The 69,037-nt window shown below is 39.1% G+C and overlaps 3 protein-coding genes and 1 pseudogene across 9 annotated transcripts; 2 read left to right on the top strand and 2 right to left on the bottom strand.

The window, feature by feature from the left end:
- Nucleotides 1-27,737: 27,737 nt before the first annotated feature.
- On the bottom strand, nucleotides 27,738-38,971 carry LOC126789505 (phosphomethylpyrimidine synthase, chloroplastic). 7 transcript variants are annotated; one of them, XM_050515669.1, is made up of 13 exons: nucleotides 37,970-38,971; nucleotides 37,683-37,748; nucleotides 37,457-37,591; nucleotides 37,255-37,320; nucleotides 36,813-36,998; nucleotides 36,634-36,720; nucleotides 36,399-36,512; nucleotides 36,159-36,283; nucleotides 35,964-36,072; nucleotides 31,014-31,333; nucleotides 30,751-30,878; nucleotides 29,101-30,610; nucleotides 28,491-28,716 (listed from the first exon to the last, which is right to left on the bottom strand). In XM_050515669.1, exons 1-12 carry the CDS (start codon nucleotides 38,819-38,821, stop codon nucleotides 29,103-29,105), a joined length of 3,696 nt encoding a protein of 1,231 aa, XP_050371626.1. In that variant the 5' UTR covers nucleotides 38,822-38,971; the 3' UTR covers nucleotides 28,491-28,716; nucleotides 29,101-29,102. The 7 variants fall into 7 exon arrangements, 5 of the variants coding, with proteins under 5 accessions (XP_050371626.1, XP_050371623.1, XP_050371624.1 ...); XM_050515665.1 differs by lacking the exons at nucleotides 28,491-28,716; nucleotides 29,101-30,610; nucleotides 30,751-30,878; nucleotides 31,014-31,333 and adding exons at nucleotides 33,963-34,596; nucleotides 35,005-35,128; nucleotides 35,202-35,519; nucleotides 35,741-35,866; XR_007671533.1 differs by lacking the exons at nucleotides 35,964-36,072; nucleotides 36,159-36,283; nucleotides 36,399-36,512; ... (4 more) ...; nucleotides 37,683-37,748; nucleotides 37,970-38,971 and adding exons at nucleotides 27,738-28,443; nucleotides 31,435-31,485; nucleotides 31,567-31,877 and having other exon boundaries at nucleotides 28,628-28,716; nucleotides 31,014-31,335.
- A 2,816-nt stretch (nucleotides 38,972-41,787) lies between these two features.
- On the top strand, nucleotides 41,788-45,790 carry LOC126787460 (uncharacterized). Its single transcript, XM_050513343.1, is given in 3 exon segments — nucleotides 41,788-43,117; nucleotides 43,120-44,006; nucleotides 44,273-45,790. Coding segments are annotated over 3 exon segments (3,735 nt in total).
- A 763-nt stretch (nucleotides 45,791-46,553) lies between these two features.
- LOC126787459 (uncharacterized) lies at nucleotides 46,554-58,655 on the top strand (annotated as a pseudogene).
- A 2,827-nt stretch (nucleotides 58,656-61,482) lies between these two features.
- On the bottom strand, nucleotides 61,483-63,566 carry LOC126786513 (transcription factor DIVARICATA). The gene is made up of 2 exons (XM_050512358.1): nucleotides 62,391-63,566; nucleotides 61,483-62,153 (listed from the first exon to the last, which is right to left on the bottom strand). Exons 1-2 carry the CDS (start codon nucleotides 62,813-62,815, stop codon nucleotides 61,682-61,684), a joined length of 897 nt encoding a protein of 298 aa, XP_050368315.1. The 5' UTR covers nucleotides 62,816-63,566; the 3' UTR covers nucleotides 61,483-61,681.
- Between the last annotated feature and the right edge of the window lie 5,471 nt (nucleotides 63,567-69,037).

Below are 69,037 nucleotides of genomic sequence, written 5' to 3'. Positions count from 1 at the left end.
CATTTTCTTGGGCAAGAAGGGCCCCAAGTGATCTCTCTTGAGCCGCGATGTAAAGGATAAGAGGTTTCCCGGCGATAGGTGCACCCAACACCGGAGGATTCGCCAAGTATTTCTTTATGCTCTTAAAGGCATTGCGACAAGATTCATCCCATACAAATGGAACATCTTTCTTCATGAGTCGACTGAATGGTTGGCAGCGGCCCGCCAGGTTCGATATGAACCGTCTGATGAAGGCAAGTCGTCCTTGGAGGCTTTTTAACTCGTGCAAATTTCTTGGCTATGGCATTTCCTGGATGGCTTTAATTTTGGATTGGTCTACCTCGATGCCTCGGTGCTTCACGATGAATCCAAGAAATTTTCCGGAACTGACACCGAATGCACACTTCAAAGGATTCATTTTTAACTGGTATTTGCGCAACCTGTCGAATACTCTTCGTAGATCTTGCAGGTGATCAATTCTTTTCTTTGTTTTGACAACCAAATCATCAACATAGCATTCTACATACTTGTGCAGCATGTCACCGAAAAGTTTTTGCATAGCGCGTTGGTACGTTGCACCGGCATTTTTTAACCCGAATGGCATGACCTTATAGCAATAAATTCCTTTGGGAGTTCGAAATGCAGTGAGTTCCTCATCCTCTAAGGCCATCCTTATCTGGTTGTAACCTGATGATCCGTCCATGAATGACAAAACCTCATGCCCGGTTGTCGCATCCACCATGAGCTCTATGATTGGTAGAGGGAAATCATCTTTTGGACATGCCTCGTTTAAATCACGAAAATCTACACAAACGCGGATTTGTCCGTTCTTCTTCTTGACAGGAACAATGTTTGCGATCCACTTGGGATACTGAACCTCTCTAATGAAGCCTGCGGCAATCAACTTATCAACTTCTGCTTCAATTTGAGGAATAAGTTCTGTTCGAAAACGTCTTTGTGTTTGCTTGGTCGGCCGAGCCTCTGGTTTGACAGCAAGTCGATGAACTGCTACTTTTGGATCTAGGCCGGGCATTTCTTTGTACGTCCAAGCAAATACATCTTTGTACTCGAGCAACAGATCAAGATGTTCTTTTTCTTCTTCAGAACTTAAAGACGCACTCACAAAAATAGGTCTTGGGTCTTCCTCTGTTCCCAAATTAATCTCCTTAAGTTCATCCATAGTGGCTTGCCCCCCGTCTTCAAGTTCTGGAGGAGCTTCGTCTACTTCAATTTCAAAATCTTCATGATCGTCTTCCTCTACGGCATCTGCTTCTGCCACCGTGACATGATAAGAAGTTTGGACAATGTCATCATCACCGTCATTATCGAGGTTGCCATCTCCTTTTTGGCCAGTGAATATGATGGTATGTTGCTTCACTTTGAGTTGATCCGTGGAATCCACTTCCAACATACAATGCCTCTTCATGCGTGACGGGATAAGACTTCGGATTTCCTTGCTCTCCGCTTGACCACAAGTCATTTTCCTCTTGCATATCTGTCATTCCTCAGGTGCTTGGATCCTTTCCAACGCAGGTTTTCGCGGAATGAGGTTTGCATTTTGCATATCTTTGTCTGAACTTGACATCCTTTTGAATACGGAAGGCCGGGTGGTTTTAATACCGATGCGATTGAAGACTGAACCTCTACTTGATGTCATGTTCACACGGTTAAAAACCGACACCCTTGTGATTGATCCTTCATTGCGTTCAGATATTGCTCTTCGGGAACCTGGACGAATGCGATCGAACGACGAAATGCGAGGGGTTGACTGAACCTCTCGACTCTTCTCTTCGACTACCTCGACACTGATATGTTGCACATTGGCTCGCTCTGCCCTTCTTCTTCCTGAAATTCTAATAGGCTTGCTCGAAGTGAAACCGAGACCAGCTTTAGAAGAATCAATTGTTGCCCCTTGCTCTCTTAACTTCTTTTGTGACTCATCGAGCTCATGCGCCCTCCTTGCTGCAGCCTGGTCGTCCTTTTTACTTGATGAACCAAAGTCGTATCCGGCCTTTTCTAACAGCTTGTATGTGTTAGGATCGAACCCTTCACTTGTTCTTTTCTTGGGCAGCGATCCATGTTCCGTCTTACCTTGAATCGGTTTGACAAACCCCTCTAGTGGCTGCTTTGTGGGATTTCGATTGTTTATCTTTATTAATGGCAATGTTGACTCCTCCTTCAACAATTTCACATCATCCTCTTCTAATTTTCGTGGGCAATCTTGTGACTTTGTCCCCACAAATGGGGACTCCCCCTCCCTTCGTCTAGACTTCGGAACATAGCGAAGGACCGGAAATGCATGGCTGGCTTTTCTTTCTGCAGAGGATGTTGCCACTTTTTGTGACACTTCACCATAAAGCTCAATGTCTTTCGATTTGGCATCATTCTCCCTAACTTTAGCGGCTTTCCCCGTGGAGGGTATTCCGACCGGAATGACTTCTTTCATTGACTCCTCATCTGTGTAGAATTTAGAATCCGCAAAGTATGATTCGGCTTCTGTGAAAGGTTTGGTATCTCCAACCACGGTTTTCACACCTCCGCGATAGAACTTGAAGCATTGGTGCAAAGTGGATGGCACGATGCCATTTTCATGTACCCATGGTCGTCCCAGCAACAAGTTGTACGAGGTCTTGGCATCGATGACATGGAACAAAGTGTTTGATTTTAGCTCTCCAATGTCCATGTCTAGTCTGATCATCCCTATCGCTCTTTGTCCTCCTTGGTTGAAACCTTGGATCATGAGACGACTCCTTGACAACTCATCAACGTTGATGCCGAGTTGAGACATGGTTGACTTGGGCATGATATTCACTGCTGACCCTCCGTCTATGAGCATGCGATTCAACTTCCGCTCTCGCATGTACCCTGTCACAAAAAGAGGTCGATTATGTGGCTTAGAGCCCAATTGCAGGTCATCATCCGTGAAGTGAATGGTATCACAATATGCATCACACACGCCACATTCTTTCATGCTTGTGGAGTGTTTTCCTACGTCGATAAGCAACTCCACAAGTGCGCATCTCGTTGATTTTGGCAATTGCATCAAGTCAGAGAGGCTAAGTTGGGAATGCAGACTCTCCAATTGTTTCAACACCTCACTCTTCTTTAACACTTGACTTGCACTTGTTTCTGTTGCTTCAGGTTTCTCGTCTTCTTTGGAGCTAACTTCACAACTTGTGGCCATTGAAGTGACATTCGGTTGTTTTGTCGGCAAGTGTTCTTTTGACAAGTTCCGGCGAAGATGTTTATGCAAATGTGGAACGACTTTCGTTTCAAAATGTCCTCGTCCATTATCCTTCATGCGGGGATGTGATTTCTTATGACTTGGTCGGGCAACCGGTGAGTTTGGCATCATACCTTTGCGAGTTCTTCTTCGGGTGACCAATATCCATCCTTCATCATCGGCATTAGAGGCAACTTGGAGGGTAGGCGTGGAAGCAGGACATTCTTTAACTTCTTTGGTCTTCTTATGTTCGCGCGCCTCCTTTATGAAACAGAACGGTGCTTTCATCGGGTGAAAAGGGAGTGGAACTGGCTCGAACGAGCCGAATGTTACGGTAGTGCAATTGACTTCAGCAATGTCGTCAATGTCCAGCTCAATCTTCCCTTGCTTGGCGAGGTTCATTATCAAATCCTTGAGAACAAAGCACTTCTCTATAGGGTGACTAACGAGGCGATGATATTTGCAATACTTCGGATCGTTGACTCGATGCATTTCTTCTGGACGTTTGCACTCCGGAAGCTCTATTATCTTGTTTTCGAGCAGATCCTCTAACATGCCCGCCACATCAGAGTCTGGGAACGGGTACGTCTTTCGCTCCATCTCCTTTAACGTGCGTTTACTCCTATCGTAGGTTCGAGGAGGTTCCACCTTATTAAATTATTTCTTATCCCGCGTAGAGATCTTAACCGGTGCAGTATTGATGACCATTGATTCTTTGGAAGGCTTCTTCACAACCTTGTCAAATCTGCTTCCGAAGACTTTCTCTTTTCGTTGGTCGACCAGGGTTTCATTCTTCCCTTTATGACTTGCCAAGCTTAGCTCCATGTCGTGGGCTCGAGTAGCCAACTCCTCGAAAGAACGAGGCTTGATTCCTTGCAAGATGTATAACAAATCAAAGTGCATGCCTTGGATGCACATTTCAACGGCTGACACCTCTGACAGTCGATCCTTGCAATCAAGGCTAAGTGAGCGCCATCTATTGATGTAGCCAATCGCGGGTTCATCCTTCCGTTGCTTCGTGTTAGTTAGCTCCATCATGCTCACCGTCCGTCTTGTACTATAGAATCGATTAAGGAACTCGCGCTCCATTTGGTCCCAACTATCAACATACTCCGGCTCTAAATCTGTATACCACTCGAAGGCATTTCCCTTCAACGAGCGAACAAACTGCTTGACAAGGTGATCGCCTTCTGTCCCGGCGTTACTGCAAGTCTCCACGAAGTGAGCAACATGTTGCTTTGGGTTTCCTTTACCTTCAAATTGTTGGAAATTTGGTGGCTGATACCCCGGTGGCATCCTTAAGCTGTCGATCCTCTTCGTGTAAGGTTTGGAGTAAGTGATTGAGTCACGAGAAGGACCTCCATATTGAGCCCGAATTGAGTTGGTGATGATGTCTTGCAATTGCTGGAGTGATAAGGAACCAAGCGAGTCGCCATCGTTCTTGGGTGTTTCTCCCTTTTCATTTACTTTGCTCCTGCCAGGCGACCCCTTGGTGGAGTTCTCATCATTTTGATCTTCCAACTTGCTATAGAGCTCAGCGATTTGCACATCCTTTTCTTCAACCGTTCGGGTGAGCTTTTCAACCATCTCCAACAGATTGGAGAGTTGCTCCTCGACTGTGGATGGCCCCGTCACCAAGACCTGCGCATTGTCAGAAGAGGATTCATGTGTCATAGAATGAAAGTTATCGCCATCTTCTTTGGGACTTCCTTGGTATGATGCCGTGCTTGATTCGTCATCAGAGAAAACGTCTTCTAGGATAGGGCCATCACCATGAACGGGTAGAAGAGATTGCTCACTTGGCTCCTTCTCCTTTGACACTTGCTTCCTCCCGCTTTGAGAGACATGCTCTATTGCTCCCAAGCTCTCCAAGGTGATGACTGGTTGACGAGGCTTACTAGCAAGTGCCATGAACGCCGTGGGTTGAGCTCTAGCCACGCTCCGGGTGACAAGGGCAATCGGTTCACTTTTTGATTTGGAGGATGTTTGCTTGGACTTCTTGATCAGCCCGGCCTCTCCGTTTGACCTCGCGGTTGTGGACTTGGATTTCTTCGTTGGAACGGCTTGGTTGTTCTTGGAAGACATCGCACAAACGGATTTGAAGATTTCTTCGGAGAAGGAGATGAGAGGCCAAAAATGTCCCACTGGGCGTGCCAATTTGTAGAACGAGAATCTGAAAACAAACAAGAATGCAGACACGTGTACAAATAAATGTAATTTATTGAATATCAAGCGCGGGGTTACAATCTTTGGTGAACTCCTCTGATTCTATCTCCGTATGTGATTTGGCTCAAGGGTGATATGCACTTGATCTTGAGGATTTGAGTTTGATTTGGATTTGATTTGATGAAGAACGAGCGATTTGGCCGCTTGATGATTCTTCGTGGACTTGAGTTTGGATTTGATTTGGATTTGATGAAGAACGAGCGATTTGGCCGCTTGATGATTCTTCGTGGACTTGAGGTTGGATTTGGATTTGATGAAGAACGAGCGATTTGGCCGCTTGATGATTCTTCGTGGACTTGAGATTGGATTTGGATTTGAGGAAGAACGAGCGATTTGACCGCTTGATGATTCTTCGTGGACTTGAGGTTGGATTTGGATTTGATGAAGAACGAGCGATTTGGCCGCTTGATGATTCTTCGTGGATTTGATGATCTTCGTGGACTTGAGAGACTTCGGGATTTGTCGAGAGTGATTCTTGCTCGAGTGATTTCTCTCATTCTTCTCCAAGTCTAAAAATCCCCCTCTCTTCATGTTGAAGGGGTCTATTTATAGAGTCAAAATTTCTATTTTGTAGAATATTTTAATGACATTAAAATAATAAATTCTTTAATTGTATAATTAAATCAATATGTATTTTCCGATTAATTTAAAATTAGTTATTCTCATAACTAAATTAAACAGAAAATAATTGATTTAATTATGACTGTTAAGAAATTTATTAATTTAATCAAATGTCCGATTACCATTTCGAATCGTCAATGACATTCAATTTTCTGATGCAATTCGGAATCACGTAGCTTCGATTACGATAATCCGTTTATGTGCTGACACGAGTTTTATTCGGATCCGCACCAACTTTGTTGACTTTTGGCCACATGTGCAATTTTGTCGGGCTCTTTGTCGATTTAATTTATTTAACGAAGATAATTTACTTCATTAAATTTCACGTGTCTACAGCCACGTTTTTTGCTTATTCAGTCATCCGTGGCGTTCGAGCGTTTTGGCGGATATTTAGGTGGTCCATGGCGCTCCTTGGCAATCAGTAGCGGTCAAAATCAGTGGACTTTTAGAAATAAAAAAATTAAAACGCAATGGAAGTAAAAGAACTTCAACATGAAGATTTTATTTCGGATGATGACACAAAATATTAGGAAAGAACAATGAATATTGAGTTTGAGTCTGATATGAAAGAAGTTAGTGAATAATTTAGAGAGAAAAAATTTGAGATTTAATCTTGCATTTGTTTTACAATTTACCTTTTATTTTAATATTTTTGTATGGACTTTAAGCTTAAGTAATTTTGAGTTTAAACTATATTGAAAATAAATATTGAGCATTATTATATATTTTAAATATATAAATAGTTTAAATACATGTATAAAAATAAATAAATATTTAATAATTCAAATCCGCCTTTATTAGAGAAGTATCATCATATGACATTATATGAATTAACAACCTCGCTTAAGTAATAATTTTATTTATAAATAAATAAATAAAGTATTATCATATTATTAAACTATCGGCCATCAGCTCTATAATTTATATAACTAGTTTTTTTTATCTATCGTTTTTTCTCTCAACCCCAACCGCTAGGGTTTGGAAAATTTTCTTCATCTTTCGCCATGGCCGATCACATCTCCTCAATCAATGCTACTGCCCCTGTGGTCGTGGCTCTCTGGTGCAACTTGGTGGATCGGCGTGGGCGGTTCTCAACATCGCTGGTGGTGCTGTTGCGATGTCTCGACATTCATACCTGGTCGGACACTTGCTCGATGCTAAAGCAAGGTTTTCGGGCTTCAAGGGGGCCATTTCTGATATATGGAGGCTCTGGCAAGGCTTGAGTGTCTATGATGTCGGAGATCGTTACTTGTTTCAGTTCGATAAGGCGGCTGAACGTGATCGTATTTTGAAGGGAGGGTCGTGGCACTATCATAATACCATGCTACTTTTGAATTCTTATGGGGAGAAACTCCCCGCTGGAAGAGGTACCTCTGTTTGATCTGGTGACATGGGTTGCAATTCATGGATTGCCTGCAAATCTCCGCTACAAGGAGGCTCTGCTGTGTATCAGTGAGTCTTTAGGATGAATTGAGAATTGGGATAAAGCTGCATGTTTTCAAAAGGAGGAAGAAAATATGGTTTGATGTAACAGATCGTGTGAGATCATGGATGCTTTTTAAAGCTTATGATTCCTTCAAGCCGGAGTTATCTTTGATATTTCAAAAGATTAAAGGTTTTTGCAGGTCGTGTGGCCTTTTTCAACATGATGAGCTTGGTTGTGATGGTTTTTTGGTTCAGCAGAGAACATAGCTGATGCAGGGATTGCCTGACATGGCAGGGCTTTCTTTACGGTCTGACAGCCTTTCAGCAAGAAAGAATTCGACTCTTGAGCCAGTACTTGCTAGAGCTCCTCCGCCTGGCTTTTCGAAGGTCGATGATATATCAGTGACCTCGTTGCAGATACAACAATTAGAGGAGGATATGGTGCTTGAGGATGCGGGGCTGGTCAATGCTCATGATGTAGTTTCAGACTCTGCAGCCATACATTGGTCTCGATGGAGCCTGGAGTTCCTCTAAAGGATAAGCTGTTTGTTTCGAGACTTTTTGACAAATCCCAGATTACTTTGGAGGTTGTGTGTCCTACGACTTTCAAATCAGTAGCGTATGTGAGAAATCCTCTCAAGCGTCTTGACTCGGACACAATTCACGCAAGCTAACGTACCACTGGGATTAGTTAGGTAATAGACCTAATCTAAGTTATTGGGTCTAGGACAACTAAAAACACAGGAGAAAATAAAATTAAAATAAAATAAATAGAAAAAAACTAAAAACAAACAAAGCACCAAGCCTTGCCAATGCTCGGTATGGTTCACACTAAGTCTAAGCACATGCACTAACTTGTAACCTAAAATGGATATGCACAAATGAGATGTAGATATCTTTGTGAGATAAATGTTGAGAGTTTCACAATCCTAACTCCCTATTCACTACTCATTGATAAATACATAAGAAATTGAAAGAATGTTTAGAGGAGAGAGGGACAAAGATAGGCTCACAAATTGCTAAACGCAAACATGAACCCACTAGTAATTAAGTTCTTTACCAAATTAGAAATCCTTGTGTCGTGGTGAAATCTTGATAATTATAGGTGTGATTTAAAATCTTGCGAGGTGGTGAACATTTAACAAAGAGAGTGTGAAAAATGTAATGGAGGAATGGTGGAGTTAGAGAAATTGGGTTCGGGTGGGGAGCGGTTCGGTACGAGGGAAGACAGCAATGAGGGTTTTAATTAAGGGGAGAGTTTCTTGGGTGTGGACTGGTGTAGGGAAAGAGGGAGTACTTCCACGTGGCATCCTCCGATTAGGGGACAGGAGAGGAGAAGCCACGGCCAAAAAGTGATGCAATCTAAATGATGACATCATCATGTCGTCAGTGCGATGTCAGCATCAGAATTTTTTTTTCTAATTTCTTTCTTCATTTTCTCCATTTCCTGGGGGCTGTTCGGTAGGGGTGTTAATTTAAAACCGAAACCCGAAAAAAAACTGAAGAAAAAAAAACCGCACCAAACCGCAAAAAACCGCACCAAACCGAAAGATTTGGTGTAGTTTTGGTTTGAGATGTTTGAAAAACCGCACCAAACCGAACCGAAAAGCACCAAGCCTTGCCAATGCTCGGTATGGTTCACACTAAGTCTAAGCACATGCACTAACTTGTAACCTAAAATGGATATGCACAAATGAGATGTAGATATCTTTGTGAGATAAATGTTGAGAGTTTCACAATCCTAACTCCCTATTCACTACTCATTGATAAATACATAAGAAATTGAAAGAATGTTTAGAGGAGAGAGGGACAAAGATAGGCTCACAAATTGCTAAACGCAAACATGAACCCACTAGTAATTAAGTTCTTTACCAAATTAGAAATCCTTGTGTCGTGGTGAAATCTTGATAATTATAGGTGTGATTTAAAATCTTGCGAGGTGGTGAACATTTAACAAAGAGAGTGTGAAAAATGTAATGGAGGAATGGTGGAGTTAGAGAAATTGGGTTCGGGTGGGGAGCGGTTCGGTACGAGGGAAGACAGCAATGAGGGTTTTAATTAAGGGGAGAGTTTCTTGGGTGTGGACTGGTGTAGGGAAAGAGGGAGTACTTCCACGTGGCATCCTCCGATTAGGGGACAGGAGAGGAGAAGCCACGGCCAAAAAGTGATGCAATCTAAATGATGACATCATCATGTCGTCAGTGCGATGTCAGCATCAGAATTTTTTTTTCTAATTTCTTTCTTCATTTTCTCCATTTCCTGGGGGCTGTTCGGTAGGGGTGTTAATTTAAAACCGAAACCCGAAAAAAAACTGAAGAAAAAAAAACCGCACCAAACCGAAAGATTTGGTGTAGTTTTGGTTTGAGATGTTTGAAAACCGAAACCGAACCGAAAAACCGAATATATATATATATATATTATAAAGAAATTATATTATTTATAGATATATTTAATATACATAATTAAATATGTTATCAATCAAGACCCAAACTTTATCAAAATTCGGTGAATTTTTTACCATATCTGTATTTATATATGCTGATCACATCCGACGGTCGAAATTTAATAATTTGAATTTTAGATATTGGAACCACAACATGTCTACTAATGTGATATAACTTGTTTAGTGGTCTTTTTGCAAATGTATGCAGTTGTGAAGCAACTATATCTTATAAATAGAATTTTGCAAATCTGTCTGCATGATGCGTTACGTATAGTGAAATATGGTTATGGTAAAAAAATCACATATTTTCGATAACATTTGTGTCCCGATCGAGGCGGTCAACCCTTTTTACGCTTATTATCCCTTATGGGTAGCCTTATCCCTGGAACGTAAAATTTTTGAAAATTTTACACGAGCTGCTACATCACATATATGTAAGAGTGTGTGCATGAAAAAATCCACCAAAACTAGTCAAGAAGGACGGGGTAAGAACAAAATCACTTAATTAGATGAAATTAAGTTAATGTTGACCACATCGATCGAGACCCAAATATTATCAAAATTAGATGAATTTTTTGCATATCCTTATTTAAATATGCTAATCACATCTGACGGTCAAAATTTAATATTTTGAATTTTAAACATTGGAACCACAACATGCCTACTAATGTGGTATAACTTGTTTAATGGCTTTTTGCAAATGTATGCATTTGTGAAGCAACTATATATTATAAATAGAATTTTACAAATATGTCCGCATGATGCGTTACGTATTGTGAAAATATGGTTATGGTAAAAAATCCACATATTTTCGATAACGTTTGTGTTCCGATCGAGGCGGTCAACCCTTTTTACGCTTATTATCCCATATGGGCCTATGGGTAACCCTATCCCTGGAAGGTAAAATTTTTGAAAATTTTACACGAGCTGCTACATCACATATATATATATGAGAGTGTGTGCGTGAAAGAATCCATCAAAACTAGTCAAGAAGGATGGGGTAAGAACGAATTCACACTTAATTAGATGAAATTAAGTTAATGTTGACCACATCGATCGAGACCCAAATTTTATCAAAATTAGATGAATTTTTTACCATATCCGTATTTAAATATGCTGATCACATCTGACGGTCAAAATTTAATATTTTGAATTTTAGACATTGGAACCACAACATGCCTACTAATGTGGTATAACTTGTTTAGTGGTTTTTTACAAATGTATGCATTTGTGAAGCAACTATATATTATAAATAGAATTTTGCAAATCTGTTCGCATGATGCGTTACGTATAGTGAAATATTGTTGTGGTAAAAAATCACATATTTTCGATAACGTTTGTGTCCCGATCAAGGTGGTCAACCCTTTTTTTACGCTTATTATCCCATATGGGCCTATGGGTAGCCCTATCCCTGGAAGGTAAAATTTTTGAAAATTTTACACGAGCTGCTACATCACATATATGTGAGAGTGTGTGCGTGAAAGAATCCACCAAAACTAGTCAAGAAGGAGGGGGTAAGAACGAATTCACACTTAATTATATGAAATTAAGTTAATGTTGACCACATCGATCGAGACCCAAATTTTATCAAAATTAGATGAATTTTTTACCATATCCGTATTTAAATATGCTGATCACATCTGACGGTCAAAATTTAATATTTTGAATTTTAAACATTGGAACCACAACATGCCTACTAATGTGGTATAACTTGTTTAGTGGTTTTTTGCAATTGTATGCATTTGTGAAGCAACTATATCTTGTAAATAGAATTTTGCAAATATGTCCGCATGTTCTTTTTATTTCGTTAAGAATCAAGTAGATAGACAAGGAAAGAAACCGAATAAATAGAACGGTTTGGTGCTCGGTATCACCTATAAACCGTACCATTCACACCGATTAACACCCCTACTGTTCGGTACGAGAGAAGAGAGAGATGAGGGTTAATTAAGGGGAGAGGTTCTTGGTGTGGGCTGGTGTAGGCAAAGAGGGAGTACTTCCACGTGGCAGCCTCCAATTGGGGGAAAGGAGAGAAAGAGGAGAGGAGAAGCCACGGCCAAAAACTGATGCAATCAGAATGATGACGTCATCGTGTCGTCAGTGTGATATCATCATCTGATTTTTATTTATTATTTTTTTTCTAATTTCTTTCTTCATTTTCTCAATTTCCTCATTCTTCATTTTTCTTTCGGCATACAATTCCACTGGGATTCCACTCACTTGCCGGCATTGATTAAGATTGACTTCGCCCTCACTATTTCGTCATTTTTTTGGAAGCTCCATTTTGCTCAAATTTTGCTCGGTTTTCGTAATTTCCGCTTATTTCCTACAAACAGAAAAATAAGGATTAATTACATAATATTAATATGAGGATTAATATATTTTCAATGTTTAAGACATGATTACATGCATAAAAATGCTAGTAATCACGTCTTGCTTCAACCGAGCTACGTCACCCGTGGAAGAGGTATTTGTAGTCTAATGTTGTTTATGTGGAAGAAAATATGTCTCTGGTGATGCAACATAAAGATGGGAAGCAGTGGGTATCTACTAAAGCCAAGCGTAAGCCTGGTCGTCCTAATGGTAGTACCAACAAACCTAAGGCGACTAAGGAGTTGTCTATGGGTGATTCAGGGAAGGCTAAGAGTGTCCGGAAATTGGCGAATAAGAAGAAGAAGACTTTAGTTGATTCTTCTATCCCTGTTGCATTAGAGGCAGAGGCAAGTCTGGATTCAATGTATGTGGAGAAGATTGATCCTGTGATTGTTACTACTGATGGAAACCCAACGGAGATGGAGTGTGATCCCTCCGCTAGTTTTGCTTAGGTTTGAGTTGTGTCGCAGTGTTACAATGATGTGGTTGTTAACATTTATTGTGTCTTCTACATTATCTGTAACTTGTGTTCTTGTGCTTCATGACTATGAAAATGTGCGTGAATCTTGACTTTGTTGGCTAACTGTTTTTCTAAGAAATGCTAGTTGTTGCTAGCTTTTTTAGGGATGTCTTGATTAGTTGAGTTAGAAGAAATAACTCTTTTTGTCGGTCTTCAGATGTGTTATCTTAGTTATGTCTGCTAAAATACAAATGAGCTGACGTTTGATTAAAATAAGGTTATTAATTTATGAAATATTTATTTATTGAGGTTAGATTGTATACATTAAATATTACTTTATTAGTGAAGTATTATCATATGACATTATATGAATTATAGAGGGTCGACTATTTTCGATGACCGATAGTTTTTTTATATAGATATCTGTGTGAGAACTGCATATTTGTGTAAAATATAAGAACGTATATCTGTGTGTAAAAACCACTAATATATGGATTTCTGTGAGAGCTGATATATGAACAACACACAGACATCTGTGAGAGTTCTGAGTGTATCTAGATGATCATCTGCTCGAAAAGTAACTTAGCTTTATCCTCTCCCCTCAATAAGAAAAAACTTTGTCTTCTTCCATGAAAAATATTGCTGGTTTTTTCACTGATATTTTCTCTATGAATTCTCTTGATGATAATTGGTTCAGTATTGAGAACTTTTTTCTTGATCTTGAGCATGAGGATCAGAATAAACTTTCTAATCCTATTTCTCTATTGGCTATGAAAGACGTTATGTTCTCTATTGGTCCTCCTCTTAAAGTCACTGGCTATGATGGGTTTCCTGCAAGTTTTTACCAGCATCATTGGCAGTTGTATTTGGGTGATATTTACTCCATTGTTCGCAATGCTTTCATTTCTGGTTGCATCCCTTCTGGTCTTAATCATACCATTATCTCTCTAATTCCCAAAGTTGATGGCCCTCAACAGATGGTTAATTTCAGGCCAATTAGTATCTGTTCCACCATCTATAAGGTCATCTCTAAACTTATTGTGGAAAAGTTGAGACCTCTTATGATGAAGTTTATAAGTCCTAACCAGGTTAGTTATGTCTCTGGAAGACACATTTCAGATAATGTCATGATAGCTCAGGAGATGTTATTCAAGTTCAAGAAGTCTAAGGGAATTATGGGTTTCTTAGCTTGGAAGGTTGACTTATATAAAGCTTATGATAGACTTAGTTGGAGTTTTATTGAACAGGTGCTTTGTGAAATTAAAGCTTCCTTATGTGCTAATCAAATTGATCATGAGATGTGTTTCCTCTACTAGTTTTCAAATCTGCTTTAATGGTGAACTCACTAATTCTTTTAAGGCTTAAAGAGGAATTAGGCAGGGGGATCCTCTCTCTCCCTACCTTTTTGTGTAGTGCATGGAAAAATTATCTCACCTAATTAAGTATGTTGTTGGTTCTGGGAGTTGGAAAGTTATTAAAGCTTCTCAATCTGGGCCGAGAATTTCTCATCTCTTTTTTTTGCAGTTGATTTGATGTTGTTTACTGAGGCTTCCTCTAGACAAGCTTCTGTTTGAAAGGGCATTCTTGATACCTTCTGCTCTTTGTCTGGCCAGGCTGTTAGTTATGAGAAATCTCTTATATATTGCTCTCCCAACACTGATAGAAGACTTGTTAATGATATTAGTTGGACTTGTGCTCTCCCTTGACTGCTGATTTGGGAAAGTATCTTAGTATGCCTTTAGTTCATTTTCGAATCAACAAGCATACTTATGATGGTTTTTTTGATAAAGCTCAAGGTAGATTAGCTAGTTGCAAAAGTAACACTCTCATCCTTGGTGGTAGACTCACTTTGATCCAATTTATTACTTCTGCCATCCCAATTTATGCCATGCAGACTACTAGATTCCCATGAGTTTTTGTGAGAAGATGGATAAGTTAAATAGAGATTTCCTATGGGAGGACACTGAGGCTAAGAAGAAGGTTCACTTAGTCAATTGGGATAATGTTTGTAAACCTAAGTCCATTGGGAGTCTTGGTATTAAAAAAAACTTCTGAGATGAATGAAACCATGTTAGCTAAGGTATGTTGGAGATTTCTGCAAAAAGATGCTGGTATGTGGACTAATATGTTTTAGAATAAATATTTAAAGGATATGGACATCACTGATCATGATTTTTGTGCTCCATCTGATTGCTCTTCAGTTTGGAGAAGTATTTCTCATGGTGCTTATTTATTTAGGAAAAATCTAAAGTGGAGAGTGGGGAATGGTAAAAAGATTAATTTATGACATGATGTGTGGGTTGGTTCTTTACCTCTTATTAACTGTGCTCTTTCTTATACTCATATTGATCATAATGCTCTGGTTTGTGACTTCTGGTGTGATTTTGGGTGGAATATTCAACTTTTAAACTCTGTGTTGTCTTATTCTGTTGTTCTTCAAATTGTTAATGTTCCAACTGGTTTTTGTGATGATACTGCTGACCGATTTATTTGGGGGACTACTTCTAATGGCTGTTTCTCTGTCAAGTCTGCTTACAACTCTCTTTTTGAGATAAATGGCGCTCAAAACCCTATGTGGAAACTTGTTTGGAAGGTGGGTTGTCCTCTCAAGCTGAAAACTTTTCTTTTGTCTGTGATTCACAAGAAAATTCTAACTAATGTTCAAAGAACTAGAAGAAGGTTTACTATAAGTGCTACATGTCCTATTTGTAACTCTGCAGATGAAAGTCTCCTTCCACCGTTTTAGAGATTGTTGCAGATCTAAGGCTATTTGGAATGGTATGAGTCCTCATGTTTCAATTGCTAATTCATTTTCTCTTGATTGGAATGGTTGGTTGGCGGCTCAGCTTCACTATCATCTTAAAATCAAGAATAACATTCGGTGGTGCAATATTTTTATCTTTGTTTGCTGGTTTATATGGAAGTGGAGAAATAAATGTGTTTTTAATACCTCTTTTACCATGCATGTTTACACTGCTAAAATCATCTGGGATTATGCTGAAGAGTGGAGCCGCTCTCTCAGCAAGGCTAAAGTGAGTTCTTTTTATAGTTATACTATGCTTTCCTGATCTAGGCCTCCTGCTGGTTGGTATAAGTTGAATATTGATGGCACTAGAATTTCTAACTCTAAGAAAATTGGTGTTGGAGGGGTGATTAGAGATCAGCATGGGCATTGGATTCATGGTTTTCAAATGAACTTGGGGATTAGGGAGATTTTGGATGTTGAGGCTTGAGGCTTATTTTTTGGTCTGAAACTTATTGCCAAACATTATGATGGAAATGTTGAAATTGAGTCTGACTCTGCTATTCTTATCCAACTTATGTAAAAGGATAACACTTCTATGCATCTTCTTGGATCCCTACTTGCTAGTTGTGCTTCTATGATTTCCAAACATAATGTGAAGCTCTCTCATATTTTTAGATAATGTAATATAGTTGCTGATGCCTTGGCCAAACAGAGTATTTCTCATGAGTTGGGGCTGATTGAGTTTGTAGATCCTCATGCACATGTTGCGCAGGCTTTCTTGGACGATTTGGCCAGTGTTACTAGATGTAGGCGCACAAGAGCCTACTTTAATATTTAGTCTCTGTGTTTTTTATTTCGAGGACTTTTAAGTCCCCTTTGTAACTAAACAAAAAAAACTTTGTCTTCTTCTCTTAATGGTCATATGCTTTCTTCACTTTTATATCAGCCTTTGAATCCCTTTGATTATCACATTCCTTTGTCCGAACCTTAAGATCAGTAGGTTTGTTTTGTATTACGGTGCAACCATGATTCATTAATATATTATGTGCTTGAAAACGAAGATCAGGGTCACAAAAACCTTAACCTCAGCATCAAAACGAAGATCTTGTTGCAGAAGCTCAGACACTTCCTTCACTTTCATACATATATACAAAATTCTCTTTAAAGTCCATTCGTCCATATGGTTCTCCTGAGCTATCCCCTAAGCCAATTTTCACCCCAGATCTACTTGTATTTTCTTAACTATTCTGTTGAAGATCAAAGTTAGCAAAAAATAGCCAAATTTTAGAATTTTTTTGAAATAGCTAATCTTTTGGAAATACCCAAATGGAGTAAATTCATTGATATAAATTTTTTTTCAAGTATTAATCTAATGGGAAGGAGTTCTTGAGAATTCATTATGCGCATTTTGGAATCCGATTCAGGAATTGTAAAATTATTATTCTTATTTTAAAAAGGAAAATTTAGTACCAACATTTTTTTTGAATCTCGTCACTTGTTTCACACAGAAGTCAAAGAAGTCTGAGCGAGTTGGGATGTTATTTCAAACTGTATGAGATATTAAAATGTATTTTCAAACCACACTGTTTGTATTGTAGTTTGCTAATAGACAGAGGCCCGCCAAAAAAGCTCACATGGTCTGTTTTATGTGCGTCTTAAGAGCACTATGTCACGAATCTACCATTCAGCTGCCACATTTGGTCCATGCGGCGCTTCATCCCCATGGAGCCAGCCTTATCCAACTGGGCAATGCACTGGTTTCGCCCTGCCTTGGGCTCATCAAATGATCGGCTCAAGACCCCAACATGTGTGTAGGGCGGCCAACTCCATTCTTCGACGTTAAATCCCCGACTAGCGACAACCTCCCCAAACTTAACCGAGTCGGCCTGCCTGAACCCTTCGGAAGGAGCAGCCATGTATTTCCCACACTTATAATCTTGGAGCAATCCCACATATGTCTGATGTTTATTTAACTAGCGACGCCGACCATTGACACTCCCGAAAACGGGACGTGACAATTAGCTCATCCTCTAAAGTGCACAGTACCATTACTGTGGCCAATTGTTTTTTTTTTTTACAGTAATATATGTGTGAGATTCTTTTATTTTTCATGAATTAAAATCAGTGTGAGAAGGTGTTTTTTGTAGTAATGCAAAGCAAATTTTGGGTGACAATTGGAAACTTGGAACGAAGTAATAGGCCTTTGCTCTCTTACATAAAGTCTACTATACTACGCATAGATTGGATGGGGCTACATAGTTTAAGGGGGTGTATTCAATCCAAATTTTAATTGATTTTATTTAACTCTTTATAATCCATAGAATCTTATAGATTTGCATACTTTAAAAATTGTTAAAATTCTATTGCATGGAATTAGTAAGATTTGTTTGGATTCTATTAAGCTTTTATTTTGTCTTTTCGTTCTATTGTATCACAATTATATTATATAAACCTTGATTTAGAGAACCATTATATGCCATAGAGAACTGAATTTTACATATCACAGTCCCTATAACAAAGATATCCTTGCATCGTCAGGAGCAAATGGTTCATCAGGAAGACATATATCAAGTTAACTTTGTAAATTGATTAAAACCAGAAAACAAAATACATGTAATTCCAACTAGTAATGCTTGGCTATCAGGCAAAATTGCATATTTAAAAGTTCATATATATGAGATTATAGTTATATGTCAATAGAACATACAATATCTGGAAATCATGAGAGCAGAAAATTAATATATTGCAACAGCTTGTTAAGGCAAATTGGATTTGAAATAAATGTATATTAATTCCGCTCAAGAATGACTTACTAGACTAATAGAAAGGCACCACATGTAGTTCCCGGGCCCTAAGCTGATCCGGCTGTGGCTCTGCTGACCTTTAGTTATATCTCTCATTGATATGAATCCAGGAATCTCTGGGAAGTGTCTTCTATCAAAACCAAAGCTACAATCAATATAAACGGCAACAAAAAGGAACCTGGAATTTCTCCTAGGGGAAGGGAGATGACACTATGACCCCGTTGGGATAGTGGGAAATCATGGTTTCAAATGAGAAATAATTTTATTTCCATCAAATTGGGTTATGTCATAAACATGGAAATGAGATGTAATTAAATGAGTTGACTGGAGTCCAATTCCATAATAGAGGTTGAATAGAAATATATCTAGAGGTGGTATTTCATTTCCTTCCTCAATGCTATCTTTTATTTGATTTGATTTTAGTGGGGGAGCAGGGCTTCTTCGTATTTAGTTTCTTTGGTTGTATGTCTTTGGGCAAGGTCTCTTTTCACCAAGGAAGTTTTACTTCTCTCCCAAAAAAAAAAAAGATATCAATAATCATGATTGTAAATGTTTTCCAGTGTCAATGTAGGCCTCATCATTTAGCCCGCGGATCTGAAAAGTCCGCGGAGACCCACAAGTCCGATGGGCTTTTACCTGGCTCGGCCAGCGAGAAAGTCTGCCAATGCCCGCTTCCATGGGTAGAGGGTTAGGCTTAGTTTAGATGTGTGAAACTCGGCCCGGCCCGCCAAAATCCCGCCAAAAAAATTTATATATGCATATAAATATTACACATATATCAATTATATGTCTTTTTGGTAATAATTATACATAAAATATCATATATGTTAATAATACTAGATTTAAAATTTTATATTTCTTTATATTATAACTTTATAATAGATTTAAAATTAAATTGTAGCATTATGAAGTAACTATATGAAGTATATTCTCGGGATTAATCGACACTGGCTGATGTTATCGGTATTAATATTTCGAAACTTTGTAATCTAATTCGGACCTCGTCTGACCGTCAAAATTTTCGGTCAACCAAAAACACAACTAATATGTCATAAAGGAGGACCCATTACTAGGATGTGAACGTCGAAAGTTGTTTGCATATATGAAATTATCTAGTTTTTGTCACCGATAATGCGCGGTTACACCGAGAAAACTCATTTGGCAAAACCCCGGTCAATGGGGTTTTGATATGTCAAAAAGCCTCTTTGTTTGTTAACCGTAAGTACAGACGGTCAAACTATATCCAAAACAAACGAAATTTTTACGGGGTCCCTAAATATATATGCCGATCACATCTGCTAGTTTCGTTCGACCGTATTTAGAACTAGAGTTTTCGATCCCCAAAGTGTCCACTAATGTAAAAATTTCATCCAATTCGGACCTCGTTTGATCATCGGAATTTCCGGTAAACCGAACACCACTAATATGCCTTAAGGGATGACCCATTACAAAGATGCGAACGCCGAAAGCCGTTTTGTATATCTGAAATCACCTAATTTTTGTTACCTATCGTGCGCGGTCATACTGAGAAAACTCATTTAACAATCCCTGGTCAATGGGGTTTCATATGTTAAAACGCCTCTTTTTTTGTTGACCATAGGTACGAACGGCCAAACCATGTCCAAAACGGACAAAATTTTTACGGGTCCCTAAATATATATACCGATCACATCTGATGGTGTCGATCGACCATATTTGAACTTGAGTTGTCGATCGCCTAAGTGTCCACTAATGTATCATAACCTTTATATTGGTTTTAGAATAAAAACTATCGCATTATAGAGCGACTATATGAAGGAAACTTCTCGGGATCAATCGACACTATCCGATGTGATCGGTATATATATTTAGTGACCTTGTTAAAATTTCATCAAATTCGGACCTCGTATGACGGTCGAAATTTCCGGTAAATCAAAAACACCACTAATATGCCCTAAGGGAAGACCTATTACCAAGATGCGAACACCGAAAGCCATTTGCATATCTGAAATCACCTAATTTTTGTTACCGATCGCGGTCGCACCAAGGAAACCCATTTGGTAAAGCTCCGGTCAATGGGGGTTTTAATATGTCAAAATGTCTTTTTTTTGTTTACCGTAGGTACGGACGGTCAAACCATGTCCAAAACAGATGAAATTTTTACGGGTTCCTTAAATATATATATTGATCACATCTGATGGTGTCAATCGACCATATTTCGAACTAGAGTTGTCGATCGCCTATGTGTTCACTAATGTATCATAACCTTTATATTAGATTTAGAATAAAACTATCGCATTATGAAGCGACTATATGAAGGAAACTTCTTAGGATCAATCTACACCAGCTGATGTGATCGGTATATATATTTAGTGACCCTGCAAAAATTTCATCCAATTCGGATCCCGTATGACGGTCGGAATTTCAGTAAACCAAAAACACCAGTAATATGCCCTAAGGGAAAACCTATTACGAAGATTCGAACACCGAAAGCCGTTTGCATATCTGAAATCATCTAATTTTGGTCATCGATCGTGCGCGGTCGCACCGAGTAAACCTATTTGGCAAAGTCCCGGTCAATGGGGGTTTAATATGTCAAAACATTTTTTTTGTTGACCATAGGTACGGACAATCAAGCCATGTCCAAAACGGATGAAATTTTTATTGGTTCTCTAAATATATATACCGATCACATCTGCTGGTGTCGATCGACTATATTTCAAACTGAAATTGTCGATCGCCGAAGTGTCTATTAATGTATCATAACATTTATATTAGGTTTATAAAAAAAACTATCACATTATAAAGCGACTATATGAAGGAAACTTCTCGGAATCGATCGACACAATCCGATGTGATCGGTATATATATTTAGTGACCATTTTAAAATTTCATCCAATTCCGACCTCGTTTGACCGTCGGAATTTTCGGTAAACCAAAAACACCATTAATATGCCCTAATGGATGGCCCATTACCAAGATGCGAATGCCGAAAACTGTTTACATATTTGAAATCACCTAATTTTTTTCACCGATCATGCGTGGTCGCAACGAGGAAACCTATTTGGCAAAGCTTAGGTCAATGATGTTTTATTATGTTAAAACACCTCTTTTTTTTGTTAAACGTAGGTACGGACCGTCCGTGTTCAAAACGAACCAAATTTTTACATGGTCCATAAATATATATATATATATATATATATATATCGATAACATCTATTAGTTTCGATCGACAATATTTCAAAATTATAATTTATTTGTGATTTTTTATTTTTTTAATAATTTTTGTATTGTTCTAAACCCTTAAATAAGAATATTATGTTTTTTTTTCTAATTCAAGCCCACACGGCCCGGCCCGTAAAAGTATGCAAGACCCACTTTAGATGGGCGGGCTTAGATATTCATATTTGTGTGAAGACCCGGGCCAGACCCACCACTCAGCCTGACCCGTTGAGGAGCCTTGTGTGAATGTCAATCTAAAACCGAAAAGAACTAATGACTTGCTGAAAATAGTATCTACGTGCCTTTCACCCAACAACATTCATTTGTAAACGGAAATAAATAGTCACATTATTTATTAATTATTACTTCAATCCAAAACTGGTCCCAAAAGCACATACTATTGTCAAATTTGTTTGGGTCATAAGCTAGGCTACACGGAATCGGGTACGGGTATGCGGAAGCGAAACGTTTGAAAACGCGGAAGCGTGTTTTTCAAAAATTTTAGAAAGCGGATACGTTTTGGAAACGTCGAAAAAAAATAATATATATATATATAAATATAATAACAACTTTTTAGTTTAAGTAATTCAAAATTTCAAAAAACTTAAATAAATTGGTGTTCAACATTCGAAATAATACAAATATAATGAGAGATCTAGGTATCAATAAGAGAGGGTCGGCGACTCGATGGGAGGTCAAAAATAAGTCAAAATAAGTCATTTGGCTCGACAAAGGTAGGTCTAGCCATTCATTTAAAAAATAAAAAATAATATAAAAAACCTTTATTTTTTTAAACTCGCGTTTCCAATTCGGAAACTCGTATTTCCACCGCGTTTCTAATTCGAAAACTCACGTTTCCACAACGTTTCCAAAACACATTTTTTCTGGAAACACGTTTTCGGGCATTTCCAGCACGTTTCCGGGCATTTCCAGCGTGTTTCCGAGCGTTTTCGGAGTGGTTCCGCTTCGGAAGCGGGAAACGTGGGTGAAAGCACATGTCCTGCTTCCTAGGTCATAAGTTGCGGTACAGCTAGATTGAACCAGCACCGCCAATGGTGGTCCCCTGAAATGGTGACATTCTATCTCCCCTCATCCCTCAAAGATGACAAAGGGTTTCAAAGCGGTTTTATTGGGCTTTTATGTATCTTTTCAGAAACTTTCTATAGATTGAATGCTCCTGTATGAAAGTGAAACGAAACATGTAAAGTGGGAAGATGAGATATATTTGTGATCTTGATTCTTGAGTCTTTTTTTTTTGGCGCTTGCCTCGGTAAATGTAGAAGATAGAAATAGGAGATCTAGGAAACATGGATTATATCCATATTTCTCCTCCTCTTTGTCTCTTTCTCCGCCATAAGAAGACCTTTTAAAGAAGGGAGAGAAGTAACTAAAAAAAAAAGGAGAGAGAGGAGAGTGTACACGTGCTGAACACGTGACATTTTAAAAAGCCTTCATTTAGTCTCCGTCTAGTCTCAGTCAGTCTGAAAACAAAATAAAAATAGTAAAATAAAATTTTACCATCTAATCGTCAAACAACCCCAAAGTCTGTACCCGGATCCCTTACACCATTTCCGATCGCCATTTTTCCCAATTTCTAAAACCCTAATTTTTTTACAATTGAAAGGTGTGGTCATGGTGGATGGAGCTCTCGGCTATCCTCTAGTGTTGGGAGGTCGTGAAAGAGTATATTTTGTCCATTTGCCGCCATTGTTAATTAGCTCGACTTCTTGAGTGATTTTGGCCTGTGTGGATTAAGAATTGCAGGTTTTTCTAATTGATTGAATTAAAGAAGATTTCTAGATCTGCTTCGTCTAGACAAAAGTGCATAACTGCACATCAGTACATGATGTATGCTTTTCCAAGAAATTGATGGTTGTGCTTGCTTATTTGCTCGAATTGGTTCAGTCATGTCAGTTTGCACTTGCAGAAATCATTATTCATTAGTAATAAATAACCATGGCCCTGAGCAGTTTGCATTTAACTATGGTAAATCAAGCTTGTGCAGAGCTACATTTGTACTAATATTGCTACATGTCTGTTTGAACATAATACATGTCAAAACTGAAAAAGACTAACAATTGTTTGAGCCAAAACGGTTCATTTTGAGGTACTGCGTGTTCTAGGCCAATTCTTGTGGCCCAATGTGGTTTTGCTGAGTGTCTCGGAGTATATGTGATTTATTGGTTACATCAAACTTATTTGGCGAGCAAGCTATCATAGGTACAAGTTGGGATTTATTTCATTAATTGGTAATTGTCCAAGGTATATGGTAATTAATGGTGATTTGCTAAGTAACCGAGACTAATCAAAGGAGGATTTAGTGTCAAAGTAGCGGAAGTGTTGTGCAAGTGATCAAGATATGTGCAATCTAGGGGATAATGGCCGGACGTGGAAACAAGTTTGGAATATAAAGGATGCAATTACCTTAATTGCTTGAGCATACGTAATATGCATGGAGATATATATCAAAGTGCAAGTGCTTTGGTAAGTTAAGGATTGCATTCCTTAATGGTATTGCAATTATACGTGGAGTCAATGTCCAAAAGATATCATGCAAGATAGAGAGAGTCGCCACCTCTTCCGCACCATCGGCATTAGCCCTTGATGAAGGACCGGATTTGCCGCAGCCAAGTCTTCAACGCCACAATAACGCAATGCCGATGCTTCCCTCCGCAAAAACAACGCCAAACTATTCAACGCTGTCGCCGAAACCCGAAAACTGACACGAATAGAGAAACCACTAGACCTGAGTCTCTCGCCACCAACACGATCAACATCAAGAAACTTCCCGCCGTTGCCGTCATACACAACCCAGCCACGATCACCGCCTTGCCAAAGAGTAAGGTGCCACCGTTCAAACTCTCCTAGGGTTTTTTTTTTTAGAATGACAATCTCTCTTAGGGTTTGAAAACCAAGAGAACTCGGAGAAACCCGAAGCCACACTCTCGTGTTTTGGTAACTCTTAATTTTTAAATTGAACGTAAAGATTGACCTAAATAATGTCAGTTTATTGCTTGTGCATCAGTAGATGCATATTGTTAAACAGCGACAAGCGTAGCCCGTTGACCAACTGTACCGATATTGTCCCAACTTAGCCACCTCACAAGTGTTGGGTTTTAATCACAAAAGGCCTCGGTACAATTGGTTATTATTCACCCACTTATAAGCTTTATTTTATTTATCACTTCTTAGATGTGGGATCTCTCCTCTCCAATACGCCCCCTCACGTGCAACCTAATTTTTAGGTCTGCACGTGACAGATTAACATCCCACATACTGGGACAAAATAAACCAAGGTCCAGTAACCAACGACACTTGGTGACCATCTAATCGGAAACTCTCCGATGGCATGATAATGACACCCATCTTGGGCCCATGAAAAAGTGACACCTAACTCGGACTCACGATATATTGGAGGCGCGACTGCATAGAGACCCGCTCTAATACCATGTTAAACAGCGACAAGCGTGGCCCGTGGACCAACTGTACCGATATTGTCTCAACTTAGCCACCTCACAGGTGTTGGGTTTTAATCACAAAAGGTCTTGGTACAATTGGTTATTATCCACCCACTTATAAACTTTATTTTCTTTATCACTTCTTAGATGTGAGATCTCTCATCTCGAACACATATTTCAAATCAATTTCCATCACACTGTACCTCGGAGAAAGCTTCCACCAAAAGTAGAGTCTGACCTAGTTTTAGTCTCACAATAACTAGGCAGCCAGTCCCCGCAAAATCCGTGGGTACATTACCAACTGTTATATTGGTGTTATTAGAATCATGATCATTTGAAGTCAACAGTATCCTGACAGATACCTTATGACAGTTACAGACAGGGTCAATCAAATGTTACAACATGAAGATTAGATGTGTGACTTGGTAGTAGTAGCACAAAATCATCTGCCCCAAACACAGTTGCATAATGCATTCCTCAACAAGGCAAGGAGAGGGTAAGTTTTTACGGAAAAAACATACTCCCGGCACTAGTTGAAGGCTTGAAGCTAAACAACCTGATCAGTGAGCTATATGATTCTTTCTGACATGTTTTAATTTAACCATCTCCAACTCAGAAGAGGATTATACACTCAGAAAAGCCGAGTTTCTAGCCGTTATTATTTAATATTTATGGTACTTGAATTAACATGATACTGCGAGGGGGGACATATCACCTGTACCTCGAGCACTAAGAATACAATGAATCATCGTAGGACGCCCCTGATAATCACAGGTGCATCTAAATCTACATACTAGTAAGGTCAGCAAATTTATGAGCCAGAGGGCATTAAAATGTGTCTTGCGATCTTCAACTATACAACCCATCTCAGAGTAGTCCTCCCCTCCCTCCGGCCATCATCCTCGAGGGCCGTCACCACTTTGGCACTATCGGTCTCAAAATCGACATGATAGTCCTTGATGAGTGAGCCGTAGGAGCCCAACACTCATTGCCTCAAGCTCCATTTGAAGGGGAGAAAGGAACACGAGAGAAGGGCTATGCAATAGCAGCTAACCACACACCATCAGCTATTTTCCTGTTGGGAAGGTAACAGTTTATATATAATTGTCTCATCTGTCTACAGTAAGCTGGAGCTTCTGGAATTAAAAAGATTATGGCTTCAGACATCCTAAACTGTTTGACGCAAATCCATGATAGTGAGCGGCAACAGTCTAGACATCCGGCCATGGCCCGTGTTTGCGCAATGCATCCCTGATCAACCGAAAACAGTCCCACATGAAACAGAAGATAAACATTATGTATGGCAGCAAATAACAAGACTCAGGGATCAGAAGTTGGAGCAGAGAGGCAAGTGCTTGTATCCAAGAAATATAGAGAGAGGCAAGTGCTAGTAAAGCAGTAAATTTCTTTGCAATTCCAAACATACCGGTGACAATAGGAAACCTTTTGTCACCCCAAAGGGATAAGTAATATATATATATGACTATGCTGACAACGAAAACCATGATAGTTGACAGATGAGTCTCAAATGGGGAAGAGATTCCCGTTTCCGGGAACTTGGTTTGGAGTAATGAAAGTACAGAAATGATGAATGCAAGAATGGCATGAGTGGAGGTGGAAGTGGAAGGAGCAGCAGGGCGTTGCCAAAGATTGATCACTACCAGAGTGTTGAAGTAGTTGCTGATGAGCGACTGCTGCCATGTTAGCAGTACTGACTTCTGTAAAGGTTGATATATGTCTTCTAGGATAGGCCGCGAGGAGAGACATGTTCTCAAAATCAAATGACGAATCGTTTTATATATATATATATATATATAATTAAAGTGCGATAATTAAATATGTATGTGTAGATCATTCATACAAAATTTTATTCAATTTTCACAAAATCATCTGCCCCAAACACAGTTACATAATGCATTCCTCAACAAGGCAAGGAGAGGGTAAGTTTTTACGGAAAAACCATACTCCCGGCACTAGTTGAAGGCTTGAAGCTAAACAACCTGTACAGTGAGCTATATGATTCTTTCTCAAATTCAAATGACGAATCATTTATATATATATATATATATATAATTAAAATGTGGATGTCCTTATTTGACTAGTTTTTCGGTCACTTTTTCACATCTCCACTATTCAATAATTAGATATGTATGTGTAGATCATCCATACAAAATTTTATTCAATTTTCACAATTATGATTTATAATAACAATTCTGGTTTGACATATTCGGTTGTTTCATAGATTTAATAGTGTTTTGATACCTTAACGATCACTAAATTTGGTGAAATTTTGTATGGATGATCTGCACATACATATCTAACTATTGAAAAACGTATTTAGGTCATTAGGTGGCTTGTTAAACAGATGCACATCAAGTTTTTGGAATAGAGAATAGACTTCAAATTTGTAACAGAGAAGAGGAGAATGGAGAGGATGGCAGCTTAGGAAAACTGATATGATCCCAGGCGGCATTGTGGTGTTACAGTCGCACGCATTGTGTGTGTGTAGAGCATTCTCATCATTTCTCAATCCCATATTGACTAGATTCTTACATAAGCAGTGACATCATCATTATATTTTAACAGTAGTTTAGTATCAATCATGATCCATACTTCGTGTTACAGTCGCCCGCAGTGTGTATAGAGCATTCTCATCATTTCTCAATCCCATATTGACTAGATTCTTACATAATCAGTGACATCATCATTATATTTTAACAGTAGCTTAGTATCAATCATGACCCTTAAGCCGGATGACCTGCTAAACTCAACTTATTATGTCATTAGTAAATATTGATTCCCCTGTAGGGAATTTACAATGTCGTATAGCTTGTGCTATGTTTGGTAGGTCCACTCTATTACTCGGACAAAAAATTTGGTTCAAACTGTTATTTGCACATATTTGGCAATGTAATCCATGATAAAAAACTGTTCAAACATAAAATCAATCTTTGAAGATCTTTACATAAAATTAATGCGAACGGAAATCATCACTATTCTGTTTGCATTAGTTTTAGTTTAAACCATGGATTACGTTGCCGAATATGTTCAATTATAACATGATTAAATGGAGATGATCTTTAAAGATTGATTTTGTGCTAGCCGGAAGTTGTTCACCGAAGTTCACCACCGGATCTAAAACCGAGTTGGGAGAGCAATTGGAATACAGGAAACAAATAAGGTTTACTTTACCATGTAGGAATAGTTTAAGGGGTTACGCTGCATATAGTTTTCCTCTTTGGCAGAGCTGTCCTAAAGAAGAGCATGCATCATAAAATTGCCAGTCAGCTGCTCCCAACCATGTGCGTGACTTAACAGCTAGCCCAAGCCATCAACAGAAGCTCACCCTCCCTGTGATAGATAGGAAAAAGAAATGCACACTCCCTACGCAGGCATTAACCTGTTCAGGTTCAAAGGGACTATCTCAGCCTGATCTGCTCGAAACCTAACCAAAGAGGTAGTGCTCGAGCAGATAAAGGCACCCCTGGTGCGTCGTTTATGTTAATAAACTGCCACAGGATAAATCAAATGTCTATGCATCATGAAGGAAGCATTTTATTAAAGAGAAACACATGCAAAAGCAGAAAAATTAAAAAGACAGATCAAAGTCTTCAAAAGTACTAAACACACCCAACTACTGGTCTATACCACATAATGAAAATGAAAACCTAAGATCTCCATTCTGGAAAAGCCAATCACGGATGAAAGCCTCCAGTGTTGTCAAACTGGTTCCAGTTATTCTCTGCTTTATATCATCCTGAAAAGTAAAGTAAGCATATTCACACTTTAGAATTAGGAAATGAGAATAGATCAGGATCATATACTATTGTATCTGATATATATGCTGGTTGCAGAAAATTGAGAAATGCTGTTATATCGTTGATTGTTGATACAATAAATTATCATATCCAATGCTCTAATTATGTGACATGTCCCTTGAAATTACATCCCAACTCTACTGGCCCAGTTATAGATCTTGAGACTGGACTAATGTTCTATAACATGCAAATTGTATCCTTGGTTAGGAGAGATTGCAAGTGTCAAATCAACATTTGTACTTCAAAACATAATTTTCAGATCCTTTTTTGAAGCAGTTAACTATATAACAATACGAAAACTAAAAGAAGAAACGTCTACTGACCTTCACCTTTCTGCGGAGTTTACATAACTTTCTGGCAAGTAAATTTCTCCCCCAATTTCGCCATGTTGTTCTCCACTGACAATTTTCTTGGCAGCAAGAAACTCAGCACTCATGGCATCCATACCATGCTTCACAGCTTCCTCGGCAGTTCCATAACCATGCTCCTCAGCATACTTCCTAACATCCTCTGTTATCTTCATAGAGCAGAACTTAGGACCACACATTGAACAAAAGTGGGCCACCTTGGCACCTTCTGCAGGCAAGGTTTCATCATGGAAGGACATGGCGGTCATAGGGTCTAGAGACAAAGCAAATTGGTCTCTCCACCTGAATTCGAACCTTGCCTTGCTTAATGCGTCATCCCACTCTTGGGCATGTGGATGACCTTTGGCTAGATCAGCAGCATGAGCAGCAATCTTATATGCTATAACTCCAGCTTTCACATCATCCCGATTGGGCAACCCAAGATGCTCTTTAGGGGTTACATAGCAGAGAAGGGCAGTGCCTAGAGCGCCAATATTGGCAGCACCAATGGCAGAGGTGATGTGATCATATCCAGGAGCAATATCGGTTGTCAAAGGACCAAGAGTGTAGAAAGGCGCTTCATTACACCATTCCAGCTGCTTTGCCATGTTCTCAGGAATCTTATGCATCGGAACATGTCCAGGTCCTTCATTCATTACCTGTACATCTTTTTCCCATGCCCTACGGGTCAGTTCTCCCTGAGTTAAGAGCTCAGCAAACTGTGCAGTATCATTGGCATCATAAATGGAACCAGGTCTCAGCCCATCACCTATTGACAGGGCCACATCATATTGATTGCAGATGTCAAGTATGTCATCCCAGTGCTCATAAGCAAAATTCTCTTTATGATAAGCTAAGCACCATTTTGCATGAATGGATCCACCTCGTGAGACAATTCCTGTCATTCGCTTTGCTGTTAGTGGGATGTACCGTAGAAGAACCCCAGCATGGATGGTGAAGTAATCTACACCCTGCTCAGCTTGTTCAATCAGAGTTTGTCTGAACACTTCCCAGTTAAGATTTTCTGCGATTCCATCTACCTTTTCAAGTGCTTGATAGATGGGTACAGTCCCTACTGGTACAGCAGAGTTTCGTAAGATCCACTCACGCGTCTCATGAATATGGCGACCAGTAGAGAGGTCCATAACAGTGTCAGCACCCCACATAGTCGCCCATTGGACCTTATAAACTTCCTCTTCGATAGAGCTGGCAACAGCAGAGTTTCCTATGTTTGCATTAACTTTGACCAGAAACTTTCTCCCAACAATCATTGGCTCCAGCTCCAAGTGCTTCTTATTGGAAGGGATAATTGCCCTCCCGCGAGCCACTTCTGATCTCACAAACTCTGGATCAAGCTTCTCTCGGGTGGCACAATACAACATTTCCTCAGTGATAATTCCCTGCTTAGCATAGTACATCTGAGTGTATCTTGGCGTGCCCAACTTCTCTCGCCTGTCAACCCAATCTTTCCTTAGCGGAGGGAGGCCTGTCAACAAAATCACCCAAAAGAATGGGCAAGAACATGTTAATGTAAGCCTCAACCCAACAAAATCTGAGGTTCAAGTGAAAAATCTTTAGCAAAGACTATCAACAAAAAAGATAAATATAGAAACTTGTTATGCGTACCAACACGTGGGTTAATGTTTTGCGGACCACTGGTGTCATAGTTATCAAAGGCTGGTTCATCTCCAGACAGGTGAACTCGTCGAAAAGGAACTTTGAGCACATGACCAGTTTCTTCATGAATGACTTCCCTGCAGAGCATATCACAAATCAGCACATCACAACTCATTTCAGAAATGTAAATTGCTAGTGTTACTGGATGTAATAAGTTACATGTACGGTTAGGAATATCATGTAAAATCAACAAAAAAGAAAGAAAGACACACCTCTGTTCTTTTGTGCTCTTTGGAAAACACTGTTCGAATGATGGGAGAGGCAGGAAATCAGGAGAATCGGGATCAATTGTATGCCTAGGTAGATTAGGTAACTTGGCCTTCTCTGGATTGGTCGCTGGAGGATCAAAAGTTAAAGTAGCCTTAGGACCTGAGCTGATGGAACTCAGACATATCTCCTTCTTAAATGGGCTTGAAAGACGCCCCACAACATCAAACCCAGACAAGAAGGGAGTAGTGGGGAACTTTGCAGGCGAAGAGTGAGTGCCATTCTTGCAAACAACTGATGTTAAGGCACTATGCACCGATGCCATCTCTGAGACCAACAAAGAATGGAAGCATCAGAAACCCAATCCACAACAAATAGCTAAAAAAGAATTAAAACTGAAGAGTTAGGGGTGGCAAATCAACTCACTTTTCTTTTCCTGATTAAAGTCTAAAGGAAATTTGTCTCCAATCACACTCACTTTACGCAAGACATCAGATTTACAAAATCAGAAAGACAAAACATACTGAAAAAGGCACATTCTTTTGTAATTATACATACAGGGCTCCAAAGTCTGAGATATACTAGAACAAAGCAAAAGAACAACACAGCATAATACATATGATTGATCTGTTCTGTTTTCTTTTAACATCCTTATCTGCATGAACGACCAAACAACATCAATTGTTGTCGCAGAAACTGGAAATCTAATCACAATGCACTCTACACACAATTCTGTACATCCAAAACAAAATCAGACGAGTAAAACCGAAACCCGAAACTAACAATACCCAAAGTACCAAGCTTTATCAAAAAGAAAGAAAACAATATGAACAGAATTATATCAGAGCTTATATCAATTGTGCATATCGAACCAAAATCAATACAACCATAAAATTCACAATCTGGTTATATTTTAGGGGTTCGCTTACATATCTGGGGAAAAGAACCAGAAAATCAAGAACCAAGTTCAGCTATAAACAGGGCAGGTGAAGTGTTCGATCTGAGAGAGAGAGAGAGAGAGAGAGAGAGAGAGAAGAGAGACCTGGAATCTGGGGCTGAGACGTTCAATCTTATCTTGTTGTGTTGGGGTGACTGACAGTCTCTCACTGAAAGTTTCAATGGTCACTATGACAGCACTATCTGAGACTGTGAGTAAAAGCCTAACATTGCGCTGCGTTTTATAGGGGGAGTTCAACGATGAGTGCGCCTTCCCGTGCCAATCCAAAAACTACCAAAAAGGGTATTGCCTGCGTGGTCCCGTGACTTCCATCTTCTCTAGATATTTCTCTGTTTATTTTCCAAAATAGTTTCTGGTTCCTACTACTATTTGTCTATTTCGTTGTAGATGTTACAATAACTATTGAGCATCATGGACATCAAGTTGGTAAAAACTAGGGGTGGGCATAAAAAACGGAAATCCCGATCCCGTCCCGAAATTCATAGGGACGGGACGGAGGTCTAAAAACGTCTGTCCCGTCCCGATCCCGTCCCGTTTCATAATAGTGGGACGGGACGTGGGACGAATAATTTTTATCCCGCTTCGTCCCGTCCCGTCCCACCTTTAATAAAAACTTAAAAATTCTTATATATTTGTATCAAAATGAAACTAATTTATGTTCTTAATAACTCCAAAATTATATCAACTCAAATAGTAATGGTAAATTATAATATTTTGAACATAATATGCATTTTTTTGTTAAAATTTCATTATTAAATGTTACTTTGTTAATGAAAAAGTAAAAATATATATTTTTATTTAATTTTATATGAAGGTGGGATTTGTCCCGTCCCGTCCCGATCCCGTCCCGTCCCAACCGGGATTAATCCCGAGTGTGATGGATTCTTAAAAACCCTCGTCCCGTCCCGATCCCGTCCCGCTTTAAAAGAGTGGGACGGGACGTGGGATGAGCCCCGTCCCGTCCCGTCCCGTCCCATCCCGTGCCCACCCCTAGTAAAAACCCTGGTGTAGATACAACATACCCAGGCTTGAGTTGAACACGAGTCTATTTACGGTGGCTACAAGGGCAGAATCATGTTTTTGTGAAAACTGTGTAATCTCGATTTGTTTTAATCTTTCATACAAAGAGGAGTTTTCTCGTATTGTCTTGGTCAGTTGGCTAGAAGTGAATTTGTTGGGATTGATATACGTCTCGACCAAAGTACCTGATTCAGCAACAACGAAGACAACACGAAAATGCTGTAAACTACTGATGCAGGAAAAGAGAAGACTTCAACTCCTTTATTCCCATCATTTAACCTAAGACTTGCCCTGTTTAGCAGCTTGTTACCCTTGATTCACTGATAGTTAGGACATCAGAATGGGAGACATGAAGAGCATTCACTAAAAACAACCGAATCAATAAGACATTGTAAAGGGACGAAAGAAACAAAACCACATGAACCGGTGGTCCTTTTGAGGTTAAGCTTTCCAATTCTTCCCTGGCTAGAACCAAAAGAAAAAAATTGGATAGGTTGCTTTCAGAAAAGGACACTGATATTTATTTTGAAAAAAATATCAATGTATCAAAATCACTATATATCATCTGCAATTGCTATACAGAATTTCTCTGAATTGCTTTGGACCAAATGTAACATATCATGTCTCTGATCACAATGAAAACAATAGAAAAGCAACTTCAAAATCATTCAACTCAGATTTTCTCCTACAAATTCTATCAAAAATCCAGTACTCCAGCCAGGTATCAATGATACATAAAGAAAATTTCATAATAATGAATACACAAATCATATCTAATCCAACTGCGAAAGCAAAACGACCACAGCAAGGGGAATAAAGTCAAAAAATAATGACCACAAGAAAGAAAAAGCCAACTGACCAACGACCACATCTAATGACCGTAGCATTTGATTCCAGTTTCCGTACACCAAAGCCAAACTGGCCATAACAAGAATTCATTTATGCACACCATTCATCTGAACTCCTTCAACCAATAAAAGAGGAATATATCTATCATATAACAAATATTGTATACAGTTCACGAACAAAATGAACCAGATATCGTAAACAGCTTGAGGGCAATTACAATTGCTGATAGCCAGATAATGTGATCAACAGTTGAAATTGCTTATCTTCGCAAAGAGCCAGACAATATGTAGTTATTAACAGTCAATGTACAATAGTTTCGTTTACCAACCCGCCTGAAATGCAGTTGATATTGCCGGTACACTCGTGAAGGCTCGGGCAGATATAAATCACCTTTTTTCTTATCCCTATTCACTGGCTGGGTGGGAAAAGTGTGAGTTCAAACCAAGAGCTGAAGAGTAGGTTGGGACTTTTAAAAATGAACCCAAAATTCACCATAAGAAAATATACAGAGTTGTGAAGGTGAGTTGCTGCCAATCAATAGGATGAATTCACCGACTAGACAGTGGCAAAAAGGATATAAGTGACTCCCTAATTTACTTGGCATTAGGGAGTAGGAGCAAGATGGTTTAGTTATTAACCAGAGGTGGTTTGCAATGGGAGAAGAGTCTTCTGCTTGCCTTTAATAAAGACATCAAGTTCTGCAGGTGCAACCACCAATTTTAACCACTCGTGTAGCTCTTCACCTTCTACTTTCTCTTTTTCTGAGAAAGAAATAGATTGGAAAATCATATCAACCATATGAGTTACTTTTATGATGTAAGCACAAAGTCCACATCATAAACTGAAAGTTGAAAACTATGATGAGCACAAAATTATATTGAGATAATAAATAACAATAACAATCTTATTCTTTTAAAAACAAACATGAACAAGCATCTTTCAGTACACCACAACTTTTTCCCTTCTTAACAAACTGGCCTATATGTCAAAAATACCCATATAGAAAGTTCCATTCAATATCTCCTGAGCAATGTCCTGTGGTTTCTACATTAATCTAAAATTTGCATATAGCATGATGCTTTTTCAAAGTTACAAGACTAAGAACGTATGAGATGACATAATATAATAACTAGATAAGCAAAGAGGAGAACAAGGACGAAAAATATCACCTTCCAAATGAGCACCAAGGCCCTCCAAAACAACAGGATTAGCACGCACAACACAAAGGGCTACCTCCATAGCAGATTGCAGCAATTCTTGAGTCTCTCGTTGAGCAAGATCAACAAGGTGTCCCTGTTGAAATCAGTCTAGGATCAGCATTTACAGAAAGTATATTAACAGGGAACATAATTTAAATACACAGGACCTGATCCCTTCCAAAAATTCCTCCAGACTCATCCATTCCACCAGCAGAGAGAGTGCCTATAGACACGGGGCCGATTTTCTCATTAAGACCATACTCAGATACTGCTTTATATGCCATTTCTGTGGCTCGTCGTATATCATCAAGGGCTCCAGTTGATACACGACCTGAATATACAAACTCCTCCGCTGCGCGTCCACCAAGAAGTGTAACCAGACGCCCACGTAATTCATCAATGAAGAGTAAATATCTATCTTCACTCGCTGGAGGAGTATAAGTAAAGCCCAATGCACCCCCGGTCCTTGGCAATATGCTCAGTTTCTGTCAACATGAAGTAAATGTTATAGTTCTGTACATAAAGTCGTTATGAGTTCGTTTCAAGAAAAAAAAAAGGTCCATTGACAAGATATTGTCTAAGCAGGACTTCAATTACCTACAAACTCTTGCAAATGATTTCAAATTACTTGTATAGAAACATCATTTGATCTATAAAAGATTTCCAATGGGAAGCAAAAACAAGAAAAAAAAATGAAATAACTAACCTCCACACGTGGTTGTCCAGCAACAAGACTTGCAATAGCTGTCCCTACAACTGCATGACCCGCCTCATGTCGTGCAACTACACCTTTCTCACATCCCTGCAACTTGGCAGTCTTCTTTTCAATTCCCTATAACAATAGTTTCAACGAAGAGAACACAGGGTTAGCAAACATTAATAACACATGAGAGAGTGAGAGAGTGAGAGAGTGAGAGAGAGAGAGTTACAGCTATTGATCTCTCCACAGCCTGAATGAAATCAATCCTTTCCACAACCACCTTGCTTTCTCTTCCGGCCAACAAAGCAGCTTCATTCACCAAATTTGCAAGATCAGCCCTGTAGAAAATGTACTGAAACATTAAGCGGATATGTAGTCACAAGTGTAACTTCTTCTCCAACTGCTTAATTTTTAGTAAGGTTACCCAGTAAAGCCTGTGGTCATAGAAGCAATGTCACCAAGGTAAACGTCTTTAGCTAAAGGAAGTTCCTTTTTGGAAACATGCACTTTGAGAATTGATTCTCTTCCAATCCTATCAGGCGTTTCCACCTAACAATTTATACACACAAAGATGTATGATTACATGAGGGGAAATTTAATTTAAGTGAGGCAGGATTCATATCATTATTGACATATGGATAAGGAATAGGACTGTAATACAAACCATAACAACACGATCGAATCTCCCTGGTCGACGAAGTGCCGGGTCTAAAACATCTGCACGATTTGTAGCTCCAAGAACAATAACCGCCGAGTTGCTGTCAAACCCATCCATCTCCTGCAAGTTGAATTAAAATTCATCTGATATAAATTAATAACAGCTACATAAACCTCAATACGATTATGTTGTGGCCAAAGTTACTGAAATGCCAAATACCAAGTAACATCAAGATCCTTACAGTGAGCAACTGATTCAATGTTTGTTCTCTCTCATCATTACTAACAATGCGGTGTTTCCCATCACGACTTTTTGCCACAGCATCTATCTGCAAAACAGAAGAAATGTAAGATTTCATCCACTGTAGTAGGTCAAGAATCAAGATAGTTAAGCAACATGATCACATATAGAAATCCAAACCTCATCAATAAATATTATTGATGGCGCTTCCTTTTTGGCGCGCGCAAATAGATCCCTTACACGAGAGGCACCCATGCCAACATACAGCTCTACAAACTCACTAGCAGAGCAACTTATGAAGGGTACTTCAGCTTCCCCAGCCACAGCCTTTGCAAGAAGAGTCTTACCTGTCCCAGGAAGACCCACCTGCAAGATATACAAGCCACTTACTAATCTTTAATTAAACAATGAGGGATTAATGTACCATTCCGAACATTCCAAATTATTGGTATCAATATTTCTTACAAAACATAATTTTTTAACTATGTGAAACGGTATAACAAGAAAAATATACTATTTAGTTGGGAGCACTCTATACTAATTACTTATACCGTGGGAGAATTCTAATTTGACCATTAAAGAATTTGGATTCAAATTTGACCATCAAAAGAATAAAGCTCACCAACAGAACACCACGGGGAGGACGAGCACCAAGTCGTATATACCTGTCTGGATTCCGAAGAAATTCCTGGCAAGGAGACATCAGATTATATAATATTGAAATGCATGAATATAATAAATCAGTAAGACAGTTATGCCTCCTAGGCTCCTACAAGACCAATGATCTAATGTTGATTTATAAGTAAATTGAGCGTCAAGCATACCACAATCTCCTCTAGCTCCTCTTTAGCCTCGTCAACGCCAGCAACATCAGCAAAGGTTATTGCTTCCGAGGGTTCAGATGTTTTCACACCACCAGAGCCACCGGGTTTCCTATTCCTAATCTGACCAGCTGTATGCTGTACAGAAGCACACATTTACTAAGAATCATGTTGTACAAGTTTCATAGGTACAAAGAGTTACAAAAGGTCGAAAAACATGCATGCGCACCTGAGTAAAGCTTACAGGGAACCGGTGGAGAAGCCCTGCAAGCACAGCAACATAAAACAGAGCTATCTGCAAAAGGCAGAACCAATGCCAATAAATTAGAACTACATCGCATAAAGTACTGGTAAATTCCTTTCAAAAAAAAAAGTACTGGCAAATTCTGTTATAAAACTCTAACCATAACTGCTCATGTTTTAACTACTCTAATAACTACTTGTAAGTTGTAACTAACAAAAGTGGTTACTTCACAGATATCAACATTTCTATACCAAGCTCAGCCGAAAACTCACCATTGCAGAGTTCATGAATCCGCCGGAGCGCTTATCCGGCGACCCAAACTCCACCTCATTCTCAAGCATCTTCTCATACGGCGTCTTGATATCAGTCGGCCTAGTAGTAGTATACACCACCCTCCTCGCCGGCACCGCACTCATCAAAGCCTCCGACTCCTGCTTACTAAAACCACCACTAGCACTCATCACCTCACTCACCACCTCACCACTAGCTGGCTCCGATTTCAGCTTAAACATCACATGAACCCCATCCACCTCCACCTTCTGCACCTGGTTAGTATTAATCTTACTCAAAAAGTCACTATACGGCACACTAATAAACGTCGTCGGCGGCCTCGGGTCGGACCCGGGTAACGATATTCCGGGCCGGAGCAACCGCATAACGAAAATCACAATCCCTAACTGCAGCAACAGAATCCCAATCTCCTGAGCCTGAACAATCGGCTGCCACTTCCATTTCCCACCCTTCGAAAACCACCAGCTCTCCTTCTTCTGCTTCTCTCCTCTCCTCGGATTCGACGCCGCCGGCGAGCTCGGACTCGGCGCCGGCGTCTCGCTGCTCACACTCCCCTGGCTTTCCCCGGCCTCGCTCTTCTCGCCGGAATCGCCCTCCGGCCCGCTCGCCAAAACCCTAACCGTCCTCAACCTCCGGCCAAGCCCGAAGCTTTTCTCCGAGACTCTCAGAGCTGTCGGGAGCGGCGCCGCGGCCGAAAGGCGGCGTTTTGCGTCGGGGTTCAAAACCCTAGATTGAAGGAAGAAGAAGCCCAATCTGTTGTGATTGGGATTGGAATGTAAGTAGAACCGAGTGTGGATTTTTGGCCGGAAATACTCCACCGTCGCCGACGACATGGCAGACCGGAAAAGAAACCCTAACGAATCCAGAAACGGAAATTCAAAAAGTTCGTATATTTATACACAGAGCTATATCAATTTTCTACCCTAATTTTTGCGAGTTTCGAAGAATTTCAATTTTGTCTATGAATGAAGGTTTTGATTTTGTTGAGGTAAAGGTTGGAACTTTGGGCCTTCAGAAGAGAGGGGTAAGGAAGACGAGAGATTTGAACTTGGGATGTGGACCGTTGGATGAGGACGAGGGTGAAGATCTCAGCCGTTAGGTTTTTTATTTTAATGGGTTTTACTTTCGATGTGGGGCCTGCATGGGTAACGCTATCCATTTTGGTTGAGTAACGTGGAAAGGGATCGTCTGTGTCGCGGGGCGGGAGTGTGGTGGTCTGAGGTAGGATGGAGTGACACGTGTGTAATTACGCCACCAGTGTTTATCGATTTTGACATTTTGTGGCGGAGTTAGGAGGACCGCAGGACTTGATTCCTCCATGAAATTATCTTCATCTTTAGTGTTACTAATTCGATCTTTAAGCACTACATGATCATCTTCAAGTCTTATAAGAGCATCCGCACCCATAAAATGATTTTACTCAAGGAAAAGTGGTTCCAGAAGCAAATTTTATTTCAAACAAATCGATTTCATATTTTGCTCAAGCAAATCGATTTTTTCACACACCTATTTACAATTTGCTTGAGTAATTCAATTTTATCTTGTTGTAAAATGATTATTTTTTTACCAGATATATTTACAACCAATAATGATGTGCCACGTATCATTATCGACTCGATATTATCCAAAATTTCCGATAAGATTTTCGACTAATAGAGAATTGACAAGTGTCATTGCCACGTGTCGTTGTCTGTAAAATAATTGGAGCAGATTTCCGATAAGATTTTCGACTAGTAGAGAATTGACACGTGTCACTGCCACGTGTCAATGTCGGCAAAATAATTGGACCAGATTTCTGGTAAGATTTTCGACCAATTTGCTATTAAATGTCTAATATCAGTCATTCTATACTCACACCATTGTGAAGAATTTAATTCATATAATCAAATAAAAATTATAATATGATAAAACAATATACTTACTTCGTCCATTAGCGAAGTGCCGCTAGCTATACGTTGTCGTGACGCCGCCAAACATTCGCCCCATTTTTGCAAGAGTAGCTTGAACTTGTTGTAGTGAGAAGCGAGCGGGATTCGGGTCCTTGGCTCATTCGGAGGTTTCTCACCCGGTGCTAGCACCCAATTTTGCATATAATCGGCATGAATTGTCTCCCACAATTTGTCCCTCTTTTGTTTGTTACCGTCATATTCATCAATGCTATGACGGACAAAAAAAATGCACATTTGTAAATCTTCGGAAGAAATCCAATGGGTGCCCATTATTTTGAACAAAAATGCTAAATGAAATAAGAGAGAGATGGAGGAAGATGTGAAATTTGTTGTGCACAAATTGGTGTGAGTTGATCAAATATTGAAATAGTATTTATAGGCAAATTTTTGGGAGAGTTTTGAAAATTTTGGGATTTTTTTACTATTTTTTTAGTTTATATTCGTTCTGATCAAATAGTAACCGTTGCCTATTAATTCTGACCGTTAGATCGAAATTTCTGATTCAAAATGGAATGCCCAGATCTATTATACAATTGGCCCATTCGCTAAGCCACGTGTCAGCCATTCATTGGCTCGTTAAAATTTTTAAAATCTTTTACTGGTGCGTGCATTGCACACGCCAAACAGAAAAAAAAAATTAACTCGCGCCTGACGTCACCCACGTGTCGTGGGCTCCGCCAGGCGGTTGAGCAATCGCCGGAACAAACTTTGCTCGAGCGGAGGGGCGAGCAAACTATTCCGGTTGACTGGGCGAGCACCTCTCATCTGGTGCGAGATCGAAAATCGGTTTGCTCGAGCAAACCAATCGGTTCCCGTCGCTGCTCGAGCACCAGCTCCTCAACTGCTCACCGGTGCGGATGCTCTAAGAACAACATCATGTTGGAGTGACGCTAACTCAATCGCGCTAAATATCGTTTGTTTAACAAAATCGTGTTATGCAAAGCCCTAGACAACTAAGATAGCTATCTGAGAAATAAAAATGAAAAACTAATAATCTTATTAGTGTTTATTTTTGTTTTAAAATCACTTGGTGGTAGTGAGGTGGTGTTGAGTCTGGTGGCAAACATATTTGTTAAGCGCCTAAGTGAGACGTTTATGGCAAGTTGCTTGGTTTTGAGTTTGTTCGTGGTGCTTTAAAACTTCTAATGCATGCTACGTGAAACTATAGTCGATAATTGATTTTACAACTCCGACCACGTGCAGCCGAAAGATTTCGGGGACATAATATGCACTAGAGCACCATAAAACTTTCAACTAATATACTCCTCCTCTACTAGTCCAATTTTGCCATCTATTGGACCTTAACCGCAAGCAATGTGTAAGTGAAAAACAACCGCCAAATTTTTTTGGAATACCTGTTTGCTATTTTATAATCCTTACTGCGTCATATGAATGATGGAGGAGAAAGAGAAGCTGAAGTAGTCCTACAATGAAGGATCTAACAGAGCCACCAGCCAAGCAAAAATTAAAATTTCTATTATTGGAAAACCCAAATCCAGAGCCTCACTGGAAAAACAAAGCAAATATTGTGATACTTCACCATTTTTGTGGCTCCTTGTTTCTTGTCAAGCTCTTCGTTTTGTGCTTCTTACATTCTCTTATGGTTTTCTACCAAAAACATCATCCCCCATTTCTTGATTTCCTGCTGTTTTCCACTCATCTCTTTGCTTCACCGAAACCCGAGTTTCAATTCTATCCAGAATATGGGTTTGCTTCTAAATAATTGTACATATCTAAGTTCCTAGTACTACTGCCCGAATTGTGCTAGGTTTGAATGTGTGTATACCCTCATAGGTCTTTGAAATTCACTTAGTTTTCGTATTGGTTCAGTTCTTGTAAAGATTGTAGATATGGGCGTTGGTGCAGAGGATGTACTAGTTTGTGTATCGAGGTTCCTTCACTTTTCGATGAAGACGAGTTCTGTGTGTGCGCAGAAGCACCCCATTGTTATAGGCGCTTTGTTGTTCTTGTTCCTCCTTTATGTATTTTTCAATATATTTGTTTTCTTCTCTCCATTTCTCGTCTGCGTTGCTCTGCTTCTTAGAATTTTTTACACTTCTGGAGGACTGATAATCCTAGAAGCCAAAGAAAGAAGTAATCCATGTAAACATTCTGGATCTGTTGGTGTGGTTTATAGAGACGAGAGCTCTTGCTTACTGAAGCAGAAGAGCAGACGAACTAATGTCAAAAGGATAGAATGGGATACACAGGCCAAGGCGGGAAAAGACTTGCCATTGAGATCTCCTAATGATTTGGTTAGTAAAACTATGTTGCTTGCCAAAGAAGTAAAGGCTTTGAACATGCGCCAGAAAGAAAGAGCATTTGATCATGGAGAGAGTTCCAGTGCAAAGAGGTCCTCGGTTGAATCCATTGTGTTTGATGACGATCATTCGATCCTAGATTCTGATCGAGATATCTTATCATCAAGCTCGTCCGATGACGAGTCTGAGAAATTTGAAGGTGGGAGGAAGGAAGAAGCAGCACAACAGGATGGGACTAAGGCAGTGCAGTGGACAGACGATGATCAAAGAAATCTTCTTGATCTTGGACTTTCCGAGATTGAACGAAACAAAAGGCTAGAGAGTTTGATTGCCAGAAGAAGAGCAAGAAAGTTATTCAAAATGCAAATTGAGAAAGGCCTAATTGACCTGGACACTATTCTACCAAGTCAGATTGCTCCCCTGTATATTGCAAGAAACAACCCATATATTGCTGAAATGGATGGCATGGAAACACCTGGTTCAGCCCCTTCAGTAATGTTTCCAGCAAAAAACCCATTTGATCTTCCATATGATCCACTGGAGGAGAAGCCTGATCTTAAGACAGACAGTTTCCAACAAGAATTCACAACAGTCACCCAGAGAGACATGTTATATTGTAGGCATGAGAGCTTCTGTTACGGCGCTGCTTACCCATTAGAACCCAGGAAGAGAGCATTAGATGGACTTGGGTTCTCAAGATTCAAAAAGCAATCAAGTAATGCAGAGTTTTCATCTGTCTATTTCCATGTTCCCGAAATTGCCTCTGTTAATTGTAATGTTCCTGGCTGTAAATTTTTCCTGCAGGTTTGGGACCTCATGATAGGCGTATTGAAAGAATGTTGTCAAACAAAGGAGAGCACGACGAGCTTGTTGAAACCCTTTTGGCAGAAGTTGAAGCATCAAGCATCTCCCATATTGACAGCATTTCTGAAGTTGTTGACAGTGAAACTACAACACCAAATCAAGCAACAACTTTAGCTGAATGCAAAGACGAGAAAAGTAGAAAAACTCAAAAACAGACTGATACTGAAGGAATGAGAAAGATGAAAAATGATCAAAATGTGGCTGTAATGTCTACTAGAAGTGAAGCTCGCGTGGAGCAACAGGTAACTGATGACAGCAATGATGAGTCAACCTCATCGGAAGAAGATGAACGACGTTATACTGCCGCTAAATCTGGATACTCTCAACATGCAGCATCAAGAATGGGACGTGCTCCACCTAAACCTTTGAACTGTTCCCTTCCTAGCCCATCAAATGAAAAAAGTTTTTTTTATCCAGAGAGAGGTCCTTGTCACACTCCCACCTGCTCTATCGCTTCTGATCTGCAGGTAGAGGTTTCAGACATTGGTTCACCTCCGCTAACAGTTGATGGAGCCAATTCACCCACTGATAGAGAATCACTGAACTTAGATGGGGACTTCGAGAGAGAGTACATGTGGGCAGCATCATCATCTCAATCATCCAGAATGGAAGAAAATGAACCAAAATTCAGGGACATGCGTGGCTTGAATGAGGAGGACTTAGCAAACATGGCATCTTTGGGACACAGTATGACCACCAAGGATGTTGCTGAATCCACCATGCAGTTGCAACAGCCAGATGAGCTAGATGACACGTACTCATTGTCATCTACGATTACAGGACTACAAGCAGACAGTAGAACCCATTCAATGAGTTTAGAGGATGTCAGGCAAGTAGTGGAAGAAGTTGGGAAGCCAAGCATTTCTGGTTTGTCAAATGCACCTTCACCAGTAAATCAGGCCGAAAAATTGGAGTCGTCAGAGAAGTTGGTAGCTCTACCAAAGGTCAGTAATTTAAGCTGCACCAAAGTAATATAGTTAAAAACAACTTCTATCCATTTTCTATAAAAAAAAATTTCTAAAACCCATGTTAGAAACTAATCACTCAGCTTTGTCAACAATAAATCTAAAACATCAGTAAAAAAGCATTTGATTATGTTATATGGTTTCTGTGTTATATTCTCTACTAATGAGATCTTAAAGTGTGTGGCACTGAAAGCAGAATTGATAAAAACTGGTTGGACTCATGTTCTCATGTTCATATTTAATAGGGAAAATGCAAGTCTCCACCGAAGCCAACTGAGGAAGCCAACATAATACAGAAAATAACATCTGAAGATGCCTCGTTAAAAGGAACAGAACCTGCTGCAGAATTGAAAACACCAGCTAACGAAATTAGTAGTGTATTCCAAAAGGCAACAAATCTGAAAAACACAGACAAGACAGCAAATGTAAAGCAGAAAGAATCAGAGTCAGCTCGTGAACTGAAAACCCCTATAGGAGAATTCGCAAGTGTACAGAAAAAGGCTGCAGACACTCCGGGAGAATTGAAAAAAGCAGCTGAAGAAATCGGGAGTGTATCACAGGAAGTATCAGAGGCTCCTTTAGAAGTGGAAAAACCAACTGAAAAAATTGATAGTGATTCGAAAGAAGTGACAGAGGCTCCTGCAAAGTTGAAAAAAGAAGTTGATAAAGTAGAAAGTTCATCGCAAGAAGCAACAATGGCTGCTACAGAATTGAAAAAAACAGATGAAGTTGGAAATGTATCAGTAAAATCAGTAGAAGCTCCTACAGAACTGAAAAACTCAACTGAAGAAGTTGGGAGTGTATTGCAAAAATCAAAAGAAGCTTCCGCAGAATTAAGAAAATCAGTTGAAGAAACAGCAGGTGTTTCACAGAAAGCAGCAGTGGCTCCTGTAGAATTGAAAAAATCAAATGAAGAATCAATAGAGGCTCCTTCTACAGAGCTGAAAACATCAGTTGAGGGCATAGCTAGTGTTTCCGAGAAATCAGCAGAGGCTGCTTCAGATTTGAAAAAATCAGCTGAAGAAAGTGGGACAGTAACAAACAAAAAAACCGAGGTTCTTCAGGCGTTGAAGGAACCAGAGAAACAAAATGAAAACTTAAAACAAAACGACGCAGAGGCTAATGCAGATGTGAGAAACAAAGCTACAGAGGTTCCATCTAAAGTGAAAGACCAAGATGAAGACACTGGAAGCTCAACGGAAATGGCCAGTAAGACTGCTGTAAAATTGAAAAACCCAGCTACAGAAACTGGAAGTGTATCAGAAATTGCAACAGGGGATACCGCAGAAACGAATAAGTCTTCTGTAGATACTGGAAGTGTATCACAAAATGCAACACGTGCTAGTGCAGAATTGAAAATACCAGCTGAATTAAGTGGCAGCATACCACAAAAAGAAGTAGAGACACCAGCGGAAATTACAAAAACTGTCGAAGACATTGCAAATGTGTCGCATAAAGCATCTGAGGTTGTTGCAGAACTGAAAAGTCCAGCTGAAAAAAGTGAAAATACAACTGGAAAAACAAAAGAGGTTGCGGCCATGTTGAAAAGCCCAGCTGAAGAAGCTGGAAACGTGTCACAAAGAGAAACAGAGGTTGCTGCAGAAATGAAAGAAACAACTGACGAGATTGGAACTATAGCACAAAAGGCAAAAGAGGCTGCGACAGAATTGAAACATTCAGCACAAGAAATAAATAATGTAACACAAGATAAAGTTGAGGCTCCTGCGGAAATGAAACAACCAGTTGAAGAAATCAAAACATGACAAACAGATTATTGAAGATACTGGAGATGTATGATGTTCAGAAAGGTAAACAAGATATATGAGTTCAACATCTCAGTAACAGTTTTTCTTTTGGACAACCAAGCAAGATTTTACAAACTTCGTTATGTTTTGCTTCGTATAGTTACATTTCATCACACTAAATATTTTAAGTTCTGTACTGGATAATAACTAAGATTAAAATAACTGAGACTAATGTATACAAACTTTGTTGAATTTAACAGGAACCTGAAGACTTATAACTGAAATCAGTGATCTAAGTAATGAGCGACAGGGAAGACATAGAGGAACAAGAAAGACAATTGAAGAAGTGAAGGTGAAGCTGTGGACTTCACACATTCATCAAAGCCAGTTGAAGCAGAGGCAACTTGGAATAGCCTGCCAAGATGTACAATACTACAATGTGAATCCAAAATTAATAAAGTTCTGCACAAGCTGTTGATTCATCTTCAAATTGGACAGTAAATACTAAGTAGTCATTTCCTTATGCATGCAACTTTAGTATAGGGACGTACTGTAATCACAGTTTTACCAGATTCCTGTGAATTCCAAGAAGATTAGAGTAGGTAAGCTAGAAACCTAATGTAACATATTAAAAATTCATTTTGTCATCTCCCTCCTTTCTAAATATGTTCTTGGTACCAATACATTACACATATTATCAACCCCTTTGCATTTTTGCATATTATAAGAAGATAAAGAATGAAGCTTTCACTTTCAAACTGCCACACATAAAACCCAGACTTTCTCAGACCAAAAGAAGTTCCTCCTTCCCAAATTACCCTTGTAAAATAGCCGACATACAGCCAACAACCAAATCTAGTACAGTAATTAGCAGCATCCCAAATCCACCAGAAAGTTAGTTTTGACCTCCAATCATTTGTGGAAGAAAGCAAGAAAGTTTGGTTGCATTTCCCATAGGAGGAAGAAGAGGAAGGTGGCCTCTAGTACTACCTACCAATTCTCAATTCAAAATAGTAATGGAGCAATGACACTCTGGCTACCCACTTCACTATTCAGATTCTCTTACCTGGGTTTTTGAACTGAGAAGCTGAAGACCTTATTGGGTAGTATCAGAAGCTTCAAAGATGGAAAAAGCTGAAGACTTGAACTGCATATACAGAAACCCAAATGAAACCATTGAAGCACGAGTCAAGGACCTCCTTTCTCGCATGACTTTGAAGGAGAAAGTGGGCCAGATAACCCAGATAGAGCGCCGGGTGGCCACCCCTTCTGTCATCAAAGACTTCTACATTGGTATTACCGGTTCTGTCTCTCTGTATGTTTTATATTGATTACGTCATTCAATGTGATGATGGTGATGATGTTTGTGTACTAGGGAGTATACTGAGTGCTGGAGGAAGTGGGCCGTTTGAGAATGCGGTATCGGCGGATTGGGCCGATATGGTGGACGGGTTTCAGAGGTCCGCACTCGAAACCCGGCTCCGGATTCCTATGGTTTATGGGATTGATGCGGTTCATGGGAACAATAGTGTGTATGGCGCCACCATTTTTCCTCACAATGTTGGTCTTGGGGCTACCAGGTTTGCTCTACTTCACTCAATTTGCAGTTAATAGTTCTTGGGTTTAATTTCATTTTGTGTAGTGTTGGTGCCAATCTAATTCATACTAGTTATTCTCAAGCTTCAGAAGTTGTTACTGATCTTTTTTCTTTTCATTCCAGAAACAATACAATTGCATGTGCCAGCATTTTATTGGGGATGGGGGTACTCATCAAGGTCTGAATGAGGGGAATACCATATCATCTTACGATGACTTAGAGAGGATTCATATGGCACCATATCCGGACTGTATTGCTCAAGGAGTTTCCACTGTCATGGCATCATTTTCCAGCTGGAATGGAAGTAAACTACATGGTGATCGTTTTCTCCTTACAGAAGTGCTCAAAGATAAGCTAGGTTTCAAGGTAAAAACCAGATCACCTCAAAAAGAAATTCAGTGAAGAGTATGAATTTATCTAAATTCTACAGCTAAGAATTTATCCATACCCTCCTCAGTCCTCACCCTATTAGTACAAGGCTGTACATTTTTAGTCCTTAAAAAAAAGGTGCATTTGTTTTAGTGAAATTAACTATTTTCCTATAAAGTACAATAGTATTGGTTTACTAATAGTAGACATAGTAACAAACCAGACAATTATAGTAGGCAATGTGCTCCCGCACATTTATTTAGTAGATAACTAGGCTCGATCATGATCAATGCCGCTAACATTAGAGTGATATGTAAAACTTCAATACATCAACAGTGGTTACTTGGTATTAGTCAATCATATGCCACTTGATTTTTGGTGTAATTATTTAACTGCAGTATATAATCAAAATTATATTATGTCCTGATAAATATCAGGGTTTCTCTGATGCAGGAGCAGCGGGGGATAGGAACTAGAGGATAGGATAGAAGGAAACTAGATAGAAGATAGAGGATTTAGGAGAGAGGATCACTTAAGAAGAGAGATCAGAAAGAAAATAGGGAGATGGGAGAACAAGAGAAGCACAGAACTCGGAGCCTAAGGAATCAATATTCTCAATATTCCAATCTAACTTTAACTCAATACAAAGCTCCTATATATAATAACTAGAATTATAATAAAAACAACTAGAAAAGACAACTCCTAATACTACTAAATTGTTAGCGTGATTCACGAAGAAAATCAAAGAAGCATTTGTCGATATTGTGCACTACACTTAGCTTATATATGTCATTTTATAATGTATAGAATTATTAAGCAATACACTTTTTTTGTTGGTATCAGAGCTGTGCTCTGTTTCTTTCTGGGTTTCTTTTTTTCGTTGCGTTTTTGTGCAACCTCGCCTGCACACTCTCGGCTACCCTCATCACCCTCCCTTCGGCGACGTCAGCTTTCACTTATCTCCTTGAGCCTTTCTGTTGCTTCCCCCAATCGACGTTTACTTAAATTGCTTATTTTCTGAGATGCATCAAAAGTCTCACTTTGAGCCACTGCATACATTCCTTTGACATGTTTGAGTTCAATTCTCAATTTTTCTAGCTCCAGGTTGATATTTACCTAGACAAGACCAAGAGCCGACTCGTGGAACTCGGCTCACTCCCCCCGCCGAGCTCTCTCTGACGACGCGCGCTCCTCCTGCAAAGCCTTCAAAGCTCCTGGTCGCCTCATCAAGCTATCCAATAGAACCGTCGAGCTCTCCTCTCCTCCTCTTCACCAGTACCGCCGCATTCGCCGCTGCTAAAATCTCGATTCACCGTGCTTTGGATCCGACCCGCCCGGCCCATATTTGACCCGGCCCGGCCCATATTTGATCCGACTGGATTCGACCCGACCCGGTCCAAGATCTGACCCAAACCAAACCCGACCCGGCCCAGAATTGGTAGTTTTGGTTGCCAGTGTAGGTTCACCGACAGTGCACGTGCACCCAAGGCAGGTTTTTTCAATTTTTTGGTGTTTCCGCTGTATAATTCCTGATTTTTTAAAAGATTATTTTTCAATGGGTTTTGGAGACGAAGCTGATGTTTTGAAATTTGAAATATCTGTCAAGAGTTCTGACAGTGAGTCTTTTGGGGGAACTAAACTCAATGGGAGTAATTTCTGTAAATGGAAGCGAATTATGGTGGCTCATCTTCGAGGCATGCACACTTGAAGGCTTATATACTAATGACTCTGATTTCATACAGGTTCATGAGTTAATGTGCACCGCTTTAGCGATGCAACAAGATTGGCAACCGGTGGCGCAATATTTCACCAAACTAAAAAATATTTGGGCTGAGATTGATGTGAAACGTCCTTGCATGATCAAGAATCAAGAGGATATTATTTGGTACCAACGTGAGAAGGAGCTTGAGCGAGTTCACCATTTCCTAAAAGGACTTGATGCTAAGCATAACCGTGCGAAAGGGGAATTACTCCGAAAGATCGAACCCCCTAGCCTAATTACAGCTTCCACATATATCCGGAAGGATGAATCTCATCAGGAGAGTCTTCATCAGACACAAGTTGAAGTTTCTAGCCTTACTGTTCGTGCTAGATCTCCTGCATCACCCCTTCAACAGGCTACTTCAGCTCCACTTCATCAGCAAAGACCACCACAAGGCTTCGGAAATTAGCCACGCCCTCCTTGCTCTTATTGTCATGATACTAACCATGCTCGTGCGACCTGTTGGAAGCTGTATCCACACCTTCGGCCTAAGCGGCCTAATTATCGTCCCCAACCAAAAGCAGCTATACAATTCGTCCAGGATCCCGATATCTATGGTGTGGTTGGACATGATCATCATACAACGGGAGGAGCAATACCTACCGCATCCATAGCTGGTCATGGCAAAATTGGTATGGCTTTGAATATTTCTACCTTTGTTAGTTTTGATACATGGATTATTGATTCTGGTGCGTCTGATCATATGACTTATGACAAATCTTATTTTACCGTGTTGTCTCCTCCACCAGTACCTTATGTTACTAATGCTAATGGTGAGGCCTTTCCCGTATTAGGGAAATGGTCAATTTGTATTACTCCCATAATATAGCTTCACAATGTGCTATATGTACCTGTTTTATCTCATCATTTGATATATGTTTCCCAATTGAACATTGACGCTAAGTGCTCTGTGACTTTTTTCCCTATGTACGCGATATTTCAGGATCTTCTCACCGAAGAGTTAATTGGTCGGGGGTATCTGAGGGGCCGGTTGTTTCATCTGGATCAGACATATGTCGGGGAGAAACCAGGGGCAACATCTCAGACCGTTTTAATCTCCACTTCTTACAAGCTAAGTGAAGTTTGGTTATGCATCGTCGCTTAGGGCATCCATCTTTTAGTGTTATAAAAAAATATATGCCTACTTTGTTTATAAGTGTAGATGAGTCACTTTTACGTAGTGAGACATGTGTTTTGGGCAAGAGTCATCGATATACTTATTCCCCTAGTACTTCTAATACACGTATTCTTCCTTTCGAATTAATTCATTCTGATGTTTGGGGACCTTCTAAATAGTCTACTGTGTCAAGGATGCGGTATTATGTGTCATTTATTGATGATTGCACATGTCTTTCATGGATTGTTCTCCTCAAAACTAAAGATGATGTTTTTCCAGCTTTCTAATCCTTCTATAACACTATCCAAACACAATATAATGCCACAGTTAGAGTTCTTCGTTCTGATAATGGGGAGGAATATGTGAATCATGTCTTTCAGAATTTCTTTAACACACACGGAATTGTTCATCAAACAACGTGTCTTTACACACCTTAGCAGAATGGCATTTCTCAAAGGAAAAATCGTCATTTACTTGATATGGCTCGGTGTATTCTTTTTAGTGCCCATATGCCTCAGTACCTTTGGGGTGATGTTATCATAACTTCTACCCACCTCATTAATCGTCGTCCATCTCGTGTCCTTTAGGGAAAGGTTCCGTATGAGGTGTTTGCCTCTCATGTCTCCTTACCCTCTTTTCATAATCTTCCTGCCCGTGTTTTCGGTTGTATTGCTTTTCTCAATCTTCCAAAACACCAGAGGTCTAAATTGGATGTCCGGGCCGTTAAATGTGTGTTTGTTGGGTATGGAGGACATTACAAAGGGTACCGGTGCTATCATCCACCTACCAGGAAGTACTATGTCACCATGGATGTTACTTTTTTTGACGACATGAGCTATTTTTCCTTTTCCGATACTGCTCTTCAGGGGGAGAATTAGTATTTTGAAGAGCTATCATGGAAATGAGACAAATACGCCAGTAGATATGGTGACAGGCTCGATTGTGATTACCAATATGTCAGCTACACAGGCACCATCAGATGATTCCGGTGTCATCGCGTACTAGAAGATGACAACACAACTGCCCCTCATGTCTCCCCTACTACTGTTTATACACATGATCAATGCTCTCCTGGTAGGGAAGATCACTCATATGAGGTTAGTCATTCTATTAGGGCTAATACTAGTGAGGCTAATAGTAGACAATATGTCTTGCCAAATATGTCTACTCGGGGTCAGCCAATAAAAAAATATGAACCTACCTTTGAGGCTAAAGCTAAGTATCATGTGGCAAATTTTATGTCTACCAAAAGATTGTCTAAGTCATATGAATCATTTGTGAATCAAATATCTACTGTATCAGTGCCTAACAAAGTACATGATGCATTGGGAGATCCAAAATTGAGGAAAGCAATGGAGGAAGAGATGGAAGCATTACAAAAGAACAATACTTGGGAGCTTGTATCTCCACCACATGGCAAGAAAACTGTGTGATGTCGTTGGGTGTTTACAGTAAAGCATAATCCAGATAGGTCAGTGAGTCGGTATAAAGCACGCCTAGTAGCAAAGGGGTTCACCCGGACATATGGCATAGACTATGATTAGATATTTGCACTTGTTGCAAAGATAAACACTATTCGGGTATTGCTCTCTTGTGCTGCTAACTTAAACTGGCCAGTTAGACAGTTTGATGTTAAAAATGCATTCCTCCATGAAGAACTTACAGAAGAAGTGTACATGGATATTCCGCTTCGATATGCGTATGCTTCTCCAAGTAACTTTGTATGCAGAATGAGAAAGTCTTTGTATGGTCTCAAGCAGTCACCTCGTCTTGGTTTGGAATATTCTCACAATTCATGAGGAAAATTGACTACATACAGAGTAATTCAGACCACACATTATTTCTCAGACGTCAACAAGGAAAGGTAACAGGCCTAATTATATATGTTGATGATATGGTAGTTACTGGGAATGATACTGTTGAGGTGGATAGATTACAGAAACAGCTAGCCACAGAATTTGAGATGAAAGACATAGGTACACTCAAGTACTTCTTGGACATTAAGGTAGCCAGGGGAAATGATGGTATCTATTTGAATCCTCTGTCATAACACTATAATTTTTTTTTCTATGAGCAATGTGTTACTCTTTAAACCAAATTTTTCTCTGGGGTGAGAAAACTTCTTAACACAGAGAGTTTCCTAATAATTTGTATTTTAAACTTTTGATTCTGTAGAGGAAAGAATTCATAAATTGTGAGTCTACACGTTTATCACTTAAGCTCGCTTAGATTTCTAAACTCATTCTTATAGGCACAACCATCTTGGAAGCTATCAAGAAGGCAGTTGGAGAAGAAACATAGATAATTTATGAGCCATGTCCATCAACAGATACTTTAGCGTGTCAAGATATCTCTTTTGCAATTGTTGCTGTTGGTGAAGATCCATATACAGAATTCACGGGTGACCGATCAGAGCTTGTGATCCCTTTTAATGGACCTGATATCATAAACGCAGTTGCGGACAAAATCCCCACATTGGTGATTCTGATATCTGGAAGACCCTTAACTTTAGAGCCAAGCCTCCTGGAAAAGATGGATGCGCTCATTGCTGCTTGGTTTCCTGGTAGTGAAGGAGAAGGAATTACACTGGAAAAATATCTTACACTTTTTTATATATCCTATACACATCAATACCCTATATATAATCAGTAAAACTACTTTAACCCGTAATTCCCTCCATACATATCAACCATGTCCAACTTGCTAAGTGAATCATAAAAGGCCTTTTTAGACACACCCTTTGTGAGCATGTCGGCAAGCTGCTCTTCTGTAGGAACAAAAGAAAAACTGATGAGTTTTGCGTCTAGCTTCTCCTTTATAAAGTGACGATCAACTTCCACATGTTTTGTACGATCATGTTGCACATGATTCTGGGAAATATTAATGGATGCCTTGTTGTCACAGTACAACTGCATAACACACTCAGGCTTAATACCCAAATCTTGTAGCAAATTTCTAAGCCATCATAATTCGCACACTCCCTGAGCCATACCTCTGTATTTTACTTCAGCACTAGATCAAGCTACCACCTTTTGTTTCTTACTCTTCCATGTAACAATATTACCCCCAACAAAGGTAAAGTACCCTGATGTAGATCGGCGATCTGTTATATTTCCAGCCCAGTCTGCATCTGTGAAGCCACAAACCTCAATGATATTATTGTGATTAGAGAACATTACTCCTCTCCCTGGAGCTGACTTTAAGTACCTCAAAATCCCTATAACAGCATCCATGTGGTCCACACTGGGATTACGCATGAACTGACTCACTACACTCACTGCATACGCAACATCTGGTCTGGTATGTGATAAATAAATCAGACGTCCAACTAGCCTCTAATAACGAGATTTTTCAGTAGGCACTTGATCTGGATATTCTGCTAACCGATGGTTCTGCTCAATGGGAGTGCAATCCAGCATACCGTTCTCTACTAGTATATCAAGGATGTACTTCCTCTGACACATATAAATACCATCACTTCCCCGGGCTACCTCAATGCCCAAGAAGTACTTGAGTGTTCCTAGGTCTTTCATCTCAAATTCTGTGGATAGTTGTTTTTGTAATCTATCCACCTCAACAATATCATTCCCAGTAACTACCATATCATCAACATATATAATTATGGCTGTTACCTTCCCTTGTTGATGTTTGAGAAATAATGTGTGGTCTGAATTACTCTGTCTGTAGCCAATTCTCCTCATGAATTGTGAGAATCTTCCAAACTAAGCACGAGGTGACTGTTTAAGACCATACAAATATTTCCTCAATCTGCATACAATGTTACATGGAGAGGCAGCCGCATATCCCGGCGGAAGATCCATGTACACTTCTTCTGTAAGTTCTCCATGAAGGAACGCATTCTTACATCAAAGTGGCCAGTTTAAGTTAGCAAAACAAGAGAGCAATATCCGAATAATGCTTATCTTTGCAACAGGTGCAAATGTCTCATCATAGTCTATGCCATATGTCTGGGTGAACCCTTTTGCTACTAGGCATGCTTTATACCGGCTCACTGACCCATCTGGATTATGCTTCACTATAAACACCCAACGACATCTCACAGTCTTATTGCCATGTGGTGGAGATACAAGCTCCCAAGTATTGTTCTTTTGTAATGCTTCCATCTCTTCCTCCATTGTTTTCTTCCATTTTGGATCTCTCAATGCATCCTGCACTTTGTTAGGTACTGATACAGTGGATATTTGATTCACAAATGATGCATATGACTTAGACAATCTTTTGATAGACATAAAATTTGCCATATGATACTTAGTTTTAGCATGAAGGGTATGTTCATATTTTTTTGTTGGCTGACCCCGAGTAGACCTATTTGGTAAGACATATTGTCTACTATTAGCCTCACTAGTATTAGTCCCAATAGAATGACTAAACTCAGATGAGTGATCTTCCGTACCAGGAGAGTATTGGTCAGGTGTATAAACAGTAGGACGAGAGACATGAGGGGCAGTTGTATTATCATCTTCTGGTACCTGAATCTCTAGAGTGACTACTCCGGAATTACCCTGTGGGGCATGTAGAGCGGACACATTGGTAATCTCAATTGATCATGTCACCACATCTACTAGCTTACTTTTCTCCCCCTCTCCATGATACAACTCTTCAAAGTATGAATTCTCCCCCTGAAGAGTAGTATCTGAAGAGGGAAAATAACTCATGTCCTCAAAGAAAGTAACATTCATAGTGACATAGTACTTCCTGGTAGGCGGATGATAGCACTGATACCCTTTCTGATGTCCGCCATACCCAACAAACACACATTTAACGACCCGGGCATCCAACTTAGATCTCTGGTGTTTGGGAAGATAGACAAAAGCAACACAACCGAAAACACGGGCATGAAGATTATGAAAAGAGGGCAATGAGACATGAGAGGCAAGCACCTCATATGGAACTTTTCCCTGAAGGACACGAGAGGGAAGACGATTAATTAGATGGGCGGAAGTTATGACAGTATCACCCCAAAGGTATTTGGGCATATGGGCACTAAAAAGAATACACCGATCCATGTCAAGTAAATGACGATTTTTCCTTTCAGAAACTCCATTCTGCTCAATTGTATAAGGACACGCTATTTGATGAACAATGTCGTGTGTGCTAAGGAACTCCTAAAAGACATGATTCACATATCCCCCCCCCCCCCCCATTATCAGAACGAAGAACTCTAATTGTGGCATTATATTGTGTTTGGACAGTGGTATAGAAGGCTTGAAAAGCGGGAAAAACCACATCTTTAGTTCGGAGGAGAACAATCCATGAAAGACGGGTGCAATTATCAATAAATGACACATAATATCATCCCTGACACAGTAGAGTCTTTAGAGGGTCCCTAAACATCAGAATGAATTAATTCGAATGGAAGAATGCTTTTATTAGAAGGACTAGGGGAATAAGTAGAACGATGACTCTTGCCTAAAACACATGTCTCAAAATGTAAAAGTGACTCATCCACACTAAGAAACAAAGTAGGCATAGATTTTTTCATAACACTAAAATAAGGATGCCCTAAGCGACGATGTCATAACCAAACTTCACTTAGCTTGTCAGAAGTGGAGATGAAAGCGGTCTGAGATTGTGCTCATGGTTTTCTCCCCCGCATAAGTCTGATCCAGATGAAACAACCGGCCCCTCAGATACCCCCGACCAATTAACTCCCCGGTGAGAAGATCCTGAAATATCACATACATAGGAAAAAAATGTCACATAGCACTTAGCGTCTGTATTCAATTGGGGGACATATATCAAATGATGAGATAAAGCATGTACATAGAGCACATTGTGAAGCTCTATTGTGGGAGTAATACAAACTGACCATTTCCCTAATACGGGGAATGCCTCACCATTACCATTAGTAACATAGGGTACTGGTGGAGGAGACAATACAGTAAAATAAGATTTGTTATAAGTCATATGATCAGACGCACCTGAATCAATAATCTATGTATCAAAACCAATAAAGTGAGAAATATGTAAAACCATACCAATTTTGCCACGACCAGCGATGGATGCGGTAGGTATTGCGCCGCTTGTTGTATGATGATCATGTCCAACCACACCATAGATATCGGGTTCTAGGACGAATTGGATAGCTGCTTTCGCCTTGAGACGATAATTAGGCCTCTTAGATCAAAGGTGTAGATACATCTTCCAACAGGTCGCACGAGCATGGTTAGTATCATGACAATAAGAGCAAGGAGAGCAGGGCTGATTTCCGAAGCCTGGTGGTGGTCCGTGCTGATGAAGTAGAGCAGAAGTGGTCTGCTGAAGGGGTGGTGCTGAAGATCTAGCATGAACAGTGAGGCTGGAAACTTCAACTTGTATCTGATGAAGGCTCTCCTGGTGAGATTCACCTTACGGATATATGTAAAAGCTGTAAGGAGGCTAGGGGGTTCGATCTGCCGGAGTAATTCTCCTTTCGCACTGTTATGTTTGGCGTCAAGACCTTTCAGGAAATGGTGAACTCGCTCAAGCTCCTTCTCACGCTGGTACCAAACAATATCCTCCTGATGTTTGATCATGCAAGGACGTTTCACATCAATCTCAGCCCAAATATTTTTTAGTTTGGTAAAATATTGCGCCACTGGTTGCCCATCTTGTTGTTGGTACCAAAGCGGTGCACATTAACTCATGAACATGTATGAAATCAGAGTCATTAGTATATAAACCCTCAAGTGTCAGCCATATTGTCCGCGCAGTGTCACATGCCTCCACCAGATCAATTATTTTGTCATTCATGGCTTTCCACAAGACTGACATCACAAGGTCATCATCGTCGTCCCACTTAGTGTATGCAATAATATCATCGGCACTAGGAGCGGTAGTTACTCCGGTGACATGTCCCATCTTGTGCAAGCCGCGAAGATAAGCTGTCATAAGTCTCTTTCATTTACGGAAATTTCTCCCATTGAGTTTAGTCCCCCCAAAGGAGCCACTGTCAGAACTCTTGACAGATACTTCAAATTTCGGAACATTAACTTCATCTCCATAACCCATTGAAAAGGAATTTGAAAAAAATAATCAGGAATTATACAGCGGAAGTACCCAAAAAACGAATATAAACATGTCTTGGGTGCACGTGCACTGTCGATGCACCTACACTGACAATCAAGACAACCAAGTCTCGGTCAGGTCGGAGCCGAGTCGGGTTTGATTCGGGCCGGGCCGAATTTTTTTTGTTTTTTTTTGTTTTTTTGTTTTTGTTGTGTATGCTGGGCCGGGCGGGTCAACGTTAGGCCGGGCGGGGCGATGCTGGGCCGGGCGGGTCGGATCGCAATCCGGAGCTCGGCAGCGACGACTCGAACGGCGAAAGCAACGGCTTGATGCGGCGGCGCTGGTGGAGAGCTTGACGCGGCGGCGCTGGTGGAGGATAGGCGTCGCTGGTGGAATCGCTAGCAGCGGCGGAAACGAAGGGAGACCAGCGCGAGATTCAGCTTGCAGTGGCGTTGCAAGATTGCGCCGGCGCGAGAGCGAGGCGGCGACGAGATCGGAGACCGGCGCCCCTTGAGGTGATACCGACTGTTCTTGTAGTGGGGACGCGGGGACGAGCTAGGCGGGGACGCGTGGACGTGCGAGAACGAGTCGGGTAGAGGGAACCGGCTTGTTGCTGACGTCGCCGAACCGCAAGGCTTGTAGCTTGTTGACGTCACCGATGAGCTCTGGAGAGGGTGGCAGCAAATTTGGCTGACGTCGCCGACGAGCTTGTACCACAAAGCCGCAAAAAACAGACAAACCCAGGAAAAACAGAGCAAGACTCTGATATCAACTGGAAAAATATCTTACACTTTTTTATATATTCTATACACATCAATACCCTATATATAATCAGTAAAGCTACTTTAACCCGTAATTCCCTCCAATTGCAGATGTTATCTTTGGAGATTATGACTTTGAAGGCAAACTACCGGTGACATGGTTTAGAAGTACTAAACAGCTGCCATTACATGTTGAGAGCAACTCCTATGACCCCTTGTATCCTCTCGGCTTTGGATTGACATACAATAAGGACAAAGCTGCACACTAAATAGATGTAAATCATTTCATGACCAAGGCCATCGTCAATTATTACCGAGAAAACTGAGTTCAGATTTAATGAAGGCAGAGCAGAACGGCTGTTCTTGAAAAAATGTCAGCATTGATGTCAAAGGTGTCTGTGCTCAATATTCATGTGTATTAATCGAATAAGGATAACCAATTTGGACATGATCATCTGTGTAAATGTGAGATTTTTCTGAGAATGTATATGATCACATCACTGCACAATAGTTAATTTATCATATTGTCGCATCACTTCCTAACGGTATGTCTTATCGGTCATACCGTTTTCGCTTTGTCTAATTTCTGTTCAAATCAACTGTTTCTGTCATTACATGATTCTGTGTCTGCATAAACTAAACTAATGTTTATGCAGATATGATGCATCTCCTACTTTCCGACCACCCATATTCTTTTCTTTGATACAAAACTTAAGCCCCCACAAGAGTTATTCCCGGATCCTGGTGGGCCATTGAAGCAACATACAGAATCAAACCCACTTCTGCACTGAATTCCCTACTGAGATTTATATGCATATTGAAGTGCATTGAGCTAGTAACATTTTGAGAGATAAGAATCAGAACATAGCTGAAAAACTACAGAGAAAACAAGACCAGCCGAAAGTTGAAGCAATGTGCCAATGTGGTTCTACTATTTCCAAGGTGATAATCAAACTGGGAATAAAGTGGCATACTGCAGAGAGTGCTTTCAGCTGCAAGTTGCAGAAAGGCTTTTGAAAAAGATGGTAGATCAGTTTTGTCACTTGCTGTAGAAATTCTGGCTAGAATGACAAGTTTGCGCAGGTTGGCTTGGATTCTTTGCATAATGGGATGGGAGGTCTGAACAGAACAGTGCCCCAATGATAGAGGTGGTTTGCCTTTTATGGTAGGAGCAAGAGAAAATTTGGTACAAGCTAAGTAGATGAAAATAGCACAGTACAAATTGATCATTATCTAATTTTTGTCAGTTGGATAGCAACAAGTATACTCTGAAATAATGAGATTGGTTTGATAACGACTTTGTTCTTTGTTTTTCAGTTAAAAGAGGGAAGAAAGATAAGAGAGCATAAATGATACAGATGATAGAGGTAAAGAAGACAATGAGAGTATACAAATGTAATGGTGTATGATGGCAGTGAGAGATTAAGATAAATTTACTATAATTTTCACTGATAATGACGAGGATGTCACTTTTGGATGCTTTTACATGAACCACAGAAAATTTTTCACAAACAAAAGGAATTAAAGGATATCCAATAAGAAGAAATTTAGTTATAACATCATGCAATCTTTGGACCAGGTGACAAGCTTGCTGGACCAAACGATTAGTACACTGCTACAACTAATTACATAACAAAACCTTGATCATAGACCTAACCTGATACCCTACACAAGTATAGAGTTTACTGGTAGGTAACAATTGTTAATCTCTTCACTCACTAGATGTCAAATACTAATTCAAAGTTGCACTCAATTATGAAGAAGATTCTTGTTTCAAATAATAAAAGAAGGAAGGAAGTGATATAAGTCAAATGAGATTTCCCCCACCAAAGAGAATCTCAAACCAAATGTAGTAGTGAAATACCAAATTATAGTATGTAAAGACCACACTATGGTAAAGAAGTTTTTCCTGTTAATGGAAAGCCACGCAAAATTTGTCTCCAAAATTGGTGTCACAGGTCTAGTTTAGATTTGATTAAAGCACCATGAAGTCTTTCTAGGATTTTATTTAGTTGGAGTTAGGTGCCGTACACTAGGAATCAACAAAAACCATGCTCCAAAAACCAAATCCAGGAGAGAGAGAAATCTTGAAAGAGCTTTGCAGAAAAGGAAGAACCACAAATTAAAATAGAATTCCCAGTGTAATCTAATCTAATATCTTACTCTAAATGCTATGTATAATTTTATAATTTAGTCACTAATCATCACTCCTAGGAGGGATCGTCTTCTTTCTAATTATAAGAGGATCCCATACAAAAAGGAAGATTACCAAGCCACAAAACGTTATTGACGCATATGATTCTTTCATTAGTGCACGCAGAGTCAGCAATTGATCAAAGTATTGAACTTTCATGGTCTTTCCTAGTCAACTTGGCCTTTTTTTTTTTTCTGAAAGTAGTTTTAGTGACAGACTAACAGTTCAAAGGAGGCTAACATAGAGCTTATAACTTGGTTTTAACTGTATAATCTACCGACAATGCGAAAAATTATTAGTTTCAACGGAATGGATTTACCAAGCTAGAGTATGAATCTAAGGATCGTTTGGGAGTTACAAGAAGGTTGTTAGAACACCTTCACCAAAGAATCCCAAATGGCTCTAGATTACCCAACAGTCGTATAGGAATATGGGGCGCTTATAGATTCTTTTGTCATTTTGGTCATGCTGTTATTCTAATCCGGTGCTAAGTCTAAGTCTTTGTGGCAGAACCATTAGTCATTTGACTCCAAATTGGTAAATTCATATATAGTAAATCTCTGAAACAAAGTGACAGTGAAGAAGAAGATGTTCATCTTGATCATGCCCCTTTATTTCATATTCCAGGAGAGCTTGGGATTTCATGTCTGCTAGAGGATTGAAGATGCATCATCTCATTGATTCCCCCACTTTCATTTCTTAAGGTATCAAACTAAAGGGGCAGTCAACTGTTCAATGTACCAGGCTTGGAAATGTAACAGCATTTTCTGTCATATATGCTCTTCTTGCTTAAAGGAAATGCCTTATAGCAATAATGCATCACTGTTTGAAATCAGATAACAGATAGGGTGCCAAAAAGGGTTTTTGAGATGCTTCAACTCAGTTTTCATTCATATTCCATAAGTCGAAATTCCAGGATTTGATCCTGTTTCCCCTTCCAATACTTTAAACTAACTCAAAGTTCTGAATGACATATTCACAAGAAACCATGAAAGCAAAAAACAAGACTCAGATATAGCGTTCCCCGCTATACTAATGAACTAAAAGACCATAATGAGACATAAATCCCGTAGATGATTTAGTACACAAGCTCCTAGATCATCATCCATGGGGGTAGTGCTGTGCCGATTGGATCTGAAAAGACAAATTCTGAGGTGCATAGTAAGATTCATGAACCGTACTTTTGTTAAGTCCATAAGAACCAATCCCATGACTGTTGGACATGAACATGTTCCCATGAGCCTGACCGAAAGCCATGTTTGTGCCATTGCCGCCCTGATGCCACTGGAAAGGCGGAATCCTAGCAGAATTTGGCTGAGAGAAGGCAGCAGAGTGGCAGTGATCCGGCGAGAGAGGCTTGTTGTCTGGAGATGGAGTTCTGGTGTCACTGAGATTCACAGTTGTTATATCATGTATGCTCGCTCTTCTCTTGTCTTTTCCCCCGGAATGCTGCCTGATAAAGTACTTCTGTGCATGACTAGCCACCTGAGTGGGGGTTCGAGTTACAACGAAATTCCGAGAAATGTTCCTCCAGTCTCCTTTGCCGTACTTCTTCAGTCCCATTAAAAACAGCCTATTTATACACACAATAATCAAAACATTCATCAAAACAATGCCAAATTAAACCTGAAGCACAAACAATTAAACAATCCTCCTCATTCTTGACATTGTATGCATAGTAATGATTTCAGCTCAATAATAAATTATATACTTTCAAAAAAAGAACATAGTATATACGAATTCAGCATGATCATAAATGCTTCACAATACAATCAAAGCGAAAAATATATATCCAAATCAGGAAACTTACTTGTGCTCATCCTCAGTCCATGGAACTCCTTTCTTTCTTTCCTGATCAGCTGGTCTAGCTGAAGCACCTCTCTTGCCACCAATCCCATAAGTCTGTTTGAATCCATCGTATCCATGTCTATTAACCCATTCCAATGTGAATGGAGAGGTACCATACCCCGGAATAGGGACCAACCCCGCTTCGATTTTCCCCACATCAGCTTCCAACTCCTTGTACTGCTTCACCACATCTCCAACAGTCTTCCCAGGTATCATCTGCGCCACCTTGTGCCACCTGTCCGGCGTATCCCTGTCGTGCAGGGCCAAGGCGTTTTCGAACATCTTATTCTCAGCAGGAGTCCATTTCGAGCTCTTGGTCTCCTCAAGGAGCCAATTAGAAGCAGAGAAGTAGGATGAAGGGGAGAGAATTTCCATTTCCAACTTCATAACACCAAATCAAGTAAGCATTGAGTTTTTTGGGATTGGAAAACAGAGCAGAGAGAGAGAGAGAGAGATGAGGGGAACAAGTGTAGAAGAGGAAATGCAGAAGAAGAGGTGGAGGTTTGAGAATGATAATATCAGTGTTAAATCAAGGGGGCATATAGAAATAGGAATCAGAATACCTTTATCTGTATAGGAATCTACAAAAGACCCACCTTTCCAAATTTCAAAGAAATGTTTTGAAGATAATATTAAAACCCAACCCCAAAACTCCAAGATAAAACCCCAGAACCACTAATGGGATCTGAACCCATTAAAGCCCCAAGAATCCACAGAACACAGATAAAGAGACAAAACACAGTTGTGTATGCAGCTTCTTGTACCTCTTTGAAAACCCAATTAGGAAAACTAAGGAAGATAAGCAATAAATGGGGGGAGAAGGCAATAGGGACAGAGAATGAGATTGGAAGAAGAAAGCTGGGGGGGGAGAGATCTATTCTTTCTTCTTTTTTCCTTGAGGCCTGAGCAACAAAGAAAAGAGAAGAAAGAAAGGGAAAGGGTGAGTGTCTGAGCTATCAGTGGAAAGAGAAAGGGAAATAGAGAAGCTTCAGAAAAGCAAAGCTGAGATAGCCAAGCTTGAAGAAATGAATCTAAATTTTTGCTCAAAAATCTTTGAAGGAAAGAGGGAAAGAGAATGAGAGAAAGCAGAGTTTGGACTTTGGACTCAGAGGTTGGCTGTTGTGATTGGACAGCAAGAAGTCTGTAGATACTGAAATTTATGAGAGCAAATAAAAAAGTTCAATGTATTATAATAACAGTCACGCTCTGCTATGTTTTTAGTTACTTTTTCTAATCAAATACAACACTTTATTCCATTTTTTTTCTTTAATGGAAATATCAGAAATAGTTACATATCATGGTAAAGTTAAATAGTTAATCGAGCTACCTAATACGGAACTCCTAATCTAGTTTTAACTCTTACCAGTTTGTGGTCACCACTCAACACGCGTGAGAGGCATTTGAGTTCGTTCTCATGTACTGTAGGATTATTCTCGCATTGTTGAAATCGTTGGTTGAACTAAATCTCAATGCTAATTGACTCGGAGAAATTGAATAAGTCTTAAATTATGATAGTGCAGTAAATTAGGACCCGTAATATGATTTCTAGTTAAATCAAATTCTCAAAACTACATAAATTCTTATGTACGTAATATGCAACTGCATCCATAAGTCTTAATTACTTATATGTTTTGACCACCGCGGACATAATGAATAGAAAATAATTTGAACTATTTAAACTGGGCTGTGTATTTAAACGTCGTGGCAGATATTTTTAGCCGTATTTGTGCCAAAGTATATTCCTTTTGATAACAAAATCCGTACCGTAAGATCAGATTCAGATTAACAGAAATGATTACACGTACTTGACTAGATTTGCTCCCATAAATCCATTTCAAACTCTTTTTACGGCTGCTAGACATCAAGTGGGAACATAGGCCCCATCTCCTGGTTTTACCTCACTGCCAGGGCTCTCATTGGCCACCCTCCTATTTGATTGCAAAGTTGAGCCATCCACACGTGTCCCTGAACCATTCGCCGCCCGGGTTGGCAACTCGATTCTGTCCAAGCCAATGAGCTGGACCCACGTAAAGTAGATCACAATCAGGGGCCCGAGTTTTTCGTGACGCGTTTGCAGGTGATCACAGCCCCCTCTCGCCAACCACCGCCCTCTCAGCTCACTTATTAAGTTATTATTCGTTTTTTCACTTTTCAAATGTTGGCTAGTGGCATTAGAGCAATGACTAAAACTTTGGAGAAAATATAAATATTAGGAGTTTAAAAATTAAAAATTTTGACAGAAATTTTAGAAAAATATCAATTTTTAAAAATAATTGAGTAAATTGATGAAAATTTCGAATGAAATTTTGAGATATATTTATTTTATCAATTATTTACTATATTTCATAAGAAATTATTATATAATTATTAGTCTTTAGTGAGTTGTAGTAATTTGAGATAAAAAAATCGTCGAGAAATATTAAAAATATATTTTAAATATATATATATATATTATGGTTGGGAACCCAAAACGAGGCTAGGTCATCACGCCTTATATACATATAATACATTACACATGAAATTACAAGAGTAATTTAAAATCATATAGAGGATTTATGAGATACAAAAATTTCATTATTTTCATCATCTTTTTTAGTAAAACCCTAAGTATATTATGAAGAATAGTCATTAAATGAAACAACCGTCGATAATTATTAAAGATATACTTTAAATATATATATATATATATTATGGATGGAAATCCAAAGAGAGGTTCACACCTTATATACAATGATACATTAAACATGAAATTACACGAGTGATTTAGAACTATATAGAGAATCTATGAGGTACAAAAATTTTACTATTTTCATTACCTCTTTTGAGTATAACCCTGAGTATATTGTGATGAATATTCATCATCTCCTTCGCAATATTATGAAAATATCGGGAGATTTCGAAAGTTTTCGGATATATCGGGAAATTTTAAAAATTTCCACAGAGAAATGTTTGGTATGTAAGAGATATATCCATATGCCGAAAATGGAAACTTTCGCGGAAATATCAAGGAAAGTATCCATATTTCAGCACTTACATTAGAGTAAGGAAGTGATGCCGCATCCACTCTCTCGACAGTGCATGGTAATCACAATACAATAAGGAGTCATATGTAGAAGGGACTATTGAATCAAGTTTTTAACATAAAGTATGTGACGCACGCGCTTATGGTGAAAATATTGGTTTGTGTTTGGATTGCTCTATATTAGAACGAGCACAGCTGAGAGGTCCCTATTGTCATTCTCATATTTGCCCACTCTAGTATGATACGTGACGAAGCTAATAAGTCTCATCTCGTAATTGTTTCATGTGGTCGTTTACGTTTTAAATATGAACGTGAACGACCGTAAGAAAATTTGTATCTCAATATATTTTTACGTTATATCGTGCTTCACATGTAAGAGGATAATATTGAGTGGATACATGTCTAACTATGAGCATGTCTTGAACCATTACCCCGATATTAAGTACGTTGATCCGACCACATCTTTTAGTGTCACTATTGTGGTACGGTTTCATGATTGTCACTAGTCCTGCTTGCAGGCCCAGCCCTGGCCTAGTGCCAACAGTGCGACTGCACTAGACCCAAGACCAAGGGGGCATAAAATCTCAGATTTTATATGTAATATATAATAATTATATAAAATGATTTTATGAAACAGGTAGAAGTGAATGCTTTACATTCTGCAATCTAGCTTTCATGTGAAAAACAACCTCTTCAGCTCTTCTTATCTCTTGTTCCATAATCTTCCCAATTCACATATCCGTTGCCCAGTAATCATGGAGAAGAATCAGAAGACTCGTTGCCAACTGATCTTCTTCAGGTTTCTCTATATTAATTTCTCACAATCCTCCCATTTTTTTCATCATCTTCCAATTCGAATCTCTTCTGAGTTCTCTCTTGATTTCACATCGTCTTTCTGACTTTCATTCTTTCAATTCAATTTAATCCGAATTTGGGCTCTTTTGAATCATCGAATTTGATAGTGAATCGGTGAATTTGGGAATTTGGCATCTACAAATTTGGTTCTTTCGATTGAGGTCATTCTTTCTACCCATTATCAATTTACATATTATATTTTTGTGTATGGCTAAATTGTCTACAAAATGGTATCCCTTGATGATTAATCATTACCAATTACAGGTTGTATTGCTTTCAAATGACATTTTCAACAAGGATACAAGCGGTGCAATTCTTATTGTCCATGTTTTATTGTGCTCTTATTCAGATTATAGTAATGTTTTCTAAGAAATAACCTTTTGGTAATGAAAATAGAAAAAAAAAAAAGGAAACAACAAAAAAAAGAGAAGAAAAATCTTTACAAGGTTCTTTACAAAGACTTTGGAAAAAAAATATTTCTTATGGAAACCAAACTGAAAATGAAATTAATGAAGAAGTACAAGATTTTATTGAAAATGAGGTGATCAAAGAAATAACAAATGTACTTGAAAATGAAGTGAACGAAGATACAACAAATGTGCTTGAAAATGAGACTATTGAAAATAATGAAGTAACTAACTATGTGCCTGAATGTCCTGAACCTTCTTTATCTATGAATATATATGATCCAAGAGTGTGGGATAATTTAGATGCAAAAATAGATATGCTTGTTGAAAAAGGTCCTGTTAGAGAAACTAATATTGATTTTCCTAAGAATAATCATAATAAAGGGTTTTCCACATATTATTATGAATAAAAATTACGAAATGGGAAACTTTCTAATAGGAAATGATTGGTTTACTTAAAAAAATTGGATAAAGTATTTTGCTTTTGTTGTAAAGTGGTAAAAAGAATCCATTCAAAAAGTCATTTGGATGATATAAGATTTAATGATTGGGAATATCTGAGTGAAAAACTTAAACATCATGAAGATAGTATTGAACACCTCACTAATCTAAGAGCTTGGGTGGAACTCCAATTTAGATTGAGCACTAATTAAACAATTGATAGAGAATTACAAGAGTTGATTAAGAAAGATACATAAAATTGGAAACAAGTCATGATAAGAGTCATTTCTATTGGCAAACATCTTGCTATGAATAATTTGACATTTTTGTGGAACAAATGAAAAAATCTATGAAGACTCGAATGGAAATTTTTTAGGCTTTCTTGAATCAATAGCATAGTTTAATCCAATAATGCAACATCATTTCCGACTTACATAGGACAAAAAAAATCAATACTATTATTTAAATCATAAAATTCAAACTAAATTGATATTTTTGTTGGCATCACAGGTTAGAAATGCAATTATAAGAAAAATTAAAGAAGCTAAAAACATTTCTATGGTTCTTGATTGTACCCCTGATGCTAGCCACCAAGAGTAAATGACTTTAGTAATTAGATGTGTTGATGTTGCTAGCTAACCAATAAATGTGAAAGAGTTTTTTTTTTTTTAAATGTGGAAGATACATTTTGATTATGTCTGTTTGGTGAATTACAAGTTGCATTGAACTCATTTGATTTAAACATTAATGATGTGAGGGGCCAAGGTTATGATAATGATTTTAATATGAGGGGAAAACACCAAGGTGTACAAAAACGATTACTTGACATAAATCCTAAGGGGTTTGTATTCAATCTAGATTTCAAATGATTTTGTTTGAATTCTTATAATCCGTGGAGTTTTATTGAATTGCAGAATCCATTGATTATTTAAACTCTGTATGGATTTGAGAAGAATTTATTGTATTGTATTTGGAAGATTTTAATAGATTTTACGATGGTATGTTGGTAAGATTTACTAGTTACTTACATCCTTATTAATTTTATACATACATGTTAAGCAATAACAAATATCCCTATGTATTATTAGGGATTAATATCTCATTTTTACATAATCCTAAAGTCACATGAGTTTGATTCAATTCTATAAACTTCCATAAGCATCGATAAAACAAAGGTACAAGATGAATATTACAAAGGTGCAACTATCTTGAATGAGGATCAAAGTTATAATAACAATTTTATAAACTTTCACCAAATTAACATTCAATAGTATTCTAAAATCTGAAATTTGACTGGTATACAATTGATTTTTTTTAGCAAAACAACTATTACTACAATTATAAAAACAGCTATCATTTTTTTTTGCCTACAACAATTATACTAAATCATAAGAAAAACCCAAAAAATTGATTTGAGCAATTAAAATAAAACACATGATTAAGAACATAAAAATTTTCGATCTTATTGAGAGAGAGAGAGAGAGAATACATCAAAATCTCATGTCTAGATGCTTGATTTCTAACAAGCATGTTATAGTGTAAAAATACTTCTAAATCTAACAAAATCAACTAATAAATGAAATCATTCAAAATCAATCTATTTTTGAATACCACCAGAATTCATAGGAGTTTTTGAAATCTTAATTGAATACCTTGAGATTTCAATAGATTGTTTAAAATCTTAATTGAATACCACAAGATTTCAAAAGATTCTTAAAATACAAGAAAATCTTATAGAATCCTAGTTGAATACACCCCCCTAAAGCTTTCTATATGCCTTGTGGTTGTCATTCTCTTAGTTTAGTTCTTTGTGATATGGCCAACTCTTGTCAAAAAGCTAAATCATTATTTGGGGCATGTCAAGCACTTTTATAATATGTTTAC

Source organism: Argentina anserina, chromosome 3, assembly GCF_933775445.1.
Source record: "Argentina anserina chromosome 3, drPotAnse1.1, whole genome shotgun sequence".
Lineage (NCBI taxonomy): Eukaryota > Viridiplantae > Streptophyta > Magnoliopsida > Rosales > Rosaceae > Argentina > Argentina anserina.
Note: the sequence above shows the minus strand (reverse complement) of the source record. Positions and strands in the feature narration are given on the sequence as shown.

Bases quoted from the DNA above. Each gene is read 5' to 3' on its own strand.
- LOC126789505 (XM_050515669.1), bottom strand. From the start codon at position 38,821: ATGTCGTCGGCGACGGTGGAGTATTTCCGGCCAAAAATCCACACTCGG. The intron at 36,999-37,254 runs GTGAGCTTTATT...TATATCTTGCAG, and splicing joins CTCCCCGTGGTGTTCTGTTG to GTGGGTCTTCCTGGGACAGG. The intron at 30,611-30,750 runs GTACGCATAACA...TTTTGTTGACAG, and splicing joins AAACATTAACCCACGTGTTG to GCCTCCCTCCGCTAAGGAAA.
- LOC126786513 (XM_050512358.1), bottom strand. From the start codon at position 62,815: ATGAAGTTGGAAATGGAAATTCTCTCCCCTTCATCCTACTTCTCTGCT. The intron at 62,154-62,390 runs GTAAGTTTCCTG...GTGTATAAATAG, and splicing joins TGGACTGAGGATGAGCACAA to GCTGTTTTTAATGGGACTGA.